Below are 72089 nucleotides of genomic sequence, written 5' to 3'. Positions count from 1 at the left end.
CAATCAACAGCATTGAGATAGTTTGACAAAACAGAAAAGAAAGTCTTTTCCTCGTGTTATTTGAAGTGAAGAGGAAAGTCAGTCTCCCTACCGTTCTCTCCCACGTTGTCAGTTCATCGATTTTCCTTCACATCTGACGGGCTCACAGTAAGTCGTTCCTCATAGTAGCTGGAGGTTATACGCATTATAAGCTTTTAAAATATTAATTTAGTTACTAGGGCTGTATTCAAAGACTTTTTTTCCCCCTCTTTGAAGACTCTTTGGATCATGTAGTCTAATAAAATCTTTTGTGTTTTTTCCCCTCCTCTAAATCAGTGGTAAACTTGGAAAAAAAAAAAAAAAAAGAAGGATTCCTTCATTTGCTTTTGTAACTTTTTAGAACTAAATTTCTTTTGTGATTTGCTCAGGCAAACTTCTTTACTCTCACAATAAGGCTTTTCTCTAAGGAAACAAAAACAATAAAAATAACTTTTAAAATGTTACATGCAAGACATTGAAAATGAGATCTTTAAAAGGAGCAAGGATCTGGGACACACAGAACACAATTCGTCCCAGGCCATTTGCATCATAAAATGTAATTCATCAGCCATTATATCTGCTTGGTTCTCCAACTGATGGACACTGATTGGAATAACCAGGGGACATTGCTATTCATGGCGGGTAATGAGCAAATTTCTGAGGCTCTCTGCCCCTCACGGGTCAGGCAAAGGACTGGAATTCCCCAAAACTCAGACACCTAAACAACACCACCACCACCACCACCTTGCAAAAAAACCAACCCCCCCCCCCAAATACTCTCTCCTTTAGTCCCAGTGTTATTTGAATTTAGGGAGCCTTGTCATAGCTCTCTGGTCCTTTGATACAGAATGTATCTTACAAAAGAGTTCAGACACACCCTTCTACACACCGAACAAAATGGAATAGTGGAATCTGAACGAGAAAGATAATCCTAGAAGAACTGAAAGGATTGAGCTCAAAGTCTAACTGGTCCTTGAAAAACTTAAATCCTCAGAAGATTAAACAGAGTTGCTAGTTCATTCTCAACATGGTAGTTTGCCTGAATTAACTACGCTTCTCCCCTCTTCTGACCGTTGGCTGAATATCTAGACTGTCTAAAGGCTCAGACTGCAGCTCTTCAGAGAAAGACTCTAGAATTCTGGCAGAACTGAACGGGAGGTGCAGGGACTTCTGTGTCCACGCATCTAATTCTGAGGTTTGCTCAGTTTGGCTTATGTAAACGTCTAGTCTTTCCTGTAGCTGAAGGTTATTTCTGTGGATGTCCATTAAATTTTCACCTTTTCAACCTTATTTTAAAGAGTTAATTTCACAGCATGGGGCTGAAGGTTAAGAGGCAATGGTTCTCTGATACCTTGCATGTAGACTGACTTCCAGGAGCATGTATTTTTATTCCTGGTTCTGATGAACTACCATGAAAAAAGTATCAAAAAATATTTTTAATGCATTTTAGTTCTTTAGGTAGAAAAATTCTCCATCTATAGTTGCTAGGGCAAAAATCTGATGAGGATAAAGTAAAATATGGCCTTAAATGATGCCAAAATCAAAGAAAGAGTTACTTGATCTTTCGGGGGGATTTTGCAAACCTTCTAAGGTTTAACTAAGTATCTGGTTGAATGAAATTTAGTTAAAGAACAAGTCATTTCAAAAAATAGCTTGACTCATTTTGCATTTTGAATGACTAATAAAAATTCTCAAGGGCGTGACTTTGAGAAAACTCAGATGTATCCATGCCACGTTGCGCAAGTTATGTTTTCACAATCGGAGATTTTTCTTCCTCCCCAAGTTTTCTTTCAAGGATTTAAAATTTTTTTTTAAGTTGAGGTACAGTCGATTTACAGCTGTGCTAGCTTCCGGTGCACAGCACGTGGTTCGGTCACACATGCGTGTATCCTCTTCAGAACAGGCTCTCGCCCGGTACTGGGTACAGCTCCCTGTGCTGAACAGTACGACCTTGTTGTTTACCTATTTTATGTACAGTGGCTTGCATCTGCTAATCCAGAATTCTCAATCTATCCCTCCCCACCCCTTTTCCCCCTGGTAACCAGAAATTTATTTTTTGTGTCTGAGAGTCTGTCTCCATTCTGTAAATAAGTTCATTTTGTCCTTTTTTTTTTTTTTCCCATTAGATTCTACATATAAGTGAGATCATTTGGTACTTTTCTTTCTTTAAGGGTTTTTAAATCAAAGGGTTTTTCTTTCTCTGGTTTCTGTGTTAGTATCTGATCCTTAAAAATGAAAGTTAGCCCTTCTTCTGCACATTGAAAGCTTACCCCCTTACAGCATTGACTGAGAAGGCCCCCAAAGATTGTTTCTACGTAGAGATGAGTGCTGCGAATGCTCCTAGATTTGTTTTTGTCATTATGCAAAGGAGAACATAAAAGAGACAAGTGGGTCTTCAGTGCTGTGGGACATTTATTGATCTCAATAAGCCTTGTAGGGGGATGAGCTTCAAATGAGAAGTCGTCCTCGGAAGGTGCACGGGCTGTCATGACCAGATGCTCCGGAACACGTGAATTAATCTTGCATTACTGCGTGGATGATTGATGTCTGCACTCTGAAAGCACAGGGGCCCCTGTGAAATTCCTGAGGTCCAGTGCTAGGCGGACAATGATAACTCTGGTGCCACTGGTTTTGCTGTGAATTGGGTTCATGTTGCAATCTGTGTGGTGTCAGCATGAATGCTCTAACAAGACCCTGCACTGTTTCAGAGAAACCAGCAAGCCTCTTCTCCCTTTAGGCAACACAGTCTCAACCAGCTAAGAGAGAAACGCTCCAGTGGTGAACTTTATCCTTCTGTGTACACCACCTGCGTCTCCGGCGTACAAATCAGGGCACCAAACTTCCCAGCGGAGTATCTTTCATCAGTACTCATTGTCATGGAGAGGCCAGATTCATTTCTACACCCATCAAGAGTTTCTGGGCTGAAGAGAAAATCCAGATCTAGCTTGTTTAAGCAAAGAAGAGAATTTACTGGGTCAGAGAATTGGAAGTGTAGATGTAAGTCGAGCTTCAGGCAAGGCTGGAACCAGGACTCCAACTACTTCTGTAGAACAGCACCTGCCTGCCCTGCTCTGTGTTGACGTCATTCACTCACAATGTGGCCACGAAGATGACCACGGGCAGCTCTGGCTTCCGTGTTGTCAGTCTGGTTATCCTCATGGAAGGAGAATGCTCCCTCCCCAGCACTCCCAGCAAGAGGGCCACGACTGACTGGCTCAGCTCAGGCCTGTGTCACGCCTGGGAGGGGGGAAGAAAGGAGAGTACAGGGGACCATGTGCTTGGGGTGTGACCCACTTGGGTCTCATAGACAGAGTATTTCCCCAAATGGATGCCACTCTAGAAAGAAGAAAGTCCCATTACTGAGCTTCCAATTGCAGGGACCTTTGTATCATATTCAATTTATTCCTTTTCAGCTTTTAATAAAACAGTGATGAAATCTCAGTCTAGAGGAATCTGTTAGTTTGCAAAGAGGGACATTTGCGTAGGCCGTGTTTTCTGACAAAGTCTAATATAGTTCAAAAGTAACAATATTTGTTCCCTTTTAAAATACGTATCAGTTTGTTTTTAGACTTTAAAGCACTTGGAAGAAAAAAACCATAAATATCTCTCAAATTAACCTGGGGTAAAAGGGAATTAGCATAAATGTCGAATTAAGCATTTCTACTCACAAAACAGAACGAAACATTTGTTTTGGTAGGAAGTGATATTTCAAGCCCGCTATCTGGGCACGAAGGATGCTCTCTGTCACTCTGGTCATTGATGGTCTCTTAAGTAGACAAAATTAGGGGAAAATGTATATGATATATAACCTAAGATACTTCATGGCTTTGTATTAAAATCTATAATTCTAAGTTGAGTCTAATTAAAAAAAAATTGTGTTTTATGTTTTTTTTTTTTAAATGTTTTCATTAAATAGCTACTTTCTTTCTTCAACACTGAGAATCCTGGGTCTCAAGGACACAGGGGATGATCGACTCGGAACACCCCGTTAGGACTCATATAGCTTACTACATGGCACACAGACACCAGCCTCAGAATAACAGCACTAGCATCGTAGCCGTCAATTTACGTTTTCTGAAAAGAGCTATAAAAATTAGTTTTGTATATGATCTCAACATTTCTTCTCCAATTCTTAAAAAAAATTTAATATGTTTTATTTAACCCAGTGTATCCAAACTATCATCATTTTTGCTTGTGATCATTATACAATTATGAATGAAATGGTTAAAAATAATTGATAAATTTTAATAAATTAAAACATTATTTAAAAATATTTATAAATTAATTACATCTGTACCTTTTCTGACTTCCCATCTTTTATGCTTAGCTCTGCTGGTAACTGTATGTTCCTTGGGTCATTAGGTTGGCTGAAGCTGGTTCTTAGCTGATTCCTCAGGAAGAACGTTTGGGAGCAAAATTCCTTGAGTCCTCAACAATTCACCAATGGAGGGTCTGTATCCTTTACTCTTAAAAGCAGATTTACTAGATATAAAATCTCTGGTTCACAGTTTCTTTCTTTGAGTCAGTTCACGCATCTTATTCCATTTTAATTCTGGCATAAACTGTCGCTGTCAGCCATCAGATAATCTAATTTTCTTTGTCTTATACGTGCTTTGCCTAGAGTCCAAGTGACAGTTTTAAACTGAGCTGAGATTCATATAACATAAAATAAACTGCCTTAAAGTGGCATTTAGCGCACTTGCCGTGCCGTGCGTCACGATCACGTCTCTGTAGCTCCAAAGCATCTTCATCCCCCGAAGGAACGCCCCATACCCTTGCAGTCGTCAGCTCCCATTTCGTCTTCCCCGCTGCCCACGGCCACCGCCACTCCGTTTTGTCTCTATGGATTTATCTATGCTGGATATTTTATGTGAACGGAGCCATACAGTACGCGATGTGTTCTGCCTGATGGCTCTCACTGAACGTAATGTTTTTGACGTTCACGTGGTGGCCTGTGTTCATTCTTCATTCCTTTTGTGGCCAAATATATTCCATTGCACGAATATAACACAATTGGTGGATCCATTCATCGGTCAAGGGATGTTTGGGTTGTGTCCACCTTTTGCTGTTGTGAATGGTGCTGTTATGGGCATTCACGTGTGAACATCTGAGTCCCTGTTTAAGGTTCTTTCAGGCATATGACTAGGGGTAGCATTCCTGGCTTAGGTGGTAACTGTTGGTGTGTTCAGACCATTTAAGTTGAATGTATCCAATGGTATGTCTGCTTTTAGGCGTACCATTTATTTGTTTTCTCTTTATTCCTTTTGCTTTCCTTCCCATCATTCCCCCATTTCCTTTCTTCTTTTATGATGTTTGAACATTTTAAAATCCTCCCATCTAATTTATCCATTGTGGCTCACGGGAAACCAGCTACTTTTGTGGGGTCAGTCTCAAGGATCCATCACAGTCTGCCCCAAAGAAAAAGCGTCAGGGTCCAGAGCGCGCGGAGGGAGGAATTTGTTTGGTTTGGACTTCATTCACCATGTCAAGAGATCCGCTCATTCTCTTTCTAAGTGGCCCTTCAAGCCTGAACTCAAAATAGGAAAGGCCATCCTTCAGATAATGACCTGCCTGCGCAAGCGCTTAGTGACTCGAGTCTGTTGCCTTTTTACTGTGGTGCCCGTGTTTGGACTGCGGGCAGATCGATCCTGTTCAGTGCATCTGACAAACAAAGGGGGAGGGCCCAGCTCTAGACGGGGAGAGGCTTCCCGGTGATGGACGTGGCACCGCCCGCATCTTCAAGGCGGCCGGGACGTCTGCAAAGGGAGGGGAGAGAGGGGAGAGGAGCGCCAGCGTAGGGGTCCTGGGTGGGTGGCCCGGGATGAACTGTGGGGCATACTGTCCTTGCAGGTCGGAGTGCGGATGCCAGCCCTGACCCACTTCATTCTGGCGGCGGAATTACAGAGGCTTTGTGGAAAGCGGCAGGGGCAGGGTTGGTTACAGAGCTTTCAGGTGAAAAAGAACACAGCGCAGGTTCCTAAGACCAATGATGCTTCTCATTTCCACTTTCCAACGACTGAATCTGCTTCTCAAAGCCTCAGGGGAGGGCAGGTGGCTGCACGCAGTTCCCAGTCCAGGTCCCGGTTTGTGGGATCTGTTCTATCTCCGCACCAGTCGTACCAGGAGGTACAGGACCTTAGCAGGCACCTCTCTTTCTGTCCTTGTTACTTGACCCTCTTGTTCTCTGACTGGACACAGACCATGCAAACCTGCAGCCGCCAGCCGGCATCACCACCCCCTCCCCGCCTGTCTCCTCCTCCACCTGCCACGCAGCTCTTCTCTTCCCGGGAGGCACTGCCCTGCTTTCTACCCGCGTGCTCTGCGGGCTTCTCAGGCTCTGTGTGGATGTAGAGATGGGTCAGGGCTAGAGGGTGGCAGTGACAGGGCAGGAGACAGGGCGTGAGAGAGGCAGAAGCAGCCGCCGGGAGCAGCCCTGGGGGGACAGAGGAGAGCACCTGCTTCGTGTTCTCAGCAATATTCACCCCCCACCTGCCTGTGACTCAGGGCACCTGCTACCATTTTCCATGCCCTCTTGTTTTCAGGATACAAAGTTCAACCATGGGCCGAAGGTGGTGTGGGATTTCTCTTCATTCAAATCCTTCTGCTCTAGGATAACGCCAGTTCTTGCACACTTCAGGCATCCCCAGGGGAGCACTCAATGCTCCTCGTAGGTATTTTTGAGAAAAAGGAGGGAGTATTTGATGTTCAGTGATCGCAACTCTGCATCTTAGATCTACAGATGGGACGGGAACCTTCCCCCTCACCCCCCGACTTGCAAGGTTCACTTTGGAGAAGATTCTCACTGTGAGAAGCAGACATCTTATCATGGCCCTTGGGAGCCACGTAAGCCCGGGGAAGGCAGAGAGAGAGCATTGCACGGGCTACACGTTTGAAAGGATCTCTGTGGGAGGGAGGGGGTGTGACACGCTGGCAAGGAGAACTGCTTGACCGCTGGGGCGGGGGGAGCCTCTGTCAGAAGTCACAAGCTTGGGAAACTGAAAGGTGGGTGTCAGTCTCTTGATGAAGGAGGAATAAAACCCACATGTGCGCACTGTCACTTGTGTGTTAGCTGTGTATCTCTGCATCACACACAGGCCCCCGGACTGAGAGGCTCAGCACCATAATACACGCATCACCTCACACGGCGTCTGTGGCGCCGGCTGGCGAGCAGCGCGGCTGGGCCGCTCTGGCTCGAGGTCCCTCCTGAGATGGCAGCGGATGCCGGCCATCTGAAGGCTTGCCTGGGGCTGCAGGAGTCTTTTCCAAGATCACTCACTCACGTGGCTGGCGATTTGGTAGGGGTGTTGGTGGGAGGCTCCGAGGTCCCCTCCATTTGGGCCTTTCCACAAGGCTGCTTGGACGTCCTTCTGACATGGTGTGATTCCAGAGAAAAAGGCGGAAACTGCGATGCCCTTTCTTAACTACCCTCAGAAGTGACGCACCGTCACCGCCTCCACACGCTCGTGGTCACAGAAGACTAGCCCGGACCCAGTGCACGAGGAGAGGACACATGACTACCGGTGGTGAAGATTACAGGGGACCATCCTGGAGGCTGCTACCAAAATATGCCAGGTCCTCTGTATCATTTCTTTTCGTTCTCACCTACCTTGTGGTGACACACAGAAGAATAAAGCACAGAAGTTGCTAAGTGACAGAGCTAGGATTGAAACTCAGGGCCATCTCCTCCAAAGTCCCTGCTCTGCCCGCTGCACAGGGAGCGTCTGGGCAGGTGGCTGTGTGTACATCGATGGGGACTCTGGAGGAGGGACAGGAGGCGTCAGGAGTCCCAGTGCAGCTTGGCTCTCCAGGGCCAGCCAACGCCTGAACAGGGACTTGCTCCCAAGGCTAGTCGTACACATCCATTTGCCGTTTGAGCCCATGTAACGCAGAGGAAACAACGTGTGCGGCTGGCTTGGAGATAAGCTGCATGTGGATGTGTGGCAGCGCTGAGGAAGATAGCTTCCATCAAATCGCGTGTAGGACTAGAGTGGGGCTGGGGTGGGGACCCCACCTGAATCCAGGTGTGTCATCTTACCGGTAGCAATTGAAGGAGCCGGTCCAGTGCTGCCCAGGGTGTGACGCATACGAAACCTGTGTCTCAGAGCGCCCCCTGCGGTGCAAAGCTTGCATCCAGAGCAGCCTTGAAACGGCCGCACCCTCTCCCCTCCCTGTCTGGACGCCTCTGAAGTGAGGCTGGTCTGGAAAGCACTTGACCCCTCTCTTCTGACGGTTCTCATTTGGAAAGCTCGGTGAATTGTGACGCATCTGGTTAGCTGCCTGGGAAAACAGCACACACGCCTGAAGTGTCCCGTGGAGCACGCCTAGCTGCGAGCGGCTGGCCTGAACCGGCTGGGGGCCCCCTGACCTTCCTGAGGTGCCAGTGGAGCTGAGGCTCTGTTACCTGCCTTTAGCTTTAGAGAAAATATTCTTTAAGTGGAAACAGATGGAAAGGGCAAATGGCAAACCCAAAGCTCCAAAGCTCTTCCTCCCCATTAGCCAAGGCTAAAAGGCAGACCTGGAAATCCCTTTTCAAGAGCTGCCAACGACACAAGCTCATTTCTGCGTAGTGCGAGTTCTTCCAGGCACACGCTTGATTTCATTTTTTTGTCTGAATTTCTGATGTAAAGGGACCCAGTTGCAACTTTTAACTTGGCCAGCGTCTGACTAGGCAGGCAGCTGGATTCTGAAGCCCCCATCAGTGGAATGTGTCCTTTTCATCTTTGCTCTCTCAATCTACTTTTTATTTGCCTGCATAAAGGGGGAGAGGGTCCCTTTAATGCCGTGCGGATGAAAGCCACAAGAAAGCGGGAAAGCAGAGAGCGTGTCCTGGGCCCTGAGGGGTAGACGGAGCCAGGCGTTCAAGGCGGTGCTTTTCAGCAGAGAAAGGCGCGTTGCCAGTTTGGACAATCACAGACAAGACAACTGTGGTTTCACTTGCGTTTGTGGAGGACGATCCCATTGTGCAGAGAGAGATTTCGGCACTGACAGATTAAGACTGATGTGCGTCTGTGACCCACAGGCAGACAGATGATTATGACATCCATGGGAAAACAAATCGCTTGAATGTGGTTTTAAAGCCGTTCACCGCTGGCCGGGACCGTCCCCAGAACCGCCACGCATGGCGTGAAGCAGAGCGCTGGCCTGTTTTCCCGCTTTCTCCAAATTTTTTTATCGGAAGCTGAGAACGCGGGGCCCCGGGCGCGCTGCGTCGCCGACCCCGTGTGATTCCTCTCCCGCCACCTGCCGTGGGGTTGATTTCAGGGTGGCCCCTTGTCTGGCTGTGTCCCATCACCCCAGTCACTGCTTTTAAGGCCAGCCGAAGGCGTGATTCATCCCCCTTCTTGCTCAGTTGAGGAATGTGGTTTGTTTTTTTTCCACGTTACATCAGCGATACGCACGGTGAGAATTTTATTCAGGTGGACAGAGCGCCCCGTCTGCCTCCTTAAGTTCCTAAGTTGAGCTGAATGGAGTGAGATCGTTTTCCCTGGGGAGAAACCGGGACGCCTTCACATTTTGTCCTGAGCTTTCAACATCGACCCATTTCATAGACGGGCAAACAGAGACTTGTGAGACCTGCGACGTGAGGTCTGTGTCCACAACCCAGAGGGAAGTTCCTAGTAGTAAACATCCAGGAAAATTTCCTGACATCCTGTGAATGAGCTGGAAGCCTGAGGCTAAATGGAAAGCCAAGCCCTTAGAACTTCTGCCTTTCATTCACATAAAGCAGAAGCGGCTTTGACGTCTGTGTGGCCCTGGGGAGACCTCGCGCTCCTGAGCAGAGCTTTAAAGTACTGTTGGATGTGCTCCATTGAGTCTTAAGATTTGGGCAACGTTTTCCCCCAACTCAACACCCTGAGAACCACGCTCACAAACTCCAGGCTGCTCTGCGTCTTGCCTCGCCTTCCCGTTAGCCTTATTCACAAGCTCAAGGAAACACGCCACACCGAAGGATGTAGACTGCAAACAGAAGTCTGGGGGTGGGGGGCGCCCTGGAGAGGCCCGAGCCTTCCCACATTCCCGTATTTCCAGATTTGGGGTCCTGTGCTCAGAGCTCGAACTCTCTCAAATGTGCTGCTCCCATCGGCACGCCCTTTTGAGCAGCGAGATTTGTTGCTGGATAATTCTAAACGCCCATCGCCTGCTAACAAAGCCACCCTACTTAGACATGGACAGATGAGGTTGAAAATGGGTGGTTCGGGCGGATTTCATGAGGCCTAATAAATCTTCAGTAAATTGCAGCTCGTCCCCCGCGTCTCCCCTCGTGTGCGCTTTGTCTTGCTAATACACATTACGCCCTGGCTGGCTTCACACTTTCAGGCGTCTCGGAGGTGAGGCGCGTACAAAGCTGCAGATGTGGAAATGGAGGAGGCCTTTGCCCCGAGTGGTGCCCGTTGACATGAGCCCGGCCCACAGAAGAATTTCACTGCACTTCTCCCGTCTCAAAACAGCTCTCAACTTGCAACCTGGGAGCTTAAAGCAGCAAGAAGAGAGATGTGGGGAGAAAAACAGAGGAGGCCACTGTATCTCTGGGTAAAAGCTGTGCGTTTTCAGTTCGTTGGTGTAAAATATCCCCAGGGAGAGAAAGGGGTGTGTCCTTTTCCATCACAAGAGAATGCGGTTATAGGATTTAAAAATAATAGTACGCGTGGTAAGCGAGAAGCGAGGTACCTCCTCTGCCTACATTTTGGTGACTCACGTTCAGTTTCTTGTCTATGCTCTAAGAAATTTCTAAGCATGTGAAAGAAAAAGAAAAAAAATGCAGGATAAAGAATGGATTTCTTTAACGTCCTCTCGTAACTAACTCCAAATGTGACTCACCTCCAAACACTTTTCTAACTTGATCAGAAGATGAATCACGACCACGTGGAAACACGGGAAAGATAAAACACAGCGGCTGTTAGGACAAAAACCCATCGATGGAGCGCTGCCCGCTCAGTGGGACAAATATAATATTAACCAATGAGCCATCACACGTCTCCTATCAGATTGGCACAAACTTAGAAGCTGACTAATTCCCAGTATTATCAAAGATGCAAGGAAACGGATATGTTCTTTCCATCCCGGTGGGACTAAATGCTTTTGGACAGCAGCATGGCTGCTCCCCCAGTGAAAGGCCTTTGACTCAGCGACTCCCTCGTTGGGGTTTATCTCGTTGATGGAATGTGCACAGTCCTACCGAGAGCCAGAATGTCTGTCGCAGACATTAGTAATTGGAAAAAAAGGGGGGACATCAGGATTTGCATAAATAAGCGACAGTTTAAATAAAATAGAGCATTTCTGTGAGACAGAGCCTTGTGCCTGTGTTAAGAATACGAACAGTCCCCAGCTTGCAAGGGTTCAACTTAAGATTTTTTACTTTCAGATGGTGCAAAAGTGATACTCATTCAGCAGGAACTGTGCTTTGAATTTTGAATTTTGGGCTAGCGACACACAGTACAATCCTCTCTCGTGACGCGGGGCCGGCGGCCCCGGCTCCCAGCCAGCCCTGCAGCCACCAGGGTGGACCATCCTCACACTCACGGCCTCGCTGGGCCCAGACGGGGGTTCTGTTTTTCACTTTCGGTGTAGCAGTCAACCCAGTCCATGAGATATTCAACACTTTATTACCAAATAGGCTTGGCGTTCGATGATTGTGCCCAACTGTAGGCTTCTGTACGTGTCCTGAGCACATGTAAGGCAGGCGAGGCTAAGCTGTGATGTGCGGAAGGTTAGGGGAATTCAGTGCGCTTTTGACTTAGGATACTTTCAAGTCAGGATGCGTTGATTGGGACATAACCTGGCTGGAAGTAGAGGAAGGTCTGTGAAGTACAACCGGGGGAAATTTGTAAAGGTGCCCAGGATAATAAATGCTAAGGACTTCTACTCCCCATCTCTACCTCGACATGCTCAGAACTGAACCCTGAACCTCATCCTCCCCCAAACCTCTTCTAAATCTGCTGTTGCCTTGACTTCTCCATCTCAGTAGATAACACCTCATCCTTCCACCTGCTCAAATCTGGATTCATGGAGGCATCGTCTACCATCGTTTGTCCAAAGCTTGGAAATACATGTACACACACACACACACACACACACACACACACACAGAGTTCTCTCCAACTGCAACTCATCTCCCGTCTGGACCAGAGTCAGGGCTTCCTCACCAGTTGCCCTACGTCCTCTCCTGGCCTCTCCACTCTGTTTTCTAACAACCAAATGTCTTAAAATCACGCAAATCAATTATGGCTCTCTCCTGCTTAAACCTGCCCCACAGCTCCACCAGGATTTAATGATCAAGTCCAAAATGGTTTCCATGAGCAGCTTACACCCTCCACGATTTGGCTTCTGCTTTCCCCTCAAGGTGCATCTCCCCAGACCTGCCCCATGATAACCTCGAGCCCCCCGGCCTTCTGTGTTCCTCACACGCGCCCTTCCTACCCTAGGGCCATCTCCAGATGCTCCTCCTGCCCCGTTTCTTGTCCTTCTAGCATCCCTCTTCCCACCCTACTTCTTAACCTCTGGGACTCAGATTAAAACTCTCATTGAATTTCGTGGCACCCTGCAATATCCTTTATAACAGGTATCACAATTTTAAAATGATTTATTCATTCACATAAATTTGTTTAATACTTGTCTTTCCCCAGAGAATAAATGCTTTCGAGGAGCAAGGATTGCATCCCTTGATAACTTCTGTAACTGGAACTCATCGCAGTGCTTAAACAGAGTTGAAACTCAATAAATATTTGTTGAATGAATAAATCAGACAAAGATTTGATGGCACCCGGAAAAGAAACGTCAAAGATGTGAGCAAGGTCTAAACCAGTGGTCCTCAAGTTGGGGTCTCCAGGTCAGTTTATAACGATGTTGCTGGTGCTTGTAAGGAAATAGTTTCATCTGTAAAATGGGAATAATTCCCGCCAAACAGGGTTATTGAGAGAACTAAACTGCAGCATATGTGAAAAAGCACAGTGCCCTGTAAACAACTGGTACTCAATAAATGTTCGTGTTCTTTCTCAGTCTCTGTTGCTCTCCAGAAACTATTGCGCCACTATTAAGGCAGCACCGAAAACAGACTGCTCAGGAAAGTGTTATCCACACTGAGGCTTGGAGGCGGGGGCGGAACTAAAGGCCTTCTCTTGACCAAAGCGGAAGACACAGGGTCTTTTCGAACTATTCCAACCCACGTCTCTGTTTGGAACAAACAAACAAACTTCCTTTGTTCTCTCTTTTCAACTGGATCGTAGCTTAAAGGTAATCTAGGAATCTAAGCAACATTTAAACCCTGGTAAGTAGATAATGGTTTCCAGCAACTGTCAGGATTGCTGGAAAAGGAGAAGATCAAAACCGAGGAGGATTTTCCGCACGAAAGCCCCTGTGCGCGGTCTCGTCTCACATCACATCCTGTCGGGTGGTCACGAGAGGTAGGCTGGCAGCCGACAGACAGCTGCTTCTAAAAGACAAGCTGAAGATGGTGTGAGTGAGGGTGGAGATCTCCCCTCCCCCCCAGCAGGCTTGTCAGACCCCAGCTTCCAAATTTACGAGGGGAAACCACTGAGGCCTAATGGCTTCAGGAAATGGGGGCTGGAAATGTGAGCTCCTCGGTACCGGCCTCGCCATCAGCTAACTACGAATTTCAGATTCAGCGAAGGGAGGTAAATCCGGGTGCCAGTGACAGGAGTTGCCTTTGGGGTCTTTTATCTTTGTTGCTGAGGCCGGTGGCTAATAAGGGGTTCAGACCCCTTAACCCGACTCCATCATTTTCACGGCAGAGGGCAGACGGTACCCTGGGGCTCTGAAGCCCAGCCGCTGGGGGTCGTTTGCCCTTTCCCAGTCCCGCTGCCCGAGTTTGCTCCGTCACCATCCCTCCACAGAGAGCGCGGCTCATCACGCCTTGGTGCTCAGCGTCCCCCTTTCCCGAGGGAAGGAAATCCCTGTCCACTCATCCCCGTTCATGTCATTCAGTGTCACCTGAAGGACACAGCCAGCATCGGGCGTCGCCCTGTCTGCGACAGATCTCAGCGACGACGTTTGTCCACGGTGTCCTTTACCCTTGTGTTAGGTTACAAAACTTTGAGTTTTCTAAACTGGACCACCTCCTTGGTGGTGGGGTGTTACCCCCGAATCGTGTCTTAGGAACCTCTCTCCCGCTGCACGTGGTGTGGGGCTCTTCAGAGTCTTCTGCGGCCCAGGGTATTTGGGAGAAGCATCCTGTGGTCTTTGGTCCACACTGCTCACCCCGATGTGTTCATTGCCTAAGTTTCTGTGTTTTCTTGAAGGTAAGAGGAACTGGTCTCCACTCTGGGCTCAAGGGCTGGGCACGCCTGGCAGCCCCTGGGCCGCCTGCCCAGCCTGCCGGCACCTCATCCGGGAAGGGGCCCCTCGTCGGGGTCCGTGCAGGGGAGGAGAGGCTGTGTGTTGGTTCCCTGCTGATGCTTCTGCTGACCACGCCCTCACACTCTTCTGGGGTTTTTAATTGGGCGACTTTTAAAAGCTTGATCTGCATGAGTTCTGAATGTCACAAGAGCCAGCCCTTCATCACAGGCTGCACCTTTCCTGGCCTTTATATTGCATGCCCTGGCTTTGCGTATGACATCTCAAAATGTTTTTACTGTGCACCATACAAGAGTTTAAAATTCTGTGTTTAAATGTGTCGATTTTGGCTTGGAACATTTCTATGCAGCTTTAAACAGCCCTTCCACACCAAGATCATAGAAAACAGTTCGCCTGGGTTGTTGTCTAAAATACTTATTTTTTTTTTCAGTATTTAGATTTTTAATCAATTTGGTGTAATAAGTGAAGCGATACTCTGTTCTTTTCCTTCAATATCAGTTCACTTGAACCAGTATCACCTCTGAAACATTTCAAAAGTGTCACCTTTATCATAGTCGAAGTTTATATTTATATACATATAGTTAGTGTAAAATGAAGTGGGGTTTTTAGCATACTCACAGTTGTGCAGTCATCACCCCCAATTCCAGAACCCCAACATATATTGAGATAAATCCTGAATTTGCTTCCAGTGAAAAGGGCTTTGTGTCTACTGGTGTGTTAGCAACCAGAATCTTTCAATGAAGGGCACTTTATAATGCATTGTAATGATAAATCAATACATTTACTCTTATGCTTTACCCTTTCTGGGAGACAGGGAAGAGTGAATTGCCAAGCTTCAGTCACCCCTGGGATACAAGGACCCCAAGAATTTTCACTTTGGTGAAAACAGATTTTGAAGGTGCCTGACTCACTGCGTGGAGGCCATACCTATTAATTCTTACTGATTCAAGTTCTATTAATTCAAAGTCCATAGCAGTTTGCACATTTCTGCTTGTTTGCCCAGGAGAGCAGCCCCCCCCCCGTATATAATTGGCTCACTGGGCTTTTGTTTTCCTGTCCCCTTGTGGAATCACGTGCATTTGCTCTGTGAATCACAGCCCAGCCCTCCGCGCAGGTCTTCTCTCCTGCGGTTAGCATTCGGGCTTATGCAGACGTCCCCGCTTACTGGGACGGGTGCCGGTGACCCGGCGTCGCCCAGGCTCTGAACGTGGCTCCAGGAGGTACGTCATAGAAAAGGACTTCTTGCACCGAGAAAGCGAACAGGTCTGAGCGTCAGACCTCTGGCTGCCCCAGCCCTCACCCCTAACTTAAGGAGGCTTGTTCTGAATGGAAGCGATGTCCCATCAACTGAGGATGAAACGAGCTCCCTCCTTCCTTGCCCTCGTCCCGTACCATGCGTGGACCACAGGCACCACTGCAGCCAACGCGGGGATCATGACACCTGCGTCACTGCAGCAGCTGGCCCCCGGGGCGCGTCCGCATCTGCCTGCCTGTCGGTGTGGCCTCATCCCCCGTGCAGGCTGGAACTGCCGACTGTAAGTGTCACGTTCCCGGAGAACAAGCCAAGCTCTGTCGCCCTTGTTTGCCAGTGCCCGCGACAGCCCCGCACAGGTGGGTGCTGGCTGCCCGACGATGGAACAGTAACGAGCACCTAATTACGGGTGGTTGTGTAATACAGGGCCCTCGCCTCTGCCCGCTCATGGCCGCAGCGGTGCCCGGAGCTTCTGCTTGTGGCAACAGGCTACTTTCTTCTTGAATCATCTGAGAGGCGAAGGCAGGGAGCCAGCGCCCCAGCGTGGATGCAGTTACCCCCAGCAAGTCGGTGCCTGGTCCCTGTTTCTCCAGGGCAGGAGGGGAGCTCATCGTTCTCCTAATTACGCAGGGAGACTAGGTTGTGCGCCCCGGCTCCCACCTGGAGAGGACCTTAAACACTCGGTCTCTGCAGCCACACCCTCCTGAACTTCTGGGGGTGAGCCGTCTGCGGGCCGTGCCGTAGCCGCACGTCCAGGGAGAGGTAAGCTGCAGCCCGGTGTTCCCCGAATCCGCCGTTCATATGGATCGCCTTGGACATTTGTTAAACAGAGACATTTTCAAACCCCCATCCAAACCTCCTGAATACAAATCTGCGCGCTGATCCCAGATCTCCCACTAACTGTCATTAGATCACTGCCATCAAAGTCGCCGTTCTTGTCTGTGAGCCGTCTGGGCTTTAAGATGAGGTGGAAAACGCCAAGATCCGGGACACGTGGTTACAGCTACGCTGTCCCACTGGACAGGGAGTGTCACCTGACTGCCCTCCTGAACCAGTCGCCCATTTTCTTTTTAAAATTAAAAATAATAATGAGAAAAGAAAACTGGAAGGAATTCACTCTCCATCGCCTGACTGGCCTCGCTGCCACACGCAACGAGAGGGCCGGGATGGCGTCTGCAGCCCGCACGACGGGGGGCCGGCCAACCAGAGGGATCGGCTGTCCACTTTCCTTTCCTTTCCTTTTTTCAGGCTTTTTGTGTTTTCTTCTTTAAATTTTTTTTTTTTTTTAATCTCCTATCCTGTTTAGTCTGCCATGGAACTCAGTTTCACTGGTGTTCATTTTAGGGCTAAAAGGATAGGTACTTACAAAGGCATGTTCCAACCAAGAGCCTGATTTCCTAGGGGAGAATGACTTCTTTATTTATTTTAAAAATTTTCGTGTCTCTCTGACTCCTTTCTCTCTCTACGGGAGAGGCCACTCTTCTGGCGACCATGTGATGCGCGGGGCAACAGCGTTTAAGACTTGGGACGTTCTAGAATTGATCGTGAGATTTAGATCTTTTCTTCCCTCCCCTCTCCTCCCACTCCTCTCCTCTCCCTCCTCTTCCCCCCCCCGCCCCCCCAACAGATCACTTGTCACAGGCAACATCCACTCCTCACCATTGGGCACCAAGTAGCAGAATGTTGAAATCATCATCAAACTCATGGCTGGAAGGCAACACTGGGTGCACTGTTGGATATTTCCAAATGATAATATTTCAAGTTAGGGAGGAAAGAACTCAGTGGAAATGGCAAGGAATCACTATCTCGAAGCATTTTAGAGAGGTGATCCCTCTTCTACGGCACAATGATTTTTTAAAACAATATTTTTTTTCGAGACTCCCCCCTCAGTCCGACTTCCTGAGTGCCGGCTGACCCTGACTCTGCTGGAGGGTCAGGCTGCTTGTGGCGGGCCGGGGGCCTTTGCTCAGATTGCAGATGTCTGCGTGCTTAGTTGCTTTGCTTAAAAATCATGCATCTTAGATCAGTGTTTATGTGGAAATTCTTGTACATGTTCCAAGAGGGTCAGGTTCCCCTCCACATTCTGGTGTAAACTTAGTTTTTCATCAGAAGTTGTTCAATAGGTTCTTAAGAGGACTGTTACCTCCTGTCCAGTCGTGTAATTTCTGGCTGAAGTCCACTGTGAAGGAGGCTGTTTCAGTTATGAATTGTTTTAGCCACAAAAATTGTCAAGAAAACTTCTGATTGGGGGAATGACAGGATCTCCTACATTGATACCCAATGAGGCTCTAAGACAGACAGAATAGAAAGTCTGCCCTTCCTCCAGTTTCACATCCTGAGTGAGCCAGTAATATATGATTGAGGCTGAGAGATGTTTTTAGAAGTTGAGAGCAAATTTCTGAGAGGAGCTTCACATGAACGAGTTTGGTCTGAACTTTTATGCTATCCCAGAAGCCTTCGAAATACAGACTCAGGGTAAGTCAGAAGGAGGCAGCACTCAGATCAATTCGAGATGGAAACCTCAAGACTAGATGAAGTGCTGATCAACGCAAAAAACAGAAATCCGAGTGGAGTGCTTCATTTTCAGTCTGGCTTGACTTCCTGTGTGGGCGGTACAACTACTTGGAGAAATTAGAAACACTTGGTAGTGTGTGCACCCCAGGGTGGTGAAGGGGAGATGTTGGACCAGAACCCTGACCGTGGAAACCGGCCCGATGAAGGCAAGCATGGGGTGGGAGGCCTCAGGCTTTGGAGCGGAGATGCCTCTTCAAGTTTTATGTGCACCCAGATGCCTGGGGAGTCTTGTCAGGAGGCAGACTGTGGTTCAGCGGGTCGGTGGTGGGGCCTGGGAGTCTGCATTCTGATTGGCCCTCGGGATGCTGATGCTGCCAGCTCTGGGCCCACCTTGGGTAGCAGGGAGCCGTCACGTGGCCCCACACTTAGAAGGACCCCACATTTGTTTTAATGCCCTTCTGCTGCCACCTTGACATTCTTAATTCATTTTTTTTTAAACAGGGGGCCCCATAAATTATGTATCTGGTTCTGATTTAGCATCAGAGCTGGGTTCAAATCATAACTCTGCCCCTTTCTCCATGCCCTGAGATGGAGAAAGGTCCTTGGCTTCCGTGTGCGTTTCCTCTGATAAGCAGGACTAACGGCAGTGACCGGGGTGGGGGTGGGGTGAGATGACACGTGTGAGGCTACATGTAAGGACACGGGCTGTGATGTCACCCGTGTGGGTCCGGCTGCCCTTACCAGCAACTATTGAGTGCCAATTTGTGCCAATACTACACTATAAGTATTACTTTTTTTTAAAGGCTATTTAATTCTTAGTAATCATTTCCTCTTTAATCTCACTTAATTGGTATTAAAGCCTTGTGGTTACTTTTGTTTCAATGCTGATCTTAAAGGAAACTTACAGGAAACGGAAGGACTTTTCAAAGGGAAATTATGTAACCCCGAGGCCAGAGGTTTCCTTGTAACATTGTCAACCGCAATTCTTTCTAGATGGCTGTCTCAAATCCTTACCAGGCTGGCTGGTCCCATCATCAGATGTTGTACGTTTCCCCTGAAATCCAGTGCCTGGGGACTGATGCTCCCAGCCAGGTAACATAGAAGGTACCAAGTTTAGGAAAGAGGGTTTAGGTCAGAAGTTCCAAGGTAAAAAAATCAAGGTGTGTGCGATCATTAGTAATAATTTCTTCTGTATGGAACAAGAGGGAATACCAACTAAAAGCACAGAAGAGTTCAGCTATGAGGGGACAGAAGTCTGATCAACAGTATCCCAAAGCCAGCGGTAGGTTAACCCAGAGCCCTGATGGAACTTCACCTGCTCCTTTTTTGGGTCGGGCTTTTGGTGCAATGTCCCTGTAGAAGAGCACCAGGTCCCATCTCTCTTCGGCTTCCCCCTTCCAGCGGGTAGACAACAGCCTTCGGTGATGCCGGTGATGCTGTTTTCTCAGCTGCTTCCCCAAAAAAGCAAACAGGCAGGGCCAGTGCAATCACTGACATGGTGGCACCATTACTCTCCATCCTGGCTGTACGTGGTGTCCCAGCATCTCTGAAAAATGCCACTGCTTGGGTGTCCCCGGCAAAGACTTTGATTCAATTGATTGGGGAAAGTCCAGGCATTAGCACTTTCTAGAAACCCGCGAGGTGAGTCTTATGTGTTTTTAACGGTCAAGACTAGTTTCATCTGAGTCAGTTAGCAAGGATCAGCACTTGGCGGCTAAGAGCCCAAATCTCTGGGCTGCCCCTTGCTGGCTGTGTGACCTCGGCAATTGACTTAACCTCTCTGTGCCACCGCTTCTTCCTCTTGTAAAATGGGGGAAAGAATAACGTGGCCTTCACAGAGCTACTGGGAGGATTCAGTGAGGTTTCCTCTGCAGAGGACTTTGGACAATGTCTGGCGCTTGGTCAAGCACCATGCAAACTTTTGATAATTGAATATACTCTCTGTAATGGAAAGAATCTGAAAAACACGTGTATATATATATATATATACCTGAATTGCTTTGTTGTACACATGAAACTAACATTGTAAACTGACTACACTTCAGTAGAAAATAAGAATTTAAAAAAATATGTGCTCTATATACAGTACAGCAATGTGATTTATAAGAAAGTTATACCACCATCTTAAGGTGTTTTTGCTAATTACTTAGACTAAATGATTTTAAAATTTTGTGAGGTGTCAGGTTTAACTTATTTTCTGATTCTAATTTTGAAGACTTTCTTGGGTTGAGTCTCCCCCCTTAACTTTGTCTCCCGTACGCCTGTGTCAGTACAATTAAAAAAAAAAAAAAAAAAGGATGTCAGATTTTCTTCAAATCTCCTAGCACAGACTTTATTGCTAACAGGTCTGTCCAATGACAGCTAATTAGTGGATGTATATTTTTCTTTTGAACAAGGGTGTTTAGAAAAACTTCTCATCATTAGCAAGGCTTAAGTTCCAAAGATGGTGATCCTTGCAGACAACGCCTGCTGGTGGAAGCGGTAGGATGACGTTGGCAAGTTGGGAATCAGGTTCCTGCAACAAGACTCTGCTCTGGGGAGAGCCTGCAGAACAGAGGGGTCATGTTAGTTACTCCAGAGCAGCAGTTCTCAAAGTGTGGTCCCTGGACCATCAGCATCCACATCCCGGGGGGAACTTGTCAGCGATGCATACTGGGGGCCCCACCCCAGACCTGCTGAAGCAGACTCTTCGGGGGGTGTGGCACCCAGCTCTCTGTGTCTGATGCAGATGCTGCTGAAATTGGAGGGCCACACTTCACTGCATTGTCACCAGATCTAAAATGATGCAGTTTGATTTTCCCAGGAAATTAAAATGGGAGACTTCCTACAGCAATTCCCACCAAATTCTTATCTTTAACCTTTAAGAATGTATTTAAAAAAAAAAACTGTCATAAACCAGGACTACAGAAACTTTAATTAAAGTATTAGTCAATGATTCATGTGCTGGACATGTTTTAAAAATATCGAGTTCAGTTAATTTATTGTCAGTGTCTCCGTCCGTCCAGAGGGCTAAATTGTATATTATATCACTATAAGCATTTCCTTTCTTTTATGAACTTCTGTATTTTATTTACTTATTTCCCACCTTGTAGCTGTTTTCAGTATTTTCGAGTGATTTTTTTCTTAGCAACATAATGTTATTTTTTAAAAATTTGCTTCAATTATGCTTGGAGTAAGAAATCTGCAACAGTCTATCACACATAACTTTTTATCTGTCGGATAAAAGTCCTTAATAGCCCAAACAAACAAACAAAAAACTGGGAGATGCATTTGCTTAGTATAAGCTGTGTACTGACATTTACTTTGATCATTTTTCCCTGAAAATTAACTATTTTTTGGTAAAATAAAATCAAAGTCATAAAAATGGTGAGCTTTACACAATGTGTCTTCAAAGGCGCTATGATTTCCCCTTTTTAAAGCATGAAAACATGTAAGTTAAATCTTTTTTATAAAAGAAAAATATCAAGAAGAAATAACTATTAAATTTTATTCTTATACTTACAATTCCAGTACTCGCTGCAGTGTTTTGGTATTATGATTTCCTTAAAGAAAATGACAAGAAATACTTATTGTCCTAACATCTTAATGAATTCTGAGATTTAAATACAATTGACCTTTCTTTTTTTAAAAAAAAATCATTAATATGAGATTTTCTACAAAGAATTGCACACATAAAAGTGTTAATTTCATTGTTTCCAAAGGATTCTGTGAATTCTGACAGAACTACAGGGTCCCTTGTTCCGTAGTCCTCTGTGATGGAATTTTATATTTATGCAATGTTTAATGGTTTTTGAAGCCCTTTCGTGTAGATACACTGAACAATCTCCAGGGCTAAGGTCGGGTGGGTGTTCCTGTTCCTTTTTCCCGTATGAGGAGACCGAGAAAAAATAGCTAGGTCCCTTCTTCGGAGCTGGGACTGCAAATGGGGGCTTGGGACCCTGAGAGAGGGGCTTCCACTTTCCACGGATCTTATTACACAGCGATATTCCATCCAAATCAAAACAGTTCCCTAATGCTTCAGGAAACGTAACTTCACAGTGATGCCACCGAAAAAGCTTATCCATCAGTGAAGAGCCAAGTGGGAAGGAGAAGCTTCTGAGCCAGCTGCCTGCGAACTGCCACCACCACACAGCCACTTCCGGGTAACCTTCCCTATCCGTGCGCAGACAGCGATCAGGCGGTCTTTGACTCACTGATTAAAAAACACTGAAAACTACTGAACCTCCGGAAATGGTGAAAGGCCACGGAGATGGTTTTAAAATGTTGAGAACATTCCCTAATTCTTCTTGGGATTCTTGGGAGAGGAGAGAATCTCAGCCAGACGGAGTTACTGGGGATCAGGATGGAGACTGGAGCGTGGGGTGGGAAGTCCTGAGGGCACCAAGTTCTCTGTCACGGAGTCTGTAGAGATAACGATAGCAAAGTGAATGAGTCAAATGGAGGTGAAGAACAGAAGTCTGCGGTGGGAAATGTTTGCATTAGGCACTTTTCCAAATGTCGGAGTGCTATCTTTCAGGGATAAACGGTGAAGCGTCATGATGCAGAGCCCAAGTTTTAGAGTCAGATGGCTGGGTACAAAGTCTGACTCTAGCACCTGCTTGCTGTGTGTCTTGGCCAAGTCACTCTCTCTGGATCTCCATCTTTGCAGTGAGGGTAAGAACCAGGGTGATGCGGAGCCAGCCTGTACCTGCCTGCGGGAAGCTTTCATACACACCTTTTCCCAGCTCAGCACTCAGTGATGGAACACCGATAGCTTGGAAGTGGTCCAGCGCTGGTGGGAGTATTTACACCATGGAAACTGGCAGAAGCTACAGAGCAGAGCTTTTTTTTTCTGTTTACATATTTATATGCAAATAGACATGGAGAGCTGGTTGTTAAACATTTACCAGCACTGAGGACATCCTTCCATGGTGTTGACAGCGTTCACTGAAATAAGTTATATCACTGATTGGCATGGTGGCTGGGACGTGGGAGGAGCTGAATTCATGGGACCTGCTGATTTTAATCGTGGCAGAAATAGAAGTTATAGAAGTAACTCTTCTTTTGTCTTTGGGCAGCCTTAGGCTCCAACCCCAGCCCCACTTCTGTGTCACTTTGGGTCAGTCAACTTTATCTCCCTGAATCTGGCTGTATTGATTTATCTGGACTGCACTTCATTCCAGAAGAATGTGAAACACCAACTTCCTGTCCTCCTTTGCTCCCTCCGGAATCCCTTTTCAATTTCCCTGGATGTCCAAAAATGTCTACCTATAATACTTTTAACAAGGGCATCCATGAGAATACAATCAACGTCTTCAGAAACCGATCAGTCACTGTACATAGCTGTTTGGACCTGACGCCACAGCTTCCGGATGGGGGGTTTCGAACCAATGCCTCACATGAAAGCAAAGCTCATCAGACGGCTGGGAGCACCCCCATGGGAGGCTATTTGTTGGACTTTGTTCTCATTTAGATTTAAACAATTTCTGTTTCAAAGTGGCTGGGGCAGACTAGACATAGAACAGATGAGAGACTCTCTCTTTCCCTCCAAATTCCACAAAGGGATTTCATAGACTGCCCAGAAGAATCCCGAGGAGCCAAATTATGGATGGCGGAGCCCCGATTATGTCCCTCCTCCCCCCAAATTTCCAGAAGTCGGAGAGGACTTCACGGCGTGTCAGGACTGGAAGGGACCTTTAAGGTGATCTCATATAATCCTCTCCACTCACAGACTGGAAAGAAATGCCTGAGACATTAAATCACCTGCCTGAGGGGGCACAGCTGGCTAGAGCCTCCAGCAGAAGGGAGACTGGGTTTCGCCACCGGTGTGGAGGGTGCTAATCCATTTTTCAAACTCAAGAGTATTGACATCAAAGCAAATTCTAGCCGACCTCAGGGGTTATCTTCTGTAAACATCTACTAATTGGTTTTGCCAACCTGAGACCTTTATGTCTTTCCATCTGATTTCCCTTGTTCAGTGCATTTCTTCCTCTATAAAAATATCCATCTTCCCTCCCTGTCACACAGAAACACTCATAGCACCTCCTTTCAGCTCCCCCCTCCACTGAGGACATAAAGCTGTCACTTGCACCGGTGACAAGAGCCAGGCGGACCGCTCTTACTTTTCATCTTCATGTGGGGAGACGTGTGCGTGTCCCCCAGGCTGGCTTTCCCTGGGGGCGATGGACCAGATGGGGGACGGCATGCTGACCCCGCTAGTCTCCCTGGGGCGGGGCTTCCCAGCAGGATGGACCCCAGCCTCACCTCTACCACCTGTTCTTATGCCTGCCTTTGTGGTCCAGAAAGCAATGGGTGTCGCGTCCTCAGAACCTTCCAGCAATTTCTGAAATAAGATGAGCTCGTGGTTTCCCATTCGGGGGTAACTTAACATCATTATAAAACTTCTCACCTCCCAAGCATCCCACACTGGGCTGAAATGGCCTCCTTACCAGTGTGAGTTGATTTTCCTTCCTTTGGGTGAGTAAATGTTAATGAAATAAAAACAATGAAAGCAGTGTGGTGTGGATTCGTGTGCAGGAGTGGTGCTGCACCAGAAGACTGGATATTGGTGTGATTTTTTTCCCCTAGGGCGGAGAAGGGCTGACATAAACAACCACACTGCCTCACTGTCCCTCTGAGTACGTCACTGCTATTACAAATATATGTGAAACCGGTCCTTCTCTAACTTGAGTTGGCATCAGACTCGGCCGGAGGGCTGGGCTCCACCACGGAATGTCTGATTGGTAAGTCTGAGTTGGGTCCCAGGAATCTAAATTTCCTATAAGTTCCCAGGGACCACACTTTGAGAACCACTGTTTTAAAGCTTAGGGACTAGATTTTCCTCTTGATGCTGATCAGCCTTTCCAGAATGATCTCTTCAATCTAGAATGCGGAATCTCTACACTTGGCCTCTTTTCGCAATGAGCTACATGCTTGAGCTAACTAGCCCAGACACTGGACACGCGGCACAGCCGGACCTAACTTCTGATCCGGTGGTGTGCTACAGATCTAGACAAGAGCTGGGGGCTCCGAGCAAATTTGAGAGAGTAGCCCACAGCCCGGCTCTGGCAAGAACACAAGCAGTGTGGTCTGTGAGGGTTGGATTCACGGGTCATCTGTGAAGATTCCATGGCAAGAACCATGCTTTATTCCAGGTCATTTAGTTTCTCCTTAAAAGAGTGTCCCCAAGGTGGAGTGAGCTGGTTCTGAACTTTCCAGAGAATCTACACCATCTTATATTCAGCAGAGAAGAGTAGAAATCAGTGCTACTTAAATTGTGGGTAACATAGTTTTGTGAAAACCTTGCAGTTTTCCGAGTTAAGAAAAACTAGAGTTTATGTATTAGTCCCACTGCTTACCAGCCAGGTGGCTGCCAGGAGCCACGTTACCTCTTCAGGACTCACTGTGTAGAAAGGAGTCTTCCTAGTCAGTCAACAGCACTGACGGGAGGGCTGGCAGTTACGTCTGTGTGACGTTCACACGGAGAGAGCAGGTCCGTGTGGACGTCTGGAGGCCTCTTACCCAAGCTAAGTTTTTGAGCAGGAAAGCAAATAATGGTAAGTGTGCATCCCAGCTCTGCTTTGGATCTTTTGGGCACTGCTCAGCATGATGACCTGAGCCCAGGGGTCCACCCGCACAACATGCATCTTGCACAAGTGTATGTATCATCTTGAAAGTGTATGTATCACATATCCTGAAACATCTTTGTTGTCCAACCACCAGCACACACGCCCCTAGGAAAGGGAGATCAACACACACAAACCCATACACCGAAACAAACAAACAAGAAACCAAACTGCCACCATTCATTTCCACAACCTCCCCGTGCTGTCTTACTTAACAACTCAACATTCATTAACAACCGACCGTCTATGATCTTTTCCTGACATGTGGGCCAGGCCCACAACTTTATCGATGTGACTTTTCAGCCTCCCCAAGGCAACGTAGTTCTGGTTATATTCATTCTTACACTGGTGAATGGTAAGCAGTCAGTAAATAGTACTTTTTTATTTTTATTATGATGAGACTGTAGAGAAGAGAATGTGACAGTCATCCTCCCTTGTGTAAAATAGTCCGTACACAGTACACTGACTTCACCTCCTTTGTAATACACTGTGGAGCACAGTCTATACAACCTAGTCCCATTCGTAGCAAGTGGATAATAATACAGACATCATTAAAAATCATAACATACATCCATATGGTATATGGGTAATAATATATATCTGTTTTACTGTATGCAAAGTGCTTCTGGGAGGCTTACGCTGGCCACTGCAGTTGCTGCTGGGAAAGGGACTCAGCAAATCCACATACAAGAGACTTTGCACACATTTTGTGTTCTGATTTTTTTTCTAGATGTAATATTAATTTTAATTAAAAGCAATTAATCAGAGAAACCCATATTGAATAATAACTTTTTTAAAATTAAGACTGAGTCATAAACCTCCCAAAGGCAGAAATTATCTGTTATTAAAGCGTTCTTTACGCATCTTCTGTACAGGAATTGTAACTGCCCGTTGTCCATACATATAAATTAGTATGTGCAATGTGATGTCAGCCAGCAAACACACACACACACACATACACACTCACACTTGGCAAAATTATAAAAAAAAGAAAGAGTTTACATAAACCTACCAAACATTTTAGTTAGGTGATCGTCTCTGTTTAGTAGACACATGAGTGATGATTTTTTTCTTTTGTATTTTTCTTTTCTCGTATTTTGACTTCTAGCTTATATTACTTTTATAAGGAGAAAAATATAGTTTTAAAAGTATTGATATTATTGAGACACATTCAATAATCTAAAGTACATTTGAAAAATAAATACAAAATACATATTAAAGTGAAAAGAAATACACCAAAAAGACTTAACAGTAGATAGCTCTTCCTAGAGAACATTTTTCTTCTTTTTAGTGTTTTCCAAATTTTCTGTGATGAGCATTTTTGTACTTTAAATAGAAAAAATGTGTAACACCAGGCATAAAAATTAGAAAATTCTCTAAGATTTTTTTTTAAAGAGCTGTCAGATTCTTGAAGGCGTCTTGTGATTAAACCAAATGAACTCTTTTCCATTTGGTGGACTTGTTTTTCAGAAAGGACGAGGAGAATACATTGAGTAAGCCATCTTTTAAAATCTGACCGGATACCATATGCGATCCCTCATATGTGGAATCAAAAAAAAAAAAAAAAATAAGGAATGTAAATACAAAACAGAAACAGACTCACAAACATAGAATACAAACTTGTGGTTGCCAAGGGGGAGGGGGGTGGGAAGGGACAGACTGGGAGTTTGAAATTTGTAGATCCTGACAGAGGTATGTAGAATAGATAAACAAGATTATACTGTGTAGCACAGGGAAATATATACAAGATCTTGTGGTAGTTCATAGCGAAAAAAATGTGATAATGAATATATGTGTGTTTATGTATAACTGAAAAATTGTGCTCTACACTGGAATTTGACACAACATTGTAAACTGACTATAACTCAATAAAGAAAAATGTTAAAAAAATAAAAGGACACACAGGGAAAAAAAATCTGATCGGAAAGCAGTCACTGGAAATAAAATCTGGAGGATAAATCTACTTTGGGGAGTATCTTTCCACCCTGAGGGGGTAACAATCAACGTTAGACAGTTTTCTGCATCACGCCTCCCTACTGATTGTCGGTAACGATATAAACACCTAAGGAACAGAGCAGAGCGTCAGTTCCCCCTAAGAGAAGGCTGAATCTTCGTGACGCAGACCTGAAATGATGACAAGGAAAGCTCTGGCAAGGGGCGAGGTGGCAGAGATGTGGTGGGGGTGGGAGGGACGGGAAGAGAACCGAAGCATTCAGAGCTGCCCTGGTTTTATATCCGAGAGGCAAGGGGAGGGGAGAGAGAGGGAGAAAGCACAAATGACAGCGGGACGAAGCACAACCTAGTAAGAGTTAAAATACTGCAGAAGATGCGAGTCCAGGCTTCGGTGCTTTGTTTCTTGAAACTTTGTTCAGTGGCATAGGATTCATTTCCATACTGATTAAAGCACTTAGCAGTAACCAGTCTTTCTGTGGAAGGTGCGTGCCAGTGCAGCAGGAAACCAGCAAAAAAACCTGCAAGTTTTTTCAGAGCCACATTAACATCTGATTTTCCCAACCTTACTGACTCACTTGGCAACCACCCCTTAATGAGAACAGAGAAGAAGGGATAAGGCAGAGGCAAAAAAAAAAAAAAAAAAAGAGCTTCTAGAAGGCATGTTAAATTTTATGAAGATATGAGTATTAAATTGGCATGCTTCAGGGGAAATGGAAAATAATGACACCAGTTTTTGGCAAATATATGTTTTCTTTATTATGCAGTATGGAAAAGAACAAACGCACAGCCAATCCTCCAATTTAACAAGTGTCAACATTTTGTCACATTTGTTTCATGTTATTACTTTGAAGAAATGAAATACTATAAATACTGCAGGAGCCTCCGCTGTACGTGTGTCCTGCCACTTCCCACCCCTCCTGCACCAGCCGCGCTCCTCATTCATGTCACCGTGCATACCGTTTCCGTAAATCATATGTACTGTTACTGTGCGTGAATTGAAAATGTCCACAAAGGGAAAGGTAGTGGGAAGGAATAAATGGATAACATTTCAAGTATTAACTACTATATATAAAGTAGATAAAAAGACACATTTCTTCTGTACAGCGCAGGGAACTATATTCAATATCTTGCAGTAATCTATAATGAGAAAGGATATGAAGGCGAATACATGTGTGTATCTGCATGACGGAAACATTGTGCTGTCCAAAGTCGACACAATGTCGCTGACTATACTTCAGTTAAATAAATAGATAAACAAATAGACAAATACAATGTCTACAAAAAAGGTCACCTTGGGTCCATCCTCCCGTGCATTGCTTTCTCCATCTCGCACGGTTTCTCGGGCTCCGTCAGTTGCTCCGTGAGGACCTGGTTCATCCCCTTCCACAGCTTCAGCGTGTTCTGTGGCTGTGACACAAGTGGTCAGTTCTTCCATGGATGTCTGCGGAGGTCCTGTCACTGTTTTTGTGTCACAGATAGTCTTTGTCTCCACGTGCATCCGCTCTAGGGTTTCTTAGGGAGTGAGATGACTGAATCTTAAGGATTATACACTGTAGCCGTAAAAGACATTGTCAAGTTGTTCTTCAGAGTAGTTTTGCAAATTTACGCGTACGTCCACCAGCGAGGTAGCAGGGTCTGTGTTTGCCCACGTCTGTGCCATTTAGTCTCACCTGCTCCAACTTGTGCCCTTCTGTTGGGAGTGAACTAGTAAGTCGTTTTTTGCTCGTTTTAGCTTTCATTCTCTCGGTTATAAGTGACATTAGTATTTTTTTTCCCGTATGTTTATTGACCATTTAGGTTTTCTCTTCTGCTAAATGTTCACTTTTTTGGTATTTTTTATTAATTTGTAGAATTAAAAAATATTTTCTGCACAACACTCCTTTGTCAGTTACATGAATGAAATATATTTGCCCAATCTGTAAACAATGTAAATTTGTTTGCGTTGTATTTCTTTTTGTCTATTGTCAAATGGAAATACTTAAATTTAAACGTAATGAAATTTATAAAAGTATTTCCTTTCATGGTTTGTGTTGTTTCCTGTCACTTGAGGAACCCTACCCTACCCTACCCTAAGTTGTAACGATAGTCTCTTATATTTCTTTCGAAAAGCTTTGTCGTGTGGATTTTCATGTTTCACTCATCTCTTCAGCTGGAATTGACTTTCACGCGTGGCACGGCGTGGAGGACCGACTTCATTTTCTTGCTTACGAATAGCCAGGTTCTTGGTGCTGCTTGTTGAATACTGTATTGCTTTCTTCCGTTTGTAACGCTGCCCTCTGCCTTCCGTCTCATCCTCCCGTGTGGTTTGCCTTTTCCTGCGATCTCTGCTCTCTCCCACTGTGTGACCTGTTCCTAGATTACTACCATGACTTAATTCGTATGATTTCATAATAAATCTTGATCAGTGGAAGAGCTGGCCCTCCCTTCCACATCTTCCAAATTTTGCTGGGTGTGTTGCTTTGCTTGTCCATAAGCATCTTAGCTCAACTTCTCAATTTCGGTGAACGACGGTATTTGACATTTGATTTGGGTTGCGTTGAATTTATGGACTGATTTGGAGAGTAAGCCACCACGCACCCCCGCGCATTTCCAAATGTGCACCTATTTAACGACGATTACTGAGTGCGTGCTGCGCGCCAGCGAGGGTCCTGGGCATCGGCCGCACAGCGGTGGAAAACAAGATGGACTCAGACTCTGAATTAAAACAGGAATCTCTCTTGAGTGGCTTCTTAGGGATAATTGTGACTTCAGCCCCGTGGTTCCTGGACTTGTTGTTCTGGTGGGGGGTCGGGGGCACACAGCAGCATGTATCGTTGGCCGCTTCAAAACGTACGTGTGTGGCAGGCACACCCCCACCCCCTGACTGTTGCTTCTTGGCTGGCGTCGTGGCAGAGGACATCCGTCAGGATCCCGCCAGGAGACAGACACTGTTTGGTCATTGGAACAAAGTAAGTTGGCTGTAAAGAATCATGAACTGTACCCGAGAATTGGACAAACGAGAGGTTGGCTAAGTAAAAAGTGATGAGACGCCTACATAAGCCTGAGCTAGAAGAGGTGAGGGGTAGCCTCTGCCCTGAGCTGAGTTTGGCGCTGAGAGGCAGGCCGTGGGTCACGGGCACACTGAGCATCCAGGACGCGATTCTAGCATTCCCCTGGGCCAGCAGCTCACAGGGGACGGGGAACATAGCAGGAGCCCCGTTCCGCACTTCCTTCTCTGTGAGGTGTGCTCCTTGGTCAGCAGCGTTGGGGTGCAGGGTGGAGGGCAGAGCATCATGACAATGAGCAAGACACTTCACCCAGGCAAGCCCAGGTGGCGTGTTTAAATAATCGTGACCCCGCCCTGCGAGCTGCCGGTAGCTCTCCGACATCCCGCAAGGCCTGAGCCTCGGAGCCCAGCACCGCATCCTGAGAGTCTGACTCCCTGGGGCCCCTCCTGGCACCGGTCACCGCAGGAGTCAGTGCCGCCAGGAAAAGACAAAGCACTCCGAATATTTACAACAAAGGGCGTTTAATACGGGGATCTGTTACGTGAGTTTTGAAAGAGCTGAGATTTCCAACAGGAAACAGTGAAGCCACTGAGACAGGAGCAAGAGCAGGAAGCCACTGTCACCCCCAGCTGGGAGGACAGGGGGCGCAGCAGTGTGGCTGGTGCCAGGACCGGCGTCTCCCCTGCGGAGGCTTGTCCAGCGGGACGGGAAGTCATGGCCCTGTCACGGCCACTGCGGGCGGCAACACCCAAGTCGGAGATGAGTGGGGGGCACACACCGGCTTATCCTCCCCTCCTTCCCTCCAACTCCCCATCTATTTCCCAGGTGACACGAGAGCCTGGAAACAGCCTGCAGGTGTCACCCTCCCTGAGACACAGAACAGAGCAGAGGACAGGTGAGAGGTGGGTCCGGTGGCACACAGACTCAGGACTGACACACCGGTTACCTGTCATATATGTTTTTAATTATCCAGGTGAGTCTATGGGTCAGCCCGGTTTGTGAACCACTGCGATGTACTGGTGTCATGCACGTTCTTAGAGGGCGGGGACCTCATCTGGAGCATGTTTACATTCCCAGAGTTTAGCACGATGTCTGGTGTGTAGTAGGTACGTAATGGACTGAAGCATCTCATCTAAGCTAATGAGATGCTCTGCAAAAGCTGCGTGGCTGGGAGGGGGATCTCCATGCGCCCTTGAAGAAAAGAGGGGTCAGAGGAAGGCCATCTGGACAGGAGGAAAAACCTGATGTAAAAGGAACAATAAATAAAGTTGTCTGGGGAGGCTGGTTCATCCTGGTCACCTCGCTGGAACACGAGCAGTGGACCGGCTTTGAATTGCCGTCATCAGTCAGGCTACTTGACATTCCGTCCGGAGAGGAGACGGTGGTGCCTGGACCAGGATGGTGCTCGGGGTAGTCTGCAGCAGTAACAGCAGCCTTCTGCTCCCCACTAAAAAGTTTTTTAAACCTTATCCTATTGAATGCAAGAGACACTGGGACGATATCCATAATCACCAATGATCGTACTGGAGACAGAGGACGGTAACTGGCCTTTTCTTCTCCAGCTTTATTGGGACACGATGGACGTGCAACATTGCGTAAGTCTAAGAGGTACAGTGTGATGAGCTGATACGCTTAAAGATTGCCAGATGATCACACCGCAGCATCAGTTACCGCCTCGATCACGTCACAGAATTACCGTTTCCTTTTTATGGTGGGAACGTCTAAGACGGACCCACTTAGCACCTTGCAAGTGTATAACACAGCATTATTCACTGCAGCATGCAAGACATGCTCAGAGCTGATCCAGCTTGTAACCAGGAGTTTGTCCCCTCCGAGTAGCCCCTCCCTGTTCTCCTCACCCTAGTTTAGTCTTTAATCAACCAGAACACTAGTGGATTTCTGTCCCTCTAGACTGATTTTTTTTTTTTTAAGACAAAACCGAGGAGCTGACGTTGTTTGCATGCGTCAGAAAAGTCCCATAATCCTTTTATTCTTTTCCTGTTACTCCTTTTTCCTTTTTCTTTATCCACGGATGCTGTGGATGAAAAGAAGGGTAGAGAAAGATTTGGAGAACTCCTCACGCGTGCTTGGTCTCTGTGGCATGCTCTGTCATGAGCATCCTTGGGTTTGACTCAGTCCCAGGGTTTCAGGTCTGCGGGAGCCATGCGCCAGCCCTCCTGCCAACTGGAGCTTTCTCCTGATATTCAACCTGCATGTTCCTTTATTAAATTCCTTCTGAAAACTGGGAATTATACCCTTGATACCACCCACAGATGCCTTTGGTTGTTTATTCGATTAAGCGGTTACCGCCCCATCAGTCCCCCTCTTTCACTCGGTGTTCAGGAAAGAAATGTGGTTTGTGTTAATATCTTCAATCGTCCTTCATAAATCAATACTAGTCACTTAATTATCTCTGTTGCTTTTCTTTCAACCCTCTGCTATTTACTGTATTTATCACGTGCTTCTCCAAACAAACGTTGTAAGACTGTGGTAGGTGTCAAATGAAACGGCATTTCACAGTGGTCTCCAAAGACATCCTTACTAATGAAGTCGGCAGTGTGGGGAACAGGAATAGGTTAAAAGTTCTCACCAGAGCAGGAAAGGAAGACTTCTGGCACAGAAATGAGCTAGAGCCAAACAGCTGTCCTTGCAGGCAGTTAAGGGACACAGAGGTACACAAGCCGGCAGAGAATTCAAGTGGAGATTCGAGCACACTTCCCCTCACCTTGACCAAAAGGATTTTTTAAAAAGCAAAGTTAGAGGGGAAAGCAGGGCAGGGTGGTGACCACATGCTGTAAGGAAGTTCTGCCAAATACAATAAAACTTGAACCAAAGCTAAGGAAGACAAAAGACTCTGAGAACCGCCCCCCCCCCACACACACACTCACACACACACACTCACACGATCCTACAGCAGCTGGCCTTTCGCGACTGGCCCTCGCGCTCTGCTCACGTTGCAGCGCGCATCAGGAGTTGTTTTTCACAGCCTGTGGGCCGGGCGTCCTCAAACGCTTCTCACACCGTTCTGATGGCTGATTTGGCCTCATGGGCCAAAAATCGTTGGAGTACACTTGGTTAGAAACTTAGCATTTGTTTTGAAATAGTCATGAATAAATGGAAAGAGTCATCCAAAAATGCTTATCACACCACTGCTTACAACAGGGAAACCTGAATTGAACATAAACGTGTTATAACAAAGGACAGATCATTATATCTCTCTGATAGTCATAAAAAGTCATTTCAAGTAAGAATTCTTCTTGGCAGGAGGAAACCTCTAACCATGTTCAAAAAGAAATACATATATTCGCGCGCGCGCACACACACACACACACACAAGTGACTCAGGCAGGTACACCGAAGGGCCACGGCTCTTACTGCTGCACAGTAGGGTCTGGAATTGGTTTTCTTTTTGTGACTTTTCTCTGTTTACAACATTTTCCATATTCTGCCTTTACCCCGTTTACCATTACTTTTATCATTTTTCAAAGAGCCGTGCTGAGATCAACACATAAACTGAAGAGACCGCTTCACTGAGCTCTTACTCTGCATCGGGGGTTCAAAATAAGTCCATCCAAATGGTCTGAACGCCACGTTAGAGTGAGCAGAAGTGTCCCCACCCATGGCGGTTGCCAGTCCTCTGTCCGCACTTGGGCTGACCTTGGGCGTGCGATATTTCAGACTCCCAGAATCGCCCGTGTCAAGTTATCGTAATGGTCATGATAATTACGAGCAGTGTCCAAAGACACGAAACTAAGCCAAGGAAGTCGGCTGGCCATGCCTCCTGTCCCCTCTGAAGGATGCAGTGTGGTGACCCCGCACGTCCCGGACTCCACTGTTTCATTCAACAGCTCGCGTGGAAAAAAAAAATCGCTCCGTTGCGTGAGGAAATTTAAGCGCTAGAATATGATTTACAAAAATTAAATTGGCAAGGAATGCGGTAATAAAGTTGTCTCATGTTTTCCAGGGTGACGGGGCAGGGATGATTTAAAATAGCCCAGGGCGCCAGCCGCGTAAAGTCGGCGCTGGGCAGTGAACGTTCGGGAGCCGTCTGGGTCTTGGGTTGGGTGTCCGGCACTTTAGTTCAAAGGCTGCAGCCCATTTCAGGGCTTGACAGGAAGAGGTGAATTCTTCCAGCTGAATTCTTGCCAGAGGATATAACACAGAATTCAGGATCCATACCCAGCCCCAGCTCACACAAAACAATGGGTCTTTTTTCCTTGTTTGAAGTGCAAACCAGCCCCCTTCTCTGTTCCTACGGTTGTAACTAATGAAATCATCTTTGCAGAGCCCTTCACAATGGCGCCTCTTTCTATCTCTGGGTTACTCTATTCTTTTATTCTTGTTTCCTCTTTCCCCAGGAACTCTGGGCTCGAAGACCAGGCCTAGTGGCTGGAGAGTAAACATGTGCGGGACGCGTTGCTCTTGGTTCTTTTATTAGCCTGGATCCCGGAGCGAGGAGGAAGATGATGCAGAGCAGAGCTGGGGCTCATAACGTGAGTCAAAATGAAATCTGTGTGTCTTAAGCCTCAGTTCCTTGCAGCTGTTTGTCACCACAGCGTAACTTAGCCAAGGCTGACTGACGCAGAGGAGGTGCCCCTCATGCTGGAAGGGAGACACAGGGACACGTGTGCTCCCAGTGGAGTATCTGACATGCAGGTGGTGCTCAATAAATTTCTGAAAGAATAAATGCAGGGAAAAGTGCCCACTTTGCTATCTGTAGGCTGTGAGACCATCACTTCATTTCATTTGCATTTGAGGATACAGTTAACTGTGCTATAGGGATGGTCATGATGGTCCAAAAAAGTGTTAAGGCACAGCGATAAGGTGTTCTTCAAAAACACTTACCCACTCAAGTCAGTGAGAATGAGTGTTATTTATATTCCATCTACTTGGGGTGGCGAGGAGTTGTTTATTTTCCATTTATACACAAGTTGAATTTTTTCTCTTGTCTCCAAATAAGGCACAAAGTAGAGAAATAGAAGGTAAGTGCAGAGGAAGTCAGGACGCCTGGCGTCTGCACACACATGCTGCACCCAGGAGCTGTACGCCCTGGGACAGGACACATCCCTTTTTCTGGACTCCAGCTTCTTTATCTATAAAATAAAAGATTTACACGAGATTGCAGACGAGCTTCTAACATTCCGGGAGGGATTTCATGCGGCCACAGACCTTCCGAGGATTCCACAGAACTGTGGCGGGGAGTCCGTCAGCAGCCTCTCCATGTCTCTGGTTGGGGCTGCATCTGCCAACATTTCTAGAGGGAAACTGAACAATGGTTAATTGCCCAGATGCTGCCAAATGTCCAGATGTTTGGCACGGAGACCCAGCCTGTGAGTGATTGACTAAATTGCTTCATTTTTCATCCAGACGTGTTGGCGTGGCGCAGAGGCAACCTCTCTCTCCAGACCTGGAAGGGGATCCTCCTCTCGCGTGAGGACCTGAAGTGAAGACTGAGAGGAAAGGATGATTTTGAGCTCTTTTTTTTCTCCCATTCACAGATTAAAGCTAACTCAGACTTCTTACAGATAAGAGGGCCAAAGATGTTCCATACCATCCCTTCAATGATCCTGCTTTAATCTCTCTGTCTGAACGTAAGGCTCATGACTCCAAATGCTCGTGTCGGCCCCTAGAAAATGGACTGACTGATGAAACTGACAGGCAGGTTCACTCCCGCCCGGCCACCAGGTGAGTCAAAGCAACAGATAAAAGGAACGGACATCTGAAAGCAATCTTTCCTTTTTGGACGTCCCCCTTTCTGCTCTCTCTTCGTGCCTATCTGTGGGCATGCCTCAAAGCTCATTGCCTTATCTTTAGTCCTTTTTTAGTTTTTAATGGAAGAGCTGGGGGTGGAACCCAGGACCTCGTGCACGCTAAGCACACGCTCTACTGCCCCCCCACCATGGTTCTTCTTATTTATCAGCTTCAGAAATATATCTATTTTCATAAATCAGGAGTCATCTCAACGCAAGTGCAGAGGGTGGATTGGAAGGAACCTAATCTGTCCGGCACCCCAAAGCTTGTCTTCATGTCCCAGCGGGGGGATGCACTGCCGTTACTGCAAACGGGCTGTAACTTTCAAACACCCACAGAAACAGTTACATACGTGGTGAAGCATAATATGTTTCTAGTTTTTGGGCACAAGTCAATATTGTAAAATCATGTCAAGAGAGGAAGGAAAGAAAGAAAGCAGGGCCATTCATTAATTTAACAAATATTTTTTGACCACTGTGTAAGGATGCCCGGTTAGTAACCTAGTGCCATCATGCTGAATAACAAACGATCCCCAAACCCAGGGTTTAAGGCAAGGCATAGTATTTAGCACAGGATTCTGGGGGGCGGCAGTCTGCGCTGGGCTGAGCTGGGCGGTTCCTGCAGTCTTGGCTGGGGTCACTGATGCAGCAGCCGTCCGTTGCTGGCTTAGCTGGGACCAGCTCATCGCCGACAGCCTCCCGTGGGACCGCACGTCTCGGCTCCACGGTCTCCCATCTTCCCGGTGGTTACCAAGGCGAGTTCGCAAAGTGGCAGGCAGTGGTCTGAGAGCGCGTGTGAGTGTGAGAGGTCTTGGGGCTTCAGTTTGAAAACGGCACGTCACTTCTTTCGTATTCTAGTGGTCGGAGGAAATCAAATGAGCCCAGACTCAAGGGATAAAGAAACAGACTCATGTTTTGATGGGAGGAGCTGCAAAATCAAACTGCAAAGAGTAGTGATACACAGAGAGCGGGGAGTTGGAACCCTTCTTTTTTTTCAAATTGAGGTTTAGTTGATGTACAATGTCGTGTTGGTTTTTGGTGTCGAGCATAGTGATTCAGTTGTATATACATAAATACATATCGTTTTTCAAATTCTTTTTCATGATAGGTTGTTACAAGCTACTGAATGTAGTCCCCTGTGCTGTATGGCAGGACTTTGTTGTTTATCTATTTTATATACCGTAGTTTGTATCTGTTAATCCCAGATTCCTAATTTATCCCTCACCACCCTTTCCCCTTTTGTAACCATAAGTTTGTTTTCTGTGTCTGTGAGTCTCTTCCTGATTTGTTAATAAGTTCATTTGTATCATTTTTTTAGAGCCTATGTATAAGTGATATCATATGATATGTGTCTTTCTCTGACTGACTTCACTTAGTATGATCATCTCTGGGTCCATCCATGTTGCTGCAAATGGCATTACTTCATTCTTTTTTTGTGGCTGAGACACACACACCAGAGCTTCTTTATCCAGTCGTCTGTCGATGGGCACTTAGGTCGCTTCCATGTCTTGGCTGCTGTAAATAGTGCTGCTGTGAGCACTGGGGTGCAGGTGTCTTTTCAAATTAGAGTTTTCTCCAGGTGTATGGAGACTTGGGACCATTTTCACAAGCAGCCCCCCACACTCCTCCAGATACATTTCCTCTGCCCTTACGCGCTCTAATTTCTGTCCCGGGAGGCTGACCGCTGCAGGCCACATCAGTGGAGTCCCGCACACAGGATCTTCTGACTGGGTGTAGCCAATGTCAAATCAGAGACAGGGGAGATGTAATAGCAAGAGGTAAGGTAGAGGATTTGTTTCCTGGCTTCCTCAGGTTGGCTTCTTCCGTGACCAAAAGTCAGTGCTCCTGTCAAGACGACCAGCAGAGTTAGCTGTGAGGCACTAATTCAGTGGGGAGGCCTGGGGTAGGGGCGTATTCTTCTAGTTGGCATGATCAGAGAAGATCCTTTCTGAGAGGAGAGTTTTTAGCACAACTCTGATGGTGTGAAGGAATGACCTGTGCAGGAAAACACAGATTTGGGGTAAAGCATTCCAGGTAGAGGGACTCTGCTGTAGACACCACCAACCACCAGCTCTCTCTTCACAGCTGCTGGTGGGGCATTCCTGGTGAGTAGCCTTCCACTGCCTTCAACTCAACGTCTTCCAAGGTAAAATGACCATCTTTTGATCCTCCTGTAATTCTCACTGTCCGATTTTCATCATCCGTAGGACTTTCTGCGTTAGGAAACTTAGGGTCAACTTTGTGCTCACTCCTTTTCAAGAGTTGTTTGTATTTATATGCCGTGACTTCCCTTGGAAACGGAAGTTGCCTCTAATGGTGGCAAAGATTCTCCGAGCTTTCTTTAGCTTATCTGGAAGAGATAACCATATACACTACAACAGGGTTATAGTAAGAATTAAATGAGACTATGTAAGTGGATCTGTTTAACACAGTTTCTGGTACAGGGTTGGTGCCTAATAAATGCTCATTTCCTTGTGTGGATACAAAAGAAATTTTAAAACACGTTTTGTTACTTCGTGTTTACTTACGTTTGTGTCAATGTAACCCGCAAGATGGCAACTGCAGCATATGCTGCCATTGCCCCACTTGGATCCTGGAGTTCTCGCCCTCAGTAACTGCTCACTGGCTGTGTTTGCATCTTTGTGTCTGAGACCTTTTCTCCTAGAACCACAGCAGGCTGCCCCCCACCTCGTGTGCAGTGGGCCAGAAGTGCTGGGAAATCAGCACCGCCCTGGGAGTAGCCTTCAGCCAATGACTGCTGGGATCAGCGTATAAATGCTCCCAGATCCTTTGCTTCTCAGATAATTATCAAAGGTTTGGATTATGCTACTTTCTGGTTTTCCTGGGGAAATAGCTTTGGTTGCTCATTGCGACAGCTGGCTTAATAAGCTAGTCTTTGGTTCTCGTCCCGGTGTCATTCCCCACCCCGCCCCTTCTCTTGCAGGTAACCCTCGCAACTCCCAGTGGACAACCTGACACCAAGACCTGGTTCAGGGTCTACTTCCAGGAGAACCCAAACTAAGAAAATCATGATTACATAGCACAGAATAGCCTGTCATAAATGCGAAAGATCCCACTTCTCAAGGACAATTTTTATTTATTTCTTCAATTCTGGCTCATTTTACGATGCCTTCGTGAATTGGAGATAAGAAACTCACATCTCTGGGCTTTGATTTAACCGTTTGAGGACTATCTCCAGATTCCCTAGTTTGAAAGATGAATATTGAATCATCTCTGATTCCACCTGACATCTTCAGTATTTGACATATTGCATAGGTTTATATTTGTTTTTGTTCTTGGCTACGCTTACTTTTAAATACTCTATTTAAACCTCTGTTTCTCAATAAATCTACTTCGGACAGTACATATTGTCGCCCCAGCCAGTAAAGGTAAGATAGATCTACCCCCTTCTCCATCCCACGCTTCCATCAATTATACCCTTGATACTTTTCTCTCCTGCACTCTCCACAAAGCCTTCCACATTTCGTCCACGAGCTGGTTCTAAACGTTGAAAACCTTTACTATGTAAAACTTCATATTCTGAAAGTTAAGAAACTACACACTCACACGTATGCGCGCACACAACCCGGTGATGTATGTGCTGTGTATGTTTTTCAACTCTCAGAATTCACTTCCAAGTGCTGTTTATGTTTGTTTTGTTACCAGTTGTTACAACACTCATCCCGTGCCAAGTGCCCCTAGGTAGTAAAGACACAGCGACGCCCCAAAGATTGCCGGTCCTGGCCTCAAAAGAGCAGATAGGAAAGATAAAACAAGCAAGCAAACAGTGACCAGTGTGTAAGCGTGCCAGAGGGAAATCACGGGGTATTTGGAGAGCTTACAGTTGAGAGACCTGATCTAGGCAGAGGGGCTGGGAAATAGCGCTTGAAAAAGTGGTATTTACGTGAAGGCTGAGTAGATTAACGATTAGGGTGATGTGTGTGTTGGGGGAGGGATGTTTGGGGAGAGAGGGAGGACCAAATACAAAGCCCCGGAAATGGGAAAGAGCTTGACATGGTGAACCGATGGTGGTAAACTTCAGACTTTGGATTTTATTCTGAGCAGCAGTGGAAACCATCCAAGAGGTAAGACAGGAGTCAAACGAAGCTGGGAAGCTGAGGGAGGGGATTCAGAGCTTTGAGGGTAGGACCAGCAAGGACGGTTTCATGACCAATAAATGAGATCATGCAGATTAAGTTCTTAGCAGAGTGTCTGGTGTGTAGAAAGTGTCAAGTACCTACGAGGCGTTCTTCTTCTTAATTATAATTAACTGGAAAATGATTTATATTCTCTGAGGTTCAGCGACCCCCCCTTGTGAAATAAGGGTGAGATCCACCCCGAAGTGCGAACGCAAGGCAGGAACCATACGGTAAACTGAGGCGCGAGAATACTTTTTGTTCACAGACGGCTGTGGCTGGCGGAGCGGCCTCGTTCCTCTTTCGTGGTGAGACTCTTTCCAGCGGCGTGGAAGCGGCTCTTGGCCTTCGGACAGGAAGCCCCCGCATGCGTGCAGCTTCGCTGTAGAGGGGCCGCTGGCTTCCTCTGCTCTGACACGAGGGCTCCGCTTCCTCGCCGCCGCCCGGCCCTTCCGTGTGGGAGGGAGGTGTCTGCCAGGAATCACAGAGGCAGCGTTCGGCTCGGGTACACGAGCCCTGGCCTGTTTCCCACCGCCGCTGCCAAAACATCCAAACCTGAGACCCGCGGTGCTGCAGGTTTAACGAGCCACTGACGGAGGCATTTAGAAATGTGTGGTTTCGATTTGTGCCAACAGGGTGTTTTCCCTCTGGCCCCCATTTTCTGCAGGTGGTCCATTTAATTTAACTTCCAGCCACTACCTTCTGCTTTGATTCGGGGAAGTGACTTGTCTTCCCCATTCATTTCAAATTCCAGAATCCTTCCCATTTCCTGTGTTCTCCTCCTTCTCTCATCCCCGCTGCCCTTGAAATCCAGGGCAAAGAAAAAAGACAGATTAAAAAAAAAAATCCTACAGAATAAAAAATTTCCATGAGTCTGAACTGAATCTGGCTTTATTTAGACCAAAGCAGCTATTTGACTCTGGACAGAAATGGTTTCCCTCAACACCTGACTTTTTTTCTTTTTTTTAAATGACCTTATTTTAATGGTCCGATTTTGACAAATCCTGAGATCTTGCTGAAAGGCCTACGTGAGACACCTCATTTCTCTCACTGCTGACAGGAGTTTATGAAGTCTAGGCTAGTCCCGTGGGGCAAAACTGAGGGCAACAGTAAGGACTGAATAGGACTTTCCAGCTTGGACAAGCTCCGGCCGAGGTGAAGGCCAGGCCTCAAACATCTCCCCTGGGCATAAGAGAGGGAGGCTCCTGGAGGAGGCGATACTTCAAAGCAGCAGCTAGAGGACCGGGGGGGGGGGCACCCATCCGGGAGGGCGTTCTGGGTGCAGAGGAGGGCGCCCCAGCAGGGCTGCAACGCGCGGACAGTGGAGGGTTTGAGCAGGTTGTCCTGGAAGGAAGGGAAAACAGGCTCGAGGGAAAGGAAGACGGAGAGCACGGTGGGGCCCGTGGCCTGACGCAGGCCTCAGAGGCAGGCGAGAAGCCGCCCAGCGCGCACGTGGGTGTGGGCACGCACGTCCACCCGCAGCGAACGCCTTATGCTCCGCGCCAGGGTTTCCGAGACACGAGGTGTCAGGCAGCCACAAGCACTTCACGATTCCCTTTGGAGGGTTGAAGGGAGCGGCTGCAGTGCTTTCTGGAGGCAAGTAAGGCGTCTTCTGGGCTGAGACGTCCCGTCCACTGCGGGGACCTCAGCGTCCCTGGGAAGCAGCCTGCAGCAGTGCCCGCGTCAGACAGGCTGTGAGACTGGGGGAAGTCTCGTGACATCTCCGGGCCTCATTTTTCTCCTCTGTAAAATGGGTATTGTTGGGGTGCCTTCAGGCAGAATGGGGGAGTTATTTTTAGCTCCTTTCTCTTGGTGAGGCGGTCTGAACTTGTGGTCACCCCAGGAGTGAGTACGGCAAATGCCCGCCCTCCTGAGTCCGCTCGCCTGAGTGACCACCTCTCCCCCTCTGGCCTAGCGCGGCCCTCCCCTTTCAGTTGGTTGCCCGTAGACACAACATAATTTGATGAGTTCACCTGTTGAGCTTCTGATGCCAAACACGGGACGGAGGGGCTGGGAAAGCCTGAGACCTAGTGATCGTGGGCGGAGCATCGCAACATCCAGAGACCCCGCAGGAGAGCACGCGGGCTCCCAGAGACAAGGGTGAGGTTTGCTTCTGGTGCTGGGGGTGGGGGTGGGGGTGGGGGTAGCCTCTGTAAAGCTATGTTGGAGGTTTTCTGTTTTGTTTTCTTCGTCTTTAGCTCACGTAAGTCATGGTCAAATATGTAATGTGGCTTCTATTTGTATGAGCCCAAGGCTTTACAAGAAAAATAAAAGTCCGAGTTCAAGTTCAGCCAGCGAGATGGTTCATTGCTTTCTTTCAATTAGTCTCACGCCTCAAAGTGCTACTCAGACTTTGAAGAGCTCTGACTTGGAGAAGATTCACAGATAACTGACCCCAGGAGGGTGTCTGGAGGATTAAATTAATTGTGATCGTCCATGGAAACAAAGGTGCCGCTCTCAGGAGCTGAGCTCTTTGGTCTGCGCATCCCTGGGTTGGAGTCAACCTTTCCCCCTCCTGACTATGCACTGCCCGCATCCCTGGTCCAGCCCATGTCCTTCAGCTTCTTTCTTAATTCAGCCTTCCGGCTGGACTGTGCACCCCCTGAAAACTGGGGTCAGGGCTTACTCACTGTTATAACCTTCACAGCCGAATGTAACCCACCCAGCTGGAAGGAGAGGCTCCCGCCGTGAGAACCTCTTCTGTGCTGACCAGTCCTCCTGGCAACTTTTGGAGCCGCGGCCACTCATCGCTGCTTCTCTGGTTTTCCAGGCCTGGCTTCATTTTCCGTCTTCCCCTGTACTTCCTGACGTGGTAGGAAGCGTAGGCTTCTCTCCCAGATTTAATTTATATTAGCTTGGCTTTGACAGTGCTTGGTGCTGGGGTCTGTGAGAGACGAGCTGTGGCGGGTCCTGAGGACCCTGGACGGGAGAGGAAACAGCTCTGATCTGTCTGCACCAGGAGGCAGCACCCTCGCTCCTGATCATGGACAAGTTCCCCCTTTCGGCCGCGGGTGATGCTTTACCCCGATGTTTTCCCTGCAACAGAGCTTCCGCCACATACCTGGTAGAAGGGCAACGAATGGTCATAAAAGGCAGCACTGGATTATGAAGCAACTGGAACCCTCACTGATACGCAGGAATGTGACGCTGACCCCCGGGCACTTTAGAAATCAGCTCGGCCGTTTCTATGAAGTTAAACGTATACACACCTTGTGGTGATCAATCCCATTCCTGGGCATTTATCCAAGAGGAACGAAAACGTACGTTCACACGAACACCTGTACGCCAATGTCTACAGTAACTTTATTGAAAATTTCCCCAAACTGGAAACACCCCAGTTGTCCTTCAGCTGATCAGAGAGTGAGCCACACGTAGCCCGTCCGCAGGACAGAGTTCTGTTCGCCAGGGGAAGGAACGCCGCCCGCACCCGCACAAGGGCCTGGGGGATCGCACAGGCCCGATGCTAAGCAAAGGCGCCCAACTCAAAAGGCTATTATGTGTGACTCCATTTTTAGGACATTTTAGAAAAGGCCAAACAGTGGGCCCAGTGCGTGGGGGTGGGAATTTGGGGGGGGCAGTGAGGGAACCGTTCTATGTCCTGATTATGGTGCTGGTTTTAAAAACATATGGTAGGATTTGTTAGAACTCCTAGAACTGTCCCATTTGAAAAGGGGGGATTTACTCCACGTAAATTATGCCTGATTTGTCTTTTAAGTTCAAAAGGCGAGTAACGGTGAGAGAAAACACTGGGCTAAAAGCTGGTGACATTAAAATAGGTCAATTGGCCAACAACTGCCAGGGGCTGGTGGTGTGACCCTTCCTGAGCTTGGAGAGCAAATGTTAAGGAGTGCGGAGCGCCCGGGGCTTGAGAAGGGAAGAAAGCCTGGGGGCTGGGGGACGGCAGGGGACCAGCTGGTGGGGCCGCTCGCTCGGAGGCCACAGGCCAGCGCAGCGCCAGGCCCTCCAGGCGCACTTGAATAAGCATTCACTTGCTAATGACCCCGGGGTGCAGTCTGCCGGCGGCACCGGTGCCCAGCCCCCAGCCGGCATACCTCCAGTACCCGTGAAGTGCTTCCCCTTGCTTTGCCAGAAAAATATTCCGAGATCAAAGTGGCACATCGCGGGTGTGATGAGCCCTGCCGAAGTGAAAAGCCCGATGCAGCCTCATGCGGAAATCCCTCCCCGTGGCGCTGTACACGGGCGGCGGGGGAACGCGGCAGCCGGGGCCTCGGTTCCGGGGCTCCGTCCGGGGCGCGTCCCCGGTGACGCATCGTCCCTTTGAGTCTCGTTAGCAGGCCTCAGTCTCACCATCCGTCTAATGGAAATAGTGGTTCTGAGCAGTAATGCGCTTCCTGTGTTTGTCAGAGATCTGTACACAGGCGGGAAAGCACAGGCCGGGGCCTGAAGCCCCTGTGACGTGATCTGGGCTCCCCCAGCCGCTCCGGCCGGCTCAGAGCCTTTGTTCCACCGAGTTTTACATCAGTGATAGGATCCGCGCCTTCTCTGGAGGGTCCCGCCGGCTCCCACTAATGCAGCCCCCAACAATGGCTTCGATGAAAGAGGTAAGTGAAGAGGCCAGGGGGTCTCCGGAAAGAAAGGGAGGTTGTAGCTTTTCAAGTTCAATGAGGCTCAGGAGGTTGGAAGGCTTGCCACATAAAGGCCTGTTTAAAAGAGCGCCCAGGATTCAAAGCCCAGGCTTTCCCAGACCCCTGGCCACGTTCAGCAGGCCCGGGGGCGTGCCTGTGCCGTGTCCCGCGCTCCCTCACCATCATTATCCCCTCCCGCAAGGGGGACCCCAACCAGCGAGGACCCGCTGGGATTACCTGGAAGGCCTGGCTGGGGTCAGCCCTGGGAACCCTGGGCAGCAGGTGCAGCCCGCACTCCCACCCCAACTCAAGGACCTGGTGTATGCAAATGCAGCCCTGCCAGGGACAAAGGACCGTCCTTAATCCCCTGGCAGGGAGGGGGAGAGCCCTCACCCCACCCTCCCCACTGCTGAAGCTGCTGCTGAGCTGAGATCTCCCTGCACCGCTGGGGACCCTTCAAAGCGTGCAGCCCAGAGGGAGCTCCCGGCTCCGGCAGGGAGGCCCGGGGGAAATTCACTGGGCCCTGGGCCCAGCCCGGTGCTGGGGGGCTGTGAGGGGACCCTCACATGTTCCTGCTCCTCGGGGGACGCTGAAGCACGCCCTGGAGGACAGGGGAGGTGTCCAGGTCTGATCTGCCTCCGAGAGGCATTTATTTCTGACTTATTCCACGCCTGAGCCCGGGGCTTGACCACAAAACCCCAGCTCTGACCCAACGTGCGCCTGAGCTCTTAAGACAAGTCACTCTCCCCTCGGTGACGGAGACAGACCTGTCCCCTTTGAGGATCCAAAGTGGAAAGGAGGTGGCTTCTGTCTGAAAGCTCTGGGGTCGGTCTCCTCCACCATCGCCAAGGGGACCGGGGTTGCCGACCCACGTCCGGTCGTGCAGACCCTTTCATGCTCACTCTTTAAACTGCTGGGCCGGCCACCCTGCTGGATGCTGGGTGTGTGAAGACGGAAAACGCATGGTTCCTGACCCCCCCTCACCCCCCACCAATAACCTTGCCCCTCCCAGGCCCTCTCTCGTCCCACAGAACAACTGAAGCTTCAAAGTGCGTACGTTTTACTCCCAGGGGAAGAAAAAGTGCGGTGCAGTCTGCGTGCAAATTACGGAAGTTGACAAGAGGGTCTCACGTTGTTTGGGTTCTGCTAATATTTCCTATTCTTTCTTTCTCCTTCTAGAAACTTTACGAGGCCCAGTCTTCCACTAAACCCTGGCGATCACTGTTGCGGCCTCAGGTCACCACTGCTGTTCCCGGAATCTCCCTGGATTTAGTGCCCCCTTTGGACACGCAGCTCCCTTTAAAACGGGAGGAGGCAGCGTGAGGCAAAGGCTGAGGCCCCTTGCAGGTCTGAGAGCCCGCGACCCAGGAGCGGTGCAAAGCCCCGCTGTGGTCCTGCTGCGTGCCTGTTGGGCATCCTGCCGCCACTTCTGCTCAAACCTCTGGAACAAGTGACAGAACTTGGGCCGGTGCTTCTGAATGAACAAGACTCAACGTTTCCCCCTGGGTTTTCTTATCTCCGGGGAGACTTGCTTCTTAGCCACTGCGGGTCTAACTGTACTTAGAAGCAGCTCTTGGCCCTGGCCCGGGGGCGGGGACACCGTGACCCCCTTCTGGACGCCTGGGCTGCATCTGAGTTTGAGTCCCCTGCAGCGAGCTCCCCGAGGTGGCGTGCGGAACGGCACCAGCGTTCTCCTCCCGCCCCCAAGGCTGTGCGACGCCAAAGGCGAGCCACTGGCCCCGCTGCTACTGGGAGAGTCAGGTTCATTATTTTCCAATGTTTTCAGATTCAAATTATCATGTAAATGAGAGATAGGAAATCACCATTAGGTCATTTTCCCTGTCCTCTCAGGGGCTGAAGTGGGATCAATGTCCCTCCTCCAGCCCTTTGTTCTCCCTTCTGTTAAATAATGTAAGGGACGGGCTTCTCTTCTGGAGAGAGTATTACATATTCTAAGAGATTTTCACAGTTAAGAAGGCCTTTCATCTTTGGCCCAAAGTTTCCTTTCTTTAAATTCATTTCATTACTTCATTCTTTTAATGGATCTCCTTTTGACGGCAGCCTCTCCCTTCTGGGGTTTAGACCCGAAAGATGCAGTTCTTAGAATCGATCCTGTGAGGGGGACGCAGGACCCCAGCCTTCTTGGGATGGGAAACAAGTCCAAGTGGACCAAATCTTTCCTTCCTGGTCCAAATGGAAAGGACTGGAGAAACAGACCAGGGAGCGATGCTGTCCCAGAGCCCTGCAGCGCTGCTGCTCGGAGATTCCACTGGCATTTTTCTCTAGATTTTTTAATGAGTCCAACAATATAAATTGTTCTGTCCCATTCAGAAGGGCCTGGCACACCAGTTCGAGACATCCCCTTTCCTGGCTGTGTTTCACAGCCGCCTTCTCCAACCATGTCGCCTGTTTCCATCTGGGGATGAGAGTGGTGTGGCGGTGGGGACATCGAAGCCTCTTAGGGACCGTGAGGGGCAGAGGACCTCGCTAAGGTCCCATAGGATGGGTCTTTTCAGCTTCTATTCAGAGACCACCCCCACAAAGTCTCATTTTTCAAAGATGCGCATGGCGTCCTGGCTAGTTAACAGGCGGTAGGTGCTTGGTTCAACTCTGCAACTCTGGCTGCTTCTACATAAAACTGGGAAACCATTTGCACATTCAGGCCAGAACGCTTTTGGACTCTTACTTCAGGACTTTTTCTCAACTTCGGACAACCCGGTTCTGAGACCCCCCAAACCACCACACCACCCCTACTCCTGAGCCCTTCCCTTCCATACTTTTCTCCTTCCTTGGCCCTTGACTTCCAAGTAACTGGAAAGGATTCTTTCCGATCAACTAATTCAAGGTCAAGTTCCCCTTGAGGGACAAGGCGTATGGCTACCTTCCATCCTCAGTCACTCATACAAGACTCATATGCGCAGAGTAGGTGTTTGTTGCATGTATGCTAATTAGACGGGTATGCTAATTAGAAGGGCTGCTACAGTTTTTCCAGGAAGAGATTTCAAAGACATGGGTCATCCTTCCAATCCTCCCTCCCTTCCCTCCTTTCTCTCTCGCTTCTTTCTGTCCTGCCCGCCCTCCTCCCTTCCTTCCTTCCTCATCCCCACTCCTCATTCCTCTCTTCACAAATTTTGTCGAGCAGTTGGCCATAGCAAGCGCGTTTTGACCTTCCAGGGATGCAGAAGAAAGCAAGACAGACAAGGTACTTTCACGAATCTTGTGTCTGCTGGGGAAACACAATAATCATGTCAACACGGGGGTTCGCGAGACGAGGCCAGAGCGTGGCAGGTGCCTGAAGACCGTCACCCCTGCGTGATGGCCGGCAGCGACAGGGCTGCAGTGGGGGGAGAGGAGCTTCCTTGGGATGAGTGACCTGGAAAGACTCTGAAACGACTTTTGAGCCAAGTGTTGACCAACCAGGAGCATCCAGCTGTGTGAAGCTCTGGGGGCCGAGGGCCAGCAGACTGCAGAGGGGGGCCATCGACACCCTCAGGAGGGCGACAGCTGGGAAGTGAGCAGGAGGCAGGGCAGCCGGAGCGCGCCGAGCTGGAGGTCAGACCACTAGCTGGCACTAACCGCATCAGCGCAAAGCCTCGTAGGCCGCAGACACAAGGATGCACTTTCGGCGGCAAGCTAACCCCTTACCGTTGTCATTTTGGACCTGTCACATCCACGCTTTGGGTATTATATTTAGTATTTATGGCTGTCTTACTAAATTGCTCAAGACTTACTTGCCTTAAAATAACAATCGTCACATGTGAGTTCATGGTCTCTGTGGCTCGGGAATTCAGACGCCCTCAAGGAGCCGTCTCACCCAGGGTCTCCAGCTCTGCTCATTGGAAGGTTCGACGGGGGCGGGAAGATGTCCTCTCCAGGCGCTCACTCATGTGGCCACTGCCGTGGTCAGAGGCCTCAGCCTCTGGCCATGTGAAGCCCTCTCTGGGGCTGCTGGACTGTCCTCAGGACGTGGGGACTGGTTTCCTCCAGAGCGAGTGATCTGCTCCGTCTTCTGTGACTGCACCCCAGAAGCCACACGTTATTTCTTCAGTGTCCTCTTGGTTACCCAGGTCAGCTTGGGGTCCACAAAGGGCATGGATATGGGAGTCGAGGGTCATTCAGGACCAGCCACAGGTCTGCTTGCTTATCTGTGCTTAAAGGTGCTTACGCTGGAGAATTTCTGGGGTCTTTTCAAAGCCTAGTACTTTTTGGTGATAACTTGCATGAATACTCATGCTCTCTTAGGGATTCTGGTTTTAATCACATCTTTCCTCTGCTCTGATGGGTAAGAGAGGAAGGCTGACCCTCAAGGCCCCCTGATATCAGGCCACAAAGGCTGCTACCAGGCTCCCATGAAAGCTGACACAGTCCTGGCTGCAGGGAAACGAAATATAGCTGTGGAACTTTATGACTCACCCATTAGGATGGACTTTGCAAGCCCGAGCTCGCCGAATGTTCCAGCACACCAGGGCTGTCTTCTCTGTTGCTGCTGGGAATTCTCCAAGCCACACACATACCAGTGTTGTCGGCGGGGAAGTGTTACGAGGGGCAGCCTGACAATGTGGCATTGTCCTGTGGGATTTATAACCAGGTTTCAACAAATGACCCTTTATCCCATTCATGTTCCCCTGGGTCGCAGATACGCCTCAGCGCAGGCTCACGGGGCATGTTGGGGAACACCTGCTTTCCGACTGCTTTTCTGTCACGTCTCCAACACTTCTAGGTACTTCTTTCCACTCTCGGTTGGCGCGTCCTGGCAGTGTCCTGCGGGTGGAATGTTGTTTTCGGGATGTCCTGGGGGGTTGGCAGTGGCAGTCCTTTGTGGCGGCTGTGATTTGTGGCGGAGAATGTTTCATAGTTGAATTTGCCCCAACACAGCTCCTGCTGCAACTCAGCATGGGATGAAATAATGTTGTAAAAACCTGGAGGAAGGAGAAGAGGGTGTTGGATGTCAGCCAGGGTGAAGGTGGAAAAACATCTTCCAAAAGTTACAAAAATATTCTTAATGAAATACATCATTGGCTCACGATTTGTTAGAAAACTGGGGTTCAAATCCTGACGTCTTGTATCTGTGTCTTAGGCAAGGACTCCTAATCTCGTTGCTTCTGTTTTGTTATCTATGAAATGGACATGGTATTTGTCGTTTGCCTTCCATGGTTACTCGGAGGATCAGATGAGAAGGTTATAATTATTGAAAAGTTCTTTCTAATGCAATCACATTTGCAGGGGAAGAGGCCAGACAGTTGGAACGTGGCTTTGCCATCTGCCCGCTCTGGATTCGAATTCAGTTTCTGCAATGCAGCTGTGACTCAGCCCCACGCCCCAAACGTCAGTGTGCGCACGGATTTCCTGGTGGTCCTGTTAAGATGCAGGTTCTGATTCAGCATTTCTGGGGGAGGTCTGAGGTTCGGCATTTCCTGTTGGTCATCTACTTTGAGGGACAAGGGGTTAGGCTCCCTAAGTGATGCTCAGTCCTGGGTGCCCGTTGGAAGGACCTGGGAGCTGGCCAAAGTTCCAATGCTCAGACTGCATCTCAGATCAATTAAATCAAAATCTCCGAGGATCGACCTACTGTAGAGCACAGGGAAATATATTCAGTGTGTTATAATAAACTATACTGGAAAAGAACCTGAAAAAGAACAGATCTATATATTTGTATGTATATATACGTATACGTATAACTGAGTCACTATGCTGTACACCTGAAACTAATACAGCATTGTAGATGAACTGTACTTCAATAAAAATAAATAAATTAATAAAAAAATCTCTGAGCATAGAACACAGCATCCGTATGTTTACGCTAAGACTTGGTTTGTTAATCTGCAAAAGAGGCAAAGAATCGTCTTCCCCTCATAAACCTGTATTGGAATCCACATTTTGTAAGTATCTCCACGCAGTGTCTGTTCTAAAAATATTTCAGGAATTTATAGCTACTACAGAGGGTTTGAATTCATAGAACACTTGTATGTATATCGTCTCGCTTATCTCAGAAAAAGCCCTGGGAGGGCATCCTGTGCCCCGGAGTCTGAGCAGCAGGAGACGGTGTAGCCAGGACTTACTCCCAGTGTCCTCTCCTGCTTCAGTGAACAACTTTGTGACTGCGCGTGATGCTACTAATGTAAGGTGTTGCCTAAAAACCCCTTTCTCACTTTTTTTTAAATTGAAGTATAGTCAGTGTACAATGTTGTGCTGGTGGACACACGGCATGGTGATTCCACTGTACATACATATATTCCTTTTCATATTCTTCTTCACTATGTGTTATTGCAAGATATTGAATGTAGCTCCCTGTGCTGCACAGTAGGACCTTGTTGTTTACCTATTTTATGTATAGCAGTTCGTGTCTGCAAATCCTGAACTCCCAATTCATCCCTCCCCGACCCCCTTTCCTCCCTGGCAACCGTAAGCTTGTTTTCTGTGTCTGTGGGTCTTTTCAGATTCCACATGTAAGCGATGTCACGTGGTGCTTTCCTTGCTCTTTCTGGCTTTACAAACCTCTGTCTTGAGAGGCCAAGCTGCCTAGGTGGACAGGGATCACCCCAGAGGCAGCCGCCCAGGGCGGAATTTCAGTCGCGTTACATCATCCTGCATCCGAGGACGCCGTGCGGTCGGAGCCGCAGGTGGGGTTGCCTGCCTTCCTTCTCTGAATCCCCGCCAGTGGCAGCCGTGTCTGTCCAGCCTGCGCCAGGAAAGGGATGTCAGTGCAAGGGCGCGATGCCAGATGGAGCAAGGAGACGTGGCCCCGTTGGGGCAAGACATCGCTCTCGGTCCTCGGCTTTAAAGCCGGCAAGCAGCCTTTAGGGACCTACAGACCACCCTTGGGTTCCCTCCGACTTGCTCCTTCCCTTCCCCCCTCTTCCCCTTGAGGATAAAGAAGAGTTAGAGGAAAAGGAAGCCAGTGAGAAGTCACTTAAAAAAATCTTCACCAGAGCTCTGAAAAAAAATCTGGGGGGGATTCCTGAAAGGACACGTGGTCTCTGGTCCAGGATGAGGTTAGCCCCGGGAGCAGGGACTGCAAGCACCAATGCTGTAACAGTTGTGAGAGCAAAGCCTACTGGGGTGGGACGATTCCAACCCGGGGCTTTCAGAGCAGCTGAACGTTGCATGCAAAGAGCTCATCAGATCCCAGCAAAGGCTGGCAGGGCTCTGGAGATGCTTTCCAGGGATTTGAGGACGGCTGCCTGCAGTGTTCTTTCCTGTTTCCATCCTGGTGGTGGAGCAAAATGGCTTTGGGGAGAAAAAAAAAAAAAAAACTTCAGTTTGGCAACTGTACCCAGTAATGGATAGAAAATAGTTCATGCATTTGGGGCATTTTTAGAATCGATAGAGACTAAGAGAGCTTGTATTTATTTTGGAAAAAAAAGAAGGGAATTAAAGGGAAATAGCTGTGTTATTTAGCAAGTCCCTGGAACACACAACATGGGCTATATTCCAGCTGCTGACAACCTAATGCCTGTTTACTCTCCTGTCGCAGGCTTCCTAGGATCATGAGGACTGAGCCGAGGAGGGGCTTTTCCCCCTTCGTAAGGTGCAGACATTGTGACTATTCCCTCTTGCTCTGCCTGCGTCACCTGAACACCCTTATAATCAACTCCTGGATATTTTGACTAGACCGGGACTAGGTGTTCCATGCTGGCGGGTGGATAGACCTATTTCTACCCTAGGAGCAAGTCCTTCTGGGAAGAGAGAGAGGAAGCTCTCGGCTCCTTTGATGTGAGATTGGAAGTTATTCCAATGCTTGTGATGGGGGCCAGTTGTCAGAAAATGAGGCCTGTTGGTCTCGGAGGGGAGATGATCACATGAGTCAGGGAACTCTTGTCTGGTGACCCCTGGCTTAGTAGTAAGGACCCAGATCTTCCTGAGACAATGGTTCTGGGCTGGTGGTGAAGTATCTTCTGCTCTCGGCTTCCCGGAATAATGACTGTCTGTTCGGGAAGCACACGCATTTTTTGGCTCCTGCTTGCGTTGGTGCACACGTGGTAACAGGGCCGCAGTGTCGGAAACCCAGTTCAGCGTCGTAAGGCTCATCCTTGGTGAGCGCAGCCCCTCCCCCTTCAGGGCCTGAGAGGGACAGCTGAGCACCAGGCGAAGGCAGGACCCTCGGGGGCACCCGCCAGACAACGCGGGCTTCTCATCCACAGGGCGGCTGTGAGCAGCACGGATCCTTCACGGCCGGCACACGTCCTCGTGGTTTTTGGACGTCCCATGGGAGGGGGAGAAAAATGCCCTTCTTACAATTTGTGGAATAAGTCCTGGGAATCGTCATCTGGACACGTAAGAAATCCGATCTGAAGGCTCCCCCCTCCCGGGGGCAGTGGAGTGGGACGTTGTCAGTCAGCCATCCTTGACTGTGGAGCGGCCCGGTTGCCCTGTTCAGAATCCAGACCCCTGGGCTCTGCCTCAGAAAGTCTTCATCAGATGCTCCCAGGAATTGTGTTTTAGTCAGCTTGCTAGATGATTCTAACGCGGGCAGACTCGCAGGGAGACTGCATCACATGGCTGGTGGCCCACAGCAGGTAGAACACGTAGCGTCAGTGGCTGGACTCTGTCCAGCCATCTTGTGAATAATTTGTCCCTACATTTTTTTGGGGGGGAGGATATTTTCCAGGTGTGCAATTGTACCTGTGAGCCGATCATTAGATCTCTCTCCTTTGTTTTCTCTCCGGGGCCGTACAGAATATAAAACTTCCGTATGTACCTTAAAATCTTTCTGGATTATACCTTTGAAAGTGAGGAATCCTCTAGACTGTGGGTCTCCCCAAATTCTCTGGCGTTTCTATCCTTTCCCTCCGGGTCCTAGACCCCATCCTCGACCCTCTGACCCCCGTGTGCTCTTGCGAGAACAACTCGCTCGCTCCTTCGTGATGGTGTGTTCTCCCCAGTTCCGGCGTCTGTAATAATTAGCTTTATGCTCGAAGTCCTTCAGGCTCGTAGCCTTTGAGGATTTAAAACATTTTTCTCCCCGCCCAAATCCCTTGCTTACAAACAAAATTTTAATTTAAAAATTATCATACCACTTTATAGTTCTATGAGCCAATTGTAGAGGAAAAGGTGAAGCCTTTGACCTTTTATTTTCGGAGCTTGGCCCTCTGCTGGGACAGCAGGTCTCAGCCTCTATGCAGTATTTCTCATGTCAGTGTCCAGGAAGCCAGAATGAGTTACTGAGGGCAAGATACAGTTTGTTCGTTTGTTTTTCTTTTTCAAAATGCTGTGCTGCAATTTGCTCTCAGACTTCAGTGGTGATGGAAGCAGGAGGGGGCTCCAGATGAGAATGGACCGAAATTGTCCAGGTGACAAATGACGGTGGCTTGGTCTAGAGAGAGGGCAGCGGAGAGGAGAGAAATGGTCGCATTCAGGGCCACCCAGGCAGTTGAATTGATTACACTTGAGCACTGGGGCTGAGGGAGGATTCGCCATTGGGCTTGAGATCCTGAACGGACGGTGGTTCCATCTTCTCAGGCAGCGTCGATGCGACTCAGAGTATCACCAGTTCAGTTTTGGACCCGGTGAGGCTGGAGTGCCCGGAGAGACATCCCCGATTTTCTGTCGGATCAGCAGCTGCGTCTGCAGGAGGAGAGCCTCAGGGAAGAAGCCTGAGCCGCAGGCAGAATCTGGCGGCGAACCTGTAGGTGCTGACTGAAGCCGTGGGAGTGGATGGGGCTGGACGCGCCGGAGGGAGAGCCGCAAAGTGACAAGAGCCCAACACTCAGGGCTGAGCCCAGCGGCGTTCCAACTTCATGTTAAACATACATTTATCTAAAAAAAAAAAAAAGAAAGAAAAAGAAAGGTTATCAAACTGTACATGCCATGTTGTGTGTGGTTTGGTTTTTTGTTTTTTTGGTTTTTTTTGGTAAAAAATAGTACGCTTCTATGCAAGGCTGATTTTCAGTGGTGTGACGGTCAATCAACCCTGTTTGGATCCCTGTTCTGACAGTATTTTGAGTATCACTTGTTTATTCCTCTCTGTAAACAAACAAAAACAAAACAAAAAAGCTGGAAAGACAGTGGTTCTCTCCAGTTGACAGGGTTAAGGATAACTTCTCTTTTTCTCTAGTTCTATTTCTGTATACTTTCTAAAATTTTGGCTAAGAATGTGTCTTTCAGTGCTTTGTTTCTAGGGCTTGAATTTAGTCAGTTCCTGACTTCCCTGGAGCAGCCAACCATGCAGGCTGACTCAGTGATGAGTCAGGAAGAAGAGAAAAAGTTCCTTTCCCGCAGCCCTTCCTGACCCTTCAGCGAGCCGCAGGTCAGGGCAGGTGTGTGCGGGGATCCGGAGGTGAGGCAGAAATGGCAGAGCTGCTGCTGGGGAGCGTTTGCACTGTTCGGGTAAGATCGGGGCATACACGCACGTACCAGCCTCGAAACACAGTGTACAATTCTGATGACTCTGCCTGAGAGTCCAACGCCCTTATATTTGTGTGGAAAACCGGCACGGCCCAGTACAGAGATGAATGATAAAATGCATGCTAATGATGTAAAGTGTCCATTTTCTTTAATCAGCGCAACATTAAATACTAAATGACACCATGCCAGGTCGAGAGAGAGAGACTTCAGGAGAAGGGGAAAAGCACTTTTCTTCCCTGTTTTTTGGACAAAGGGCCCCACATTTTCATTTTGTTTGGGGCCCTGAAAATTGTGTAGTGGCCCTGGTGGGCGTGCCAGGATATCAACTCTGGACAGAAGTGCCCCTCCTGCCTCCTCACCGCCCCCCACAAGCTCCGAGGAGGCTGGCCCGAGGCACCACAGGCTCACAGCCGCCCAGGAGCTGAGAACTGCTCCTGGTGGAGACTGGACCCGGCGGGAGATGCTGGGACTTGAGTTCCGCGGCCGGAATCCTGGCTGACTGTTTCCAGACGGTCCAGGCTGCAGTCAGAGGATAATGAGCAGTTCCTTCTGAGGATGAGCTAAGCACAGGAAAGGCGGTCATTAGCAGCTCTCCTGTGGATACACCAAGGCCAGCAAAGAACGTCTGCAGACAAGTCATTTGACTGGGTGTGTTTTGACAATAAACTCAAACCAGACAGAAGTTGGGTGGGGGGGAGGGGGAACGCGGAGGGGGAAGCCATGAACTTTACAGGAGAAAATAACTATTTTCCTTCACGCTCGTTGCCCCGAGAGATGAGCTGCTGAGAGCACGCTTCCTGTGGGGACGGTGTGGGCAGATGGTAAGCTGCCCGGGGGGGGGGAGGAAGGTCGGACACTGGGGTCCCCCCAAGCTGGGCCACCTGGGGCAGATGTGTCAGCCTTGCTGAGCCTCCGTTAGCATGCTGCTATGACTTCTGTGACCCTGAACTTATCCGGACGCTTAGGAGGGAGGGATTGGTGGGGACCCCTGAGCTCAGCCGCCACCTTCCTGGCAGTCTCAGGACTGGACGGCTGCCAGGGCAATGGCCCTCAGTCTGGGCATAAATGGGCGAGTGTGCCCACGACCGAGGACATGCGCTGTCCCCCGGGCAAGGGGAGTAGGGCTGGGTCCTCCCGGCAGACCTCTCAGACAACTGCTGGAGGTCCCGCAAACCTTAAGCTCATTTCATTTTGAGCTCTAGCTGTCTGGACTAATTACCTCCTTTTAGGAATCCACAGATTAGCAAGTAGAGTAAGACCTGCAGTTTAGGCGTAAGAAGGTCGATCGCCAGGGAACCGAAGAATGTGAACAGACTTCTCATCACGGTTACAGCCAGGTGGTGTTCACATCGGCCGGCTCTGAGCCTCCTCCCCAAGAGCGTGGCTCTCGAAGGTGTCTATGCTTTTGGTCTCTGCCAAGGCCCTGCTTCCCTGTGGAGCTCAGAGCATGGGGTCCTTTATCTTGGGTCATCTGTCTATTTCTGTAGCTATTATTTTCAAAGCAGAGGTTTGAACCTCGTGTGCAAGAACCCACCTCTCAAAGAGCGTGAGCTGAGCGTCTCCTATTGATGAGGGAGATTTATTCCAGGGCTGTGCGCCACTGAGAAGATGTCTGAGAGGGTCTTTGTCATAAAGCAGTATTTCTCAATCTTTCTTTTTTTTGTTATTGATGCCTTAGGGAGAAAAATTTAGTTTAGATTCTCCCCACCAGTTCAAGATTTTTCAGATACACACTACTCTATATAAAACAGGTAAACAAAGTCGTACTGTAGAGCACAGGGAACTATATCCAGTACCTTGTAATAACCTATAATGGAAAAGAATATGGAAAGGAATATACGTATGTGTATGGATGCTGCACACCAGAAACTGATGCAATGTAAACTGACTACATCTCAATAAAAATAAATAAATAAATAAATAAATAAATAAATAAATAAATAAATCCCCCACCAAAAGAAATGAATTCACAAGGAACAAGGCTTCACCAGAGGAGGATGGAGGTCTGAATAACCACAGACTGCCCACCGTGTTATCTAGGATTGTTTCCAAGCTTCCCAAGATCCAATTCTCCTCCTCCAGGGGGCCATGGGGGCCCCTGCTGAGAAAGCATGACAGCAAGGAAGCACTGGTAGGACCCAGCTGGGAGAGATACGTGAGAGCCAGTAAGAGCCCCAAGTTTGGAGTCAGACGTCCTGGGCTGAGCTGGCACAGGTGCTTCTGGTCCCCAGTTTCCTCGCTTGTAAAGTGGTCCGATGGTGGTTCCTCCCTCATAGCGTGACATGAGGACTAAATTGGACAATAAAGAAGACACAGATTAGAAGGCTCAATATTACTAAGAGAGCAAAGATCCCAGAACTGATATAAGGACTCTACACAGTCATGCGTTTTTGATAGCAACTGACATGGTGACTTTAATTTTACATCCAAATGCAGAGGCCCTAGGGGAGCCTGGAGAGTTTTGAGAAGTAACACAACTAGAGGACGTATATTACTAGATTTTAATGTTTACTCTAAAACCACAGTAACCAAGGCATCAGGGCGAGAGTGGAGCTACTGACCAGTGAAACAGAGTGAGTCCAGAAACAGACCCAGTACAGGTGACCAACTGATTTTAAGTAAAATCATCAAGGTAACTCACTGGGGGAAAACAGTCTTTTCAATAAACGGTGCTGAAATAATTAGCTATCCATATGCCAAAAAATACATAGGTAGGTTGACAGATGGATGGCTAGACAGATAGATAATATTAACCCTTACTTGAATCATACTTAACAATGAACTCAAATTGGATCATAGAACTAAATGTAAGAGCTCAAACTAAAACTTTAGGAAAAACAAGGGAGAAAGTCTTGGCAAGACAAAAAGCACCAGTCACAGAAGAAAACGCACTCACATGTTGGCCTTCATGCCTTAAATCTTTTGTTCTTCAAAAGACACTGTTAAGAAAATAAAAATACAGACCCCAGGCTTGCTTTCTTAGTCACATTTGGACATCAGACGTGGCTGGTTGGAACGTAAAATGAGGGAGCCAGCTTTTGGAAAACAGTCAGTTTCTTGTAAAGTTAAACATACACTCACCATTCCATGCAGCAATTCCTCTCCTAGGCGTCTACCCGGGAGAAATGAAAACACATGTCCACGTCAACCAATGAAAGTTCAAAGCATTTTCGTCTATCATAGCCCAAAGCTAGAAATCAGCAGATGCCCACCCACTGGTGAATGGATGGAGGAACTGTGAGAACGGGGACCCCGCTTTCTTGCCTTTATTGCAGGACAAGCCACACCGTCTCCCTGAGAGCCCCATGGCTTCCTCGTCCTGTTTGTCAGACTTCCCCTCTCCCCTGCCAACCTGTCTTCCACGATGCTCAGATAAGCCACGTGCACGTATACCCCTGTGTCAGCACCTGGGGTGATGCCGCCCAAGATGGTTCTGCCCACTGAGGGCTCTGCTTTGGTTTCAAAGCCTTCTTCATCCCGCTAACTATCCCTCAGGGAAACCTGAGGTTACATTCCTCAGCGGCTTTTCGAACGGGCTGTGGCTGTGGCTGTGGTAACGGTTAGGACTGCAGGGCCAGGTGACACGGGGGAGCAGTAGTCCTCAGGCTTTGCCCTGAACGGAAATCTGCCACTGGAAATGGGTCTTGGGGGCTCTCCCGTGTCATCCCTGATCGGGTAGCATGTTAAGAGTAAAACTGGGAAGGAAGCCGGCCGTACACGTCAGTTTCCCCTGGAGAGAAGTGCTCTCGTCTTCTACGGGGGGGTCACCACAGACAGGTGTCCATTATGACACACGTAAGCCCTTAAATTGTGGCGTGTCTGCTGCGTGCCTGGCACTGCACCAGGCGCTGTGAGGCCAGGAAATCAAAGAGGAGGCGATGAGGCTGGTAAGGGAGACAAATAAGCAAAATCACGAATGCGAAGTGTGTGGAGGGGCACTGGGTGCCACCCGGGGTGTGCGGGGAGAATGGGGCGCGGGGTGGGGTGGGGGGGCACTTAGTCTGAGCTCCGAGGGCTGACTGGGAGTTCAGCAGACGGAGAAGAGGGAGGGCAGGTCGGCGGCAGGACAGCGCGCACGGCGGCACAGCACCCCCGGGCGGGGCCCGTCGCGCGCCGCGAGCCCGCGCCGCCGCTCGGGGAGGCCGGGCAAACGGGCTGGGCCGGCGCCGGCCCGCTCCGCCTTCCTCCCGGCCCGGTGGGCGCCACGTGCTTCCCGGGCGCGGCGGCGCGTGGGCGTTTGCGGGGCGAGGAGGTCGGCCCCTGAGTGCCTGCCGCGCTGGCCACACGCCAGGGCCGCCCATCACACCCCGCGGCGCTGGGGCGGCTTCTCGAAAAGGCTGCCCAGCCTCGCCATTTCCTTCGCATTAAAAGATGTCCCTGCCCAGGTCACCTGCACGTGGAGAAGCGGCGTCCCAGGTAGAAGCCCCAGCTTCATCAGCCACCGGCCTTACGGCCCTGCAGGGCCGCAGGGCAGCACGGCCAGCACGTAGGAGGTGTTCAACAGCAAGGGCCCAAAGTATGGACCGACTGGCTCCATCTTCAGTGTGTAATTATGTCCCCGCCACCCACAGCGGGGTGGCTCCCGTAAACCGCACAGCCAGTGCAATGCAACCGCCATTTGAGTTTTGTCCAGTTGTTCCTGCGAGAGCAATTGGTCAAGTGCAAAGCTCCGTGGGTACGTGACATGGCTTTGCCTCCCCCTTGCAGGATAACAGGACCCAGGAAAAAGAGCCCCGACTGGAACTCCCATCCCAAAGGGAAACACCTATGACTTTTCTTCTTAGGCCCCTTGCGCTCTGAGTGGATCATATCCTTCTCGTCTCTTTTCCAATTTCCTCTCCAAGTTACCAAGAGCTGTTGGGGAAGCAGGTGAGGACGGAGGGCTTCTTCCTCAAAGGGCTGGGGGGAGGGAGGGGGGACCCTTGGGGAGCGCATTATGCTGGCACCAGTGGGCAACGAGAGAAGTACCATCCCAAGTTATGTTTCCATCAGTAGCGTCAGCACAAATGTGCTTGGTTTTGGGGGGGTGGGGGAGGAGGGAGCTTCCAGGCACCTAAGGCCCCTTCCCACAGCGAGAGTCACCATAAGCCACAGCCGAGAGAAAACCGGGAACAATCTAGGCGTTCCCTGTTCGTGGCAACAGGTGGGTGTCACTCTCCAGGCCCTTGGGCACCTGTGCCCTTTCCGGGTCCTTCGACCAGGACCTAAAGACACGGACACGCAGGGAGCACAGGGAATTCGCCCCAGCAGAGGCATTAGGGTAGCTCCAGCCAAGATTTAGGTCTGGAAACAGCCAGGTCAGGAGGAACGAGCAGCCTCGGGGAGCAGGGGCATGCTCACCTGCACCCCCGATGCCGTGCTGTGTCTAGTCGTGGTCTATCTAGCCTCACTGGCGCCCCAATATATTTCTAGCCTGGTTCTTCACAGCGCCCTACCCTTCCCTTAATTGCCTAGAGTGGCTTGGAGGTGACCTGAAATGTTTAAACAGGGCTTTGGGAGAGCCTCAGGGATGACAGCGGGAAATACACCAGAGACATTGCCACACCGCAGGGACCAGGCTTAGCAGAGGTGAGGGCTCTCGGGAGCTACAGTCCCGAGCTACATGCCCGCAGAGGACGGACCCCTTGGGAAGTCCCTGCCTTTGAATCATCCACAATTGCCCGCTTCCTCCTTCCGGCTTGAGTCTCGCATCCTCCATTTCAAAGGAGAAGCCCCACACGTGAGGACAGCTTTTCCCATCTGTGGAGTTAAATCTTTGTGGCCACCTCTGAGTATGTCCTTTGGAGATGGAATTCCTGAAGTCCAAAGGTATCTGCACTTAGAAAGCTTTTGATGTCTGCTGCCAAATTCCCCTCCAGAAGAGTACCAATTTACCAATTTACACCCCTACTGGCAGTATATTAAAGGGCCCTCTCCCTCAATCCGAGCTAACACCAGGGATTACCATTCTTTGGAGTTTTTGCCAACCTGGTGCGTTTAGCATAGTAGGTATGTCATTGCTGTTTGAATTGCACTGTTTAAAATTACTTATGAAGTGAACATTTTTTAACATGATAGCTGTCACTTGCTCTGTTTTATTTCCATGCATTTGTTTGTTTTTCTTTTTTTTTTGATTTATAAAGGTATTTAACATACTGATCATTAATTGTTTTCTGCCATTTTTGTCAGAAAAACTGCTTCCAACTTGTCATTTTTTTTTATTACTTTTAGTTTTTAAACTTTGTATGTCATCTAGTAAGCTGCTAATTACCAATCAATAAAAAAATGAAATAGTATCTTTTAAATCCCCCTGTCTTTCCTGTATTAAGATCAAGAACTGAGCACTTTTATTCCTGTCTCTACTCACTGACTGGTTTTAGTTACACAACCTGAATACTTAGGCCCGGATGACATTGTTACGTTATTATTTTGATATTAAGCATTTTTTATTAGAAGAGTAATTTTTGACATCTGCGTTAAGTTTTATAAATAAGCATATTTGTAAAACTCTTTGCACAGGGCCTGGCACAGAGTAAGCAGTAAATAAATGTTGGCTTTAAAGTGATTATTTCAGCAAATCTCTGAGTTAATTCCGTGTTTAACCATTTTAAGGTTCACCACTATTTCTTTTGTATAAAATGTCCCGGTCTTGAGGACTTAATTTTGTTCCCAATTTCACATGGGATGAATTTTCAAATATATTTTCCAAGAAATATATCCTGGGAATAGATTTTTTAAATCTCTGGCTCTCCAGCAATCTTCCTATCGCCCTCATATGTAAAAGAAAAAATGGCAGAATTTACCAATATTGAATCACCATGCTTTTCCTGCAAACTGTTTTTGTGATCCCCCCCCCCTTTTTTTTTTTTTGCTGTTTGGCGTAACCCAGAAGAAATCTAAAACATGAGAGGAGTATTTCTTTGTGTCTGATTCGCCTTCTTCTGTCCTCACGTGGAGGAGAGAGAGAGCGCTCTCCTGTCTCTCCATTGTGACAGCTTTAATCCCCGTATGAAGAGCCTGCCTTCAGGACCTTGTCGAATCTTAATTACCTCCCAAAGGCTCCACCTCATGCCATCACGGTGGAGTTTAGAACGTCACTGTATGAATTTCAGGGGAACACAGACATTCAGTCCATAATGCGGCGTAAATGGACGTGCTCCTCCTGATGCAAGGCCGACAGGAGCCAGGGTCCCTTCTGGGGTGTTCCTGCCAAGAATATACAGGACCAGAGTCTGGTTACAAGCAAATGCTGAACCAGCTGAGGCTGAGGTTCTCCAAAGAAGGAAGGGCTTTGCTCTTTAAGACAAAGACGTGATGGACAGGGGAAGACCAAGGAATGATTTCAGATTGAAGGAGACAATGAGATACAACAAATACATGTGATGTGTGTTCCTGAATAGACCTGGAAAAGGTAAAGAGACTGGGCTGGGACGGCTGTCAAAATTGAAGAGTCTGAATCACCTACCACCACGATGGCTGCCAGAGAGTGATTTTTTTTTTTTTTTACCTGCACTGTTGATTCTACGTGTACTAGTTACCATTCTACTGTAAGAAAGTGTTCCCTTCTCCTCCATTTATTTATTTACTTATATTAGTATATGGCTAGCAGCCCAGTATTTCTGCTTTATTGAGGTATCATTGACAAATGTGATTCTGAGGTATTTAAAGTGCACAGTGTGATGATTTGGGATGTGCATACACTGTGAAAGGATTCCCCATCAAGTTAATTAAATACATCTATCAGCTCGTATATCTACCCTTTTTAAAAATGAGAACATTTAAGTTCTCTTCTCTCAGTAAATTTCAATTACACAATACGGTGCTGTCAACTGTAGTCACCAAGTGGTACATTAGATCCTCACTCCTTATTCATCTTATAACTGAAAATTTGCACCCTTTCACCAGCCACTTCCTGTTTCCCTAGATAGTTTTTCTACTATCTGTTTCTGGAAGCTTGATTTTTTTTTTTTTAGGTTCCACATAGAAGGGATACCATGCAGTAGTTGCCTTTCTCTGTCTGGCTTGTTTCACTTGGCATGATGCCCTCAAGGTCCATCCATGTTGTCACCCATTACAGTATTTCCTTCCTTTTTAAGGCTGAATAATACTTCATTTTATTATATATAGTATATAAATAATATATTATATATTACATACAATATGTTTATATATAATACATATAATAATGCTACATATGTATGGAGAAATCTCACATTTTTCTTGATTCATTCACCCATCAGCGGACACAGTAGGCTGTGTCCAAACCCTGGCTATTGGGGACAATGCTGCTATAAATGGGAGGGCGGGTAATTCTTGGAGATCCTGATTTCAATTCTTCTGTCTCTATACCCAGAAGAGGGTAGCTGGATTATGGGGGAGTTCTGTTTTTAATTTCTTGAGGAGCCTCCACACAGGTTTCCAGCGGCTGCACCAGTTTACATCCCCACCTGTGCCGTATGAGGGTTTCCTTTCCTCCACATCCTCGCCAGCGTTTCTCTCCTGACTTCTTGATGATTGCCATTCTAACAGGAGTAGCATGTAGCGACAGCTACTGTTTACTGAGCCACCATGGAGAACTACACGTCCTGCTTACGCCCACTCTCACTCTCACTGCCATCCTTCAGGGCAGTGTGATGACCATCCCCAAATTCCAGACGAGGAACGAGGCTTAGTGAGGTTATGACGTGGCAAGACCCAACAGCTGCAGTAAGACTGGGGTGTGAACTGTCGAATCTGGCTGGTCTGAAGTTTCCATCTTTTTCCCACTGACCCATGGCCGCCACCCCCACCCCCAGCCCCAACCCCAGCACCTTGGAGAATGCAAACCTGCAGTAAGCTTCAGGCCGTGATTATTTAACAGAACTGAACTAGCCTGGGCCGTGAGCAGCTGGAATAGCCGGGAGCTGTTCTAACCAAGCTGGGCAGGGGTGGAGGTGGGGAGGAAAGTTTTGAGATGCGGGAAGAACTCCAGATTGGATGATCACCTGTCGTTGGAGATGGAGAGTAAGTAAGTGACTCCAGTTCCTCCTTCCTCACTTTCCAGAATGCTAGAACGACGTGGGGACACTTGGCCACTAGTGTCCCTTCTGGCTTTATTCTTCTTTCTTTTCACTTGTCAAAAATTCTTCCTTCTGCACTCTTAGGGGAAAAGCTCTGAAATTCCCCGTCCTGTAACCTTCCTCCCCATCGGCCCCAACTGTTAGCACACACCTTCCCTCTTAGTTTAGAAGTAGCTTTTATAAGAGGAGCTTGCAGCAGTCAGCTGCTTTGGGAGGAGCAGGTGCTCGGCAGGTGGAGGTGTGAAGCTGAGCGATTCCCACGGGGAGAGCGCAAGTCCGGGCGCTCCCAGTGCGCCCAGGAAGGAAGGGGACGAAGGGCCCTCTCCACAGTTCTTTCTTTCTTTGCATTCAAACAAATAAAGAACAAAAGATTTTTTTTTTTTTAATGGGGAAGCATTAGCAATGAAGATCAGCACACTGTAAATAAAAGCCAAATTCTTCCTAAAATAAAGAGGCCTTTAGACATGTGATAAAAGCTATTCACTCCATTGCTAGTCTCAGATAAAAGAGGGAAATGCTGTTTTTAAGATCAAACAATCTATTTTGTGCAAATGTGGTTGGTAATAAAGTTTGGGGGAGATATCAAACACGTATTTATTTTTAAATGTATCTATTGCTAATTTATTTATTTAGGCCAAAGTCCAAGTGTGAACTGAGATCAGGATTAGGCAAAGGAAAAAAAAAAAAAAAGGCTAATGCTGAGTCTTGGAGGGGACGAATGCATTTTCCACACTGGAGTTTGAACATTAACACCTTCAAGAACCAGCGATCATTAGAACATCAAGAATTCGGCTGGTGCCTTTTGCAGCCCAGCTAATGAAACAATTCTTTGTGTTTGTGTTTTTGCAGAATGCAGCGTTTGCCTGGCTTACAGAGGCAGAATTCCACGGGGGTCAATGGAAGTTCACCTGTCAGAAATAGAAGTACTGACCTATAAAGAATTTTTTCCAATGTAATCTTTTCAGGGTCTGGGGAGTATTCAGAAGAAATACAGCCAGGCAGGGGCAGACCCTGATGGCTGGGGAGCGGCAGAGGGCTGTCAAGTGCCCCTCCCTCCCGGGAGCCCAGCGGAGGGTCTCTGCTCCTTGGGGACTGCACCCCACCACCATGGGACTCACATTGCAACCCGGGCACCCTCTCCCCTGGGCTCGAATTCCTCAACATAGGAGAAGAGGAGACTCACAATTTTGTCCCCAGGACCTGAATCAGGAAAGGAGGCTGACGATTTGGAGAAGGTTTTCTACTTCAGACACACAAAATCGACTCGGCAAATTGAACTCTCCTGGAGTAAAAGACTGTTACAGACCTCTCCTGGAAACAGTAGAAACTGCTTCTCTCCACCTGCAAGGAAAGGGGCTCTTGAGAGGGAGCCGCTACACCTTACATTAAGAAATAAAAGTTATGACGACTTACATTACAGCAGGACTCTTCCATCTATAAGCAGCTTCACTGTATTCCTGTCTTAAAATTTAATGTGTGCATTCTGGTAGAAGATACAATTTTTTTTAAAAAGAAGAAGAAATTGCCTATAACCCACAAGGCAGAGATGAACACTGTGAGAGTCATTTCCTCCCAGATATATTTTTGCTTCCCATATACGATCACACATATATTTTGGGAAAGAATGGAATCACATGGACTGTTTTATAATCTGTTTTTTCACTTGAGATTCATTATGAATATCTGTTCATATAAAGAATGTTTCTCCGCATTTATATATAATATAACTGAATCACTTTGCTGTACACCTGAAACTAACACAACATTGTCAATCAACTAGACTTCAATAAAAATTTTTTTTAAAAAAATGGAAAGAAGGAAAAATATTCATAACTTAAAAAAAAGACTATATTTCTCCAGCATCATTTTTAATGGCTGTGTGGACTTCCACTAAATGGGTTTATTGCAGATTCTCCGTTGAGGTTCATTTAGATTGCTTTTAATTTTTTACTCTTGAAAAGAATGCTGTGGTGAAAATTCTGTCAGCTAAATATTTACTCATTTCTCTATTTGTTTCTTTAGAATCCACTTACAAATCTGAAATTCAGTTTTGAGATGCAGTGCATTTAAAGTGTTTTTTCCTTACGGCCAAACTGCGACCCAAGCACTTGCCGTTGAAATGTGCAGTTTTTAATTACTGCTTAGAAGGAACACAGCTTTGGAAATTTGTTGATTGCTCTTTCTTACCTTTTTTCCTTTTTCCAGCATGTCCTTACCTATCTGCAGTCAGCCTGCCAGGTGGCTCAGGTGTACCGACAGTGATATAATTACAGTTTCGTCACTACTTGGAAAAGCCTTCGGGAGCAGCCCTCCTATTCTTCCAGATCTTCTTGATCTTGTTCTCTCTTTTCTTTCTTTTTTTAATTTGGTATTTCCTCAAACATGTGCTCATCTTGAGTGGTCCAGCTGACAAGCCAGCCCCTTGGTACCTGCAATCATCTGATAAGACAGTTACTATATTCCACAGTTGTGAAATTCAATGAAATCATGCTTTTCCACTTTTGGGAGGGGTAAAATTCCCATTTCTTTATAATAGATCCCTTTTTTAAGAAAGGATGGATGTATTTTTCTACTGTTTGAAACACCCTCAAGATGGATTTAACTTCCTGAAGGGAACTCTAAGATATAACATGACTCTGTCTAGGAAAGGAAGCAAAAACTGACTTATTAAAAAATTGAAATGCAGAGGAGATCCTCAAAAGCCCATTTTCCAAAATGTCAGGTACGAATTAAAATAAATGTCAGAAAATATTAAGATAAAACTCATTCCATTGGTGCCTCACTTTTTCTCTTGAAACTAAAAGATGCAATTTAAAAAGCTGCCAAAAGTTTGATAAACCGACGACGTCAACAAAAGGCAAAAAATTTTAGTTTTCTACGGAGTCTGAAAAACATCTCGCCTTTAGCTCAGATGCTGTTTTCAAAGCACCAAGGTACCCTTTTGATGGTGTTTTCTGGGCTCTTGTAAATCCATCTGGCATCGCGGCCCAGGGTAGGAGGCAGAATCATTTTCTCACCTCTCCTCAATCTGGTTTGATGCGTATTTTTTCTTAAAAAAAAAGTGCTTTTTGTCACCCTGACGCTAATTTAAATAGGTACAAATTCTAGGCTTATAATTATGCAGTGCTTTTGTCGACGTTTCGCAGGGTGTCAGCATCAGGGTGGTCGCAGAATGCCTTCGCTTTGCCTGGAAGCTGGCTGCCAAAGGGAGGGACGTATGGGTCTGAGCTGCAAAGGCAATTTCTTGATGAGAACCAAAATCAAGTGCTTGGCCTTCATCTAAGTTCTCACCTTATCATGACGTGGCTTTGATATATTTGTACCTTCTACTTTGGGAAACAATATAGGTCAAAAAAGGATGTGATGATTTTGGAAAACTGTTTTTTTTTAATTTTAAAAATTGGTTTCCACAAATTAGGAATAGGGGATTAAGGGGTACATACTACTATGTATAAAGTAGATAAGAAACAAGAATATATTGTACAGCACAGGGAATGACAGCCATTATCTTGTAATAACTTTCGATACAGGATCATTGGTAAAAATACTGAATCACAGTGCTGTACGCCTGAAATGAATATAATATTGTCAATCAACTATACGTCAGTAAAAAAAAAGAAATTTGCTTCCAATGGATGCAAAAACACATGGAACAAAATATACTCAGCTTATATGAGTTAAGTACCTTTAAGCCTTTAAATGTACAAGATATATCTTGAACCTTGTACAGTATCTTACTTGAAGGAAATTTGCGTAATACTTTCTGGGACGGGCAGAGATGGCAAAGGCAGCTGATTGTCCGGTCTTCTCCCATGTCAGTGCCGTCAAAGACTGTGGGCTTCATTTCCACCTGGGCTCTAGACTTTGCAGTGGCCCCAGGACACTCAGGATTCCAACTACCACCCAAATCAGGGATGAGCAAACCCATTTTATCACAAGCACCAGTTCTGAAAATACAAGGTTCCTCAGTGGTTTTATATTTAGAAATTACATCTTTTTTTTACTTTAAGGAATGCAAGATATGCAACAGGATTTCAGGACTGTTTCATTATTTCTCTGTCATGGGTGGATTTCAATCAGCAAGAACACGGCAAGTGTGCAGTTGTAATGCTGCATCTTTGAAGACATTTGATGTGCAAAAAACAAGCCTAGTAATGAGATGGTGGTTGGGGGGAGTGGGTGGTTTGAAAGAATTAGGGCTGAGGAACACAGACAGGGACTAAAACAACAGATGTATTAGGATGTTTCTAGAAAATCTGGACCCTGAAAGAGACAGAATGTCGTGTCATATCAGAGGTAGCTTCCTGGCTTCTGTGGGCTGAACTGCGTCCCCCCCAGGATTCACATGTTGAAGTTCTAACCCCAAGCGCCTCATAATGTGACTCTGTTTGGAGATAGGGTCCTTAAAGAGGTAATTAAATTAAGGTGAGGCTATCCAATGTGACTGGTATCTTTACAGGAAGGGGAGACCAGACACAGACGGGTACAGAAGGGAGTCCACGTGAAGACGCAGGGAGGAGACGGCCGTCTGGAAGCCAAGGAGAGAGGCTTCGTAAGAAACCAGCCCTGCCAACACCTTGGTCAGGGGCTTCAGCCTCCAGAACTCTGAGACAACAGCTGTCTGTTGTTTAGGCCCCCAGGCTGTGGTACTGTGCCACGGCAGCCCGGCAGCCTCATACAATGGCTACCTGTCCTTTCCCAGCTTACCAAGTCGTTATTTACATCATTCAGTCACGATGCAGCCACGCGTGACCCCCACCTTGCAACATCCTAGCCGTGTCTGCCAAGTCTTGGCTGTCTGGAGTGGCCCCCCGGCCCCACTCTCACCTGACCAGCTCCTCTGGGGCTCCTCACCCCCCACAGGCAACCAGTCCCCGAGACTCTCCTGCTGCTCCTCCCCCCTCGCGTGGACAGTCTCACCAGCCTCCTCCCCGAGTGCTCCAGCAGCATCTCCTCTCTTCAGGTCATCTTGGTCTGTCGACATGATGTCTAGGTATGCGTCGTGAGAGACTGGCAACAAGAAGATGAAAAAATCGTTTCTGTTCCTTGCATTACACACCCACTCTCTCGCTTGCCAGGAACGCCCTTGAGGGAAGGTCATTGGCTTCATCCTTGCTGTCTGCTCAGGTCCACCTGTTCATTTGGGGGAACTGGTACCATCTCACCTCAGTGGGTTCCCTGAGCTTGACACACTTAGACACAGGAGGCAGGAAGGTGTCAGGAATCACATCTCATCTGCTTCTCCTCCCTCGACAGACTGGTTCCCCTGCTCACTTGTCTGATGATACATGATGGCCACCCCATTAAACAGCAGCCTTGACCCCAAATCTACAAAACCCTTCAGCTCCAAAGCCCAACACTGACCTCAGTGCGTCTCTCCATCAGCTGAGAACATTGATTGGTCCATGCAGATACGGCTGGAATAACTCCAGATTAATGGTTATTCTCAGGTGTTGAGGGTAAGAAAGAAATAATTTTCAGACTGCAATTCTCAGCATCCGTATGGTATCTTCCGTCTCTTGAAATGGACCCCCACAGCCTCTGAGCTAACACTTTCTCTCTTTGAGATCAATTAAACGTCCCTCCCATTGGCAAAAGAGTAATTAATATATATATTTATCCGAACACTCTTACCGAAAAAGTTCCCAAATACAAACAGGCAACTTCCGTTCAGATTAGAGAGAATTGAGAACTTGTAGCTGACATTTGCTGAAGGTGTTAAAGGGAAGGAAAGACTGAGAGAATTTAAGTAATAAAGATTCTGTATTTTTAGTAAGTCTTTCAGCAAAGATTAAAGCTCTTCAATAAGAACCCTCTACAAAGAAGTGGACATTCCAGACAAAAAGGGAAAAAAAAAAAAAGCGGATGGAGCTAAACCAGACCAGTACAAGCCACCGATTTCGCCATCCGGTGTGGGTTACCACCAACATCTTCATGAGAAGACCAGAACTTGATTTCTGAACCCATGGTATAGCCTTCAGAGTTCCTTGTACATAAATATATAGTAAACCATGAACAATTCTTTCCAGAATTTATTTCCACCGGTCGTTTCCAAACCCTTTGATTGTCTCATAAATCCCCGAGATACTGCACCTTCCACGTGTTAGACGCTTAGATCCCGGAACGGAGGAGATAACAGCCCCTTTACAGGAATCTCTTAATGAGCCTTATTTCAGTCCTGAACGTACAGTAAGTCTTTGTATGTTAGTCTTTGCACAGGTAGGCAGCTCTTTTAAGACAGACGCTAAGTGCTATTCATACTCATGTTCTAAACATACCGGCTTGGGTCTGGCCCATCCTGGACACTCAGAAAATAGCTGTACTTAACAGCTGAAGAGGTAGGTTGACTGTCATTAGTTGCTTTAATAATCCCAGGAGTCCTTTCATGTAGGTAAGACTGCTGAGTGGTATTGACTTGCCTCCGCATTTTACTTCTCTCTTCCAGGCTGCCCCGTGGCCCAGGATGGGCACCGATGTGCTGGAGAAGAGCACGAGTAGGAATCCTGAGCGTGGGGTGCTGCGATCAACTGAGCATCCGTTGTGTTTTAGGTCGACTTCCCAGGTCTTAGCTGGAGGGCTTCTTGCTGGAAAGTCTCTCGGGGTCTTTCTTAAGATTTACATGGTGAGACTTAGGGGTCAGGCTAACACGGTGTGCCCACCCAGCAGCAGAAGAAACGGACTGATTGAATCAACCCATGAGATTTCTTAGAGTTAGACTTTCATTCATTTATTCAGCCTGTAATTCAGCAGCCGTTCATTACACCAAGCCCAGGGCCAGCACTGAGGACATGATGTTCTTAACCACGGCCCCAGGTTGAAGAGAATCCAGAATTCATAGACAGTAATGACAGGAAATGAAAAAAAAAAAAAAGAATGTGAATGGAGGTCTAGTCAGCAACCTTATGTTTGGACGATCAGCTCCCAGCAAGACGTGGCTTGTTTAGTGATAAAGTTCCTCCCTGTAGAACCTCTCGCCTGGGGTCATTTAGGTCTGGTTTGGGTTTAGCTGCTTCCTGTCTTGAGGAAGAGGCATTCTTTATTTCATACAGCCTATCCCAGCCGTGAATTTCCTTGTTACGCTAGTAAGTTTATCCAGAGGACGTTCTGCACGCTAATTCCGCTAGCCTTCTCTTTCTCTTCTACCACTTGCCTCCTGATGCTAAAATAAACGTCTTGGGGAAGAAATGACCTTTAAAGAGTCATAGAAGGAGTAAGCTCCTTCAAAGAGTAAAGTCGTCTCCATTTTTTCTCTTCCTTTCTGCAGATATCAGTTCAAAGGAGAGCTATGTTAACAAAACAGACTCAGAAGAGAGATGATTGAGGTGAAGCTGCTCCTTTGCAGGCAGTGGGACAAGGCGGGGCTTTCAGATGAAAGAAATTCAGGAATTTCTTGGTGTATGAGTTTTACACAGAGAAAAAACCCAACCCCTTTTCTTCAAACTTAAGAAAATGATGTATCTTTTCTGTCTGTATCTGTAATCTGGCGAAGACAAAGAATGTTTTGAATCCTTAGTGGGGTAGAGGGGTTTTGGGTCTGGCTTTGGTGACATTTTTGTGGGTATAACTTCATTGTTTGTGACTTACATCATAATCACCT

Source organism: Camelus ferus, chromosome 16, assembly GCF_009834535.1.
Source record: "Camelus ferus isolate YT-003-E chromosome 16, BCGSAC_Cfer_1.0, whole genome shotgun sequence".
Lineage (NCBI taxonomy): Eukaryota > Metazoa > Chordata > Mammalia > Artiodactyla > Camelidae > Camelus > Camelus ferus.
Note: the sequence above shows the minus strand (reverse complement) of the source record.